The sequence below is a fragment of the Solanum lycopersicum genome, chromosome 7 (genome assembly GCF_036512215.1).
Source record: "Solanum lycopersicum chromosome 7, SLM_r2.1".
Taxonomy (NCBI): Eukaryota; Viridiplantae; Streptophyta; class Magnoliopsida; order Solanales; family Solanaceae; genus Solanum; species Solanum lycopersicum.
In genome coordinates, this window is record NC_090806.1 from 20,668,016 (window position 1) to 20,740,104 (window position 72,089).

The window sequence follows — 72,089 nt, forward strand, 5'->3', positions numbered from 1 at the left end:
TGTCCAAACTGTCAACAAGTAAAGTATGAACACCAGCGGCCCGGAGGAACACTTCAGAGAATGCCCATTCCTGAATGGAAGTGGGAAAGGATTGCAATGGACTTCGTGGTTTGTCTTCCCAAGACAATGGGTAAGTATGACTCTATTTGGGTGATTGTTGATAGGTTAACTAAGTCTGCACATTTCATTCCGGTCAAGGTGACTTACAATGCAGAGAAGTTAGCCAAAATCTATATCTCAGAAATTGTTCGATTGCATGTAGTTCCACTCTCCATCATATCAGATAGAGGTACGCAGTTTATTTCTAAGTTTTGGAAAACATTGCATGCGGAATTGGGTACTAGGTTGGACCTTAGTACTGCATTCCATCCTCAGACCGATGGTCAGTCTGAGCGAACGATTCAAGTGTTGGAGGATATGCTTCGTGCATGTGTGATAGAATTTGGTGGTCATTGGGATAGCTTCTTACCCTTAGCGGAGTTCTCTTACAACAATAGCTATCACTCAAGCATTGATATGGCCCCATTTGAAGCACTATATGGGAGAAGATGTAGGTCTCCCATTGGGTGGTTTGATGCATTTGAGGTTAGACCTTGGGGTACTGACCTTTTGAGAGATTCAGTAGAGAAAGTGAAATCTATTCAAGAAAAGCTGTTAGCGGCGCAAAGTAGGCAAAAGAAATATGCAGATAGAAAAGTTAGAGACTTGGAGTTCATGGAGGGTGAACAAGTCTTGCTGAAGGTTTCGCCCATGAAAGGGGTGATGCGGTTTGGTAAGCGAGATAAACTTAGCCCAAGGTATATTGGTCCATTTGAAGTACTCAAGCGAATAGGGGAGGTGGCTTATGAGTTAGCCTTGCCTCCAGGGCTGTCCGGAGTGCATCCGGTATTTCATGTGTCTATGTTGAAAAGATACCATGGGGATGGAAACTACATTATCCATTGGGATTCAGTTTTGCTTGATGAGAATTTGTCTTATGAGGAGGAGCCTGTTGCTATTTTAGATAGAGAAGTTCGCAAGTTGAGGTCAAAGGAGATTGCATCCATCAAAGTTCACTGGAAGAATCGACTAGTCAAAGAAGCCACTTGGGAGAAAGAGGCTGATATGAAAGAAAGATATCCACACCTGTTTACAGACTCAGGTACTTCTTTTTGCCCTTGTTTTTCTTCTTATGATCGTTCGAGGACGAACGATGGGTAAATTGGTATCTATTGTAACGACCTGTTTAGTCATTTTGAGCAGCAGACTTTGATTTTGGAAAAACTGGCAAAGACAACGGGCCCCACGACGGACCGTCGTAGGCACGACGGACTGTCGAGGGTATCTCGTTCAAAAATACTTAGAATTCTAAAAATTGGGTACTGAAATCAACTCTCTGAACTTCGTAACGGAATGGCAGGACGGACCGTCACAGACTCTTCAGAGAAATTGAGTCTCTGAACTCTGTGATGGAGTAGCAGGACGGACCGTCGCAGGCGCCACGGGCCGTCACAGGCTACGTAATCCCAGGCTGGGTCGGATTTCTATAATTATTTTGAGGGGCGTTTTGGACTATTCCTGCTTTAATTATAAAGTTAGTGGGTTAATTTTAATAAGTCTAATTACTTGGGGGTTAAAAGAGGTAACCTTAAGTTAATTAGTGGGTTATTATTACCATCTTTTGTTCTTAATTATATGCTAATTAGGGTAAAAGAAAGAGGGTTTGAATAAGAAAAGTAGAAAGAACAAAGAGAGAGAGAGGATCGAACGAGGAAGAGAGAAAACAAAGAAAAAAGCTTGGGGAAATTGCTTGCTTGATCACTAATCTTCGGTGGAGGTAGGTTATGGTTTTTATACTATTCTTAGTTAACTCTTAATAGCGAATGATATGTGTTGGGTTGTATTGTAAAGTCTTCTATATGCTAAATTGTATGCTTGCATGAATGTGATTATATAATTGTGATGAAGTAAGCATGATGAAGCTATTGAATCCCAAATCTTGAAAACCCCTTGTTAATGATGATGCCTTGGTATAAAAGAAGGCTTGATGAACTAAAGTATTGGGATTGATGATACCTTGGTATAAAAGAAGGCTTGATGAATTAATAGAATGAGATTAGTGGAGCGGGTGTCACGAACCGACACGTAGAATTAGGGGATCGAGTGTCACGAACCGACACGTAGAATTAGGGGATCGGGTATAACGAACCGACACGTAGAATTAGGGGATCGAGTCTCACGAACCGACACGTAGAATTAGGGAATTAGAGTGTCAGGTTCCGACACATAGTAGTAGGGGATCGGAGTGTCACGTACCGACACAAGACGAATAAAGATAATGAATCTTGAAAGATGTTAATATACTCAATCTAATGAACCTAATTCCCAAATGAGTATGGTATTGAGGTTTGAGTCCTCATGTGTGAACTTGGCGGTACTTGGTAATGATTATAGTGCTTGTTGTTGCTACATGTTGAGTATTGTAGTTGATTTATGATGTCGCTTGATATATATTATTTTCTATTTGGAGTTGGCCGATGATACCTACTCTGTACTTGTGTTTGTACTGACCCCCTACTTTTATGTTTTCTTCTTTGTTATTTGTGGAGTGCAGCAAACGTGCCATCGTCTTCAACTCAACCGCGACTCTAGCCAGTCTTCATTACTCCGGATTTCAGGGTGAGCTAATGCTTCTAGCTTGGACTGGATCTTCCTCTTCATGTCTTGATGCCTTGAAGTTCCGGCATGGACTAGCTTTTTATGTATTTTAGCTTCTAGATACTCTTAGCTTTAGTAATTTGAAGTAGATGTTCTTGTGATGATGACTTCCAGATTTTGGGGATAATAATAGTTGTTGAGTTTTTAGAAGTTATTTAATTGATCTTCATTTATGAGTTTAAGTCTTCCGCATTATTTTCTGTTATTATGTTAAAATATTGGGATTAGATTGGTTGGTTCGCTCACATAAGAGGGTAAGTGTGGGTGCCAGTCGCGGCCCGATTTGGGTCGTGACACAAGTACCCCCTCAATCTATTTCCGAAATCTTAAAGACATATTGATACTATATTAAGAACCTATTACCCCCCGGAAGTTATTTTAGTAATAATTTTATGTCCCTTTTTGACCTACGTGGTACTATCTTGTGGTACCAACGTTGGTTGACTTTTTTTAAGCTAGTGTCACGTAGGCCGAAAAAGGAGTAGAAAATTACTTATAAAATAAGTTCACGGGGGTAATAGGATTTTAGTATAGTATAAGTCTGTCTCTGAGATTTCGGGCATAGGTTGAAACCGGGGGTACTTGTGCATTTTCCCTTTTAAAAAAATATATGTAAGTTTAACTCTATTCAACAATGAATTCTACTTTAAAGTAAAAGATTGAGAATAAGAAAGAAATGAAATATGAATCATAAAAAATTATTTTTTTTAGAAATATTAGAATAATAAAAATAAAAATAATTAAAAATAATAAAATAAAAATACATTAAATAAATAAATAAATGATTTTAAAAAGTAATAAATTTGTAATTACATCATGTAATTACCAAGAATTCACATTCCTCCTATGAATTAGAGAGTGAAATTAGACCCTGCAAATTACACACAATTATTTGATGGCGAGGTAGTTAACTCAATGACATCATATTTAATTATCGGAATAAGATTTAAGTATCTCCCCTAGACTATGACCAAAATCCTAGTGACACACCTAAGCTAATCCCCCCCCCCCCTAAAATAAGGAACTCGTTTTTTTGTACTTTTGTGCATGTTCAACCACTCAAGTTGATTGAGTTTGTACACACTCACTCCCCACACGTGTAAATATTATTATTTATAATTTAAAAAAATTAACAAAAATTTAAAAAAAATATTCTTCTTTTCTTTATCTTGCATTTAATTGAAGTTAATACACATTCTTTTACCCTGTATCGAAAATTTTTCTTGCATACATTCATTATTTTTTTCTCTATTATTTTTCTATTGATTTTATTTTCTTTGTCTTTTGTTTTGATTTGAGTTCAAAAATGATTCCAAATATCTTGTATTCAGAATACGATAATTTGAATGGATATAAAAAAAAGTGGAAAAAATTAAATAACACATAAAAAATTAAAACGTTAAGATTAAATGACATTTTATAATTATTTTTTAAAAAACAAATAACTTTTTTAAAATAATTAAAAGTGAAAAATATATTAAATTAATTTTAAAAAAGTTTAAAAGTGAAAAGAAATTCAAATAAATATTTTTGGAAGAAATAAATAAAAATAAGTAAAAATATATAGAAATTTTAAAATCAATAAATATGTGTAACTAATTACTCCCTCTATTCATTTTTATTTGTTATGTTGCGCTTTTCGAAAGTTAATTTGACTAGTTTTTAAAGTTAAATAAGATTACATTAATTCGATATTTTTTAAAAAAAAAATAGATAGTCAAAAACTATACGAAAAGTACTATAAATAGTTTTTTTTCATATTAATATAATGAAAATATACATCTTAAAATATTGGTCAAAGTTCTTATAGTTTAACTCTAAAAAAAACATGTCAGTTAAATCTGGACGGAGAGAATATAATATTACAAATCAAAAAAAGGGCATGTGTCCAATGTGTGCACCCATCACTTGTCTTTCAAGAGAGTGTGCACACTCTATATCATGTCAACGTTTGTAGTGTATTTACTTCATTTTAAATTAGTTTAGAACTAATAGATTTCACCAAGTTTAGATATATTTGTTAAATTTCGATTATAATCTAAAAATAATTGTAGCTTGTTCCTTAATTATCATGATGACCGTAAAAGACATCTCGTGTGCAATGTTGACCTATTTCTTTCTAATGCGGAAAATCCACACACGAACAATTAATCACATTGCCTTTTTATGATCTTTTTTCTATCTTTAGAATTATTCAACATGGACAAGTCAACTTATCATCAATTCACATTACTCACAAACACATATTATAAGAAAATACACGAATTTCATAAACTTAACGAGGGCTTAGAAATTCACTTGCCTCGAATAGTCAAACAATCACTTCGGTACTTGAGTCTCCCCCTTTTTGTTGGGCTTTTAAATCAATTCAATATGTTCATATACATAATCACAATGCGTCTTCAAAACTAACAACACTATATTACTATAGGTCTAGCTTAAATCCAAAATTCATCCGAATTTGTAATTAAACTCCCAGTTTTGATGCCAATTAATATTTCAATTATCATATTTTTCATGTTTCAAGCCTAGGATTAAGTTATTATTTCTCCAAAAATCTAAAATTCTAATAATTTTCATATAATATAATACACCTTATATTAGTTACTCATTTTTAATATAGCAAAATTGAATCATAATGTGATAAGTATATGAATAAAGAACGAAATATCAAAAACCAATAAAGTTTGTGAATCCTCAATTCATTCTCTGTAAGTTACAACATGAAATTATCATTCATAACCAATATTCCTTCCAATTATTTAGGTAGTCATTAACTAATCATTAGACTAAGTTCTTGTCAATCATTATTAATCAATATTTAACTATTTAAAAAATGAATCCTATCTATCAATAGTGTACACAATTACAATAATTTCCTGCCAACAATCATATTACCTCGTTAATGTCAATGCAACAATAATTGTTAAATCACTAAATTTGGACATCCAATTATCACTTGATAGTTGTTGCTCCAACACGGTGCCGCAGTTGAGTTTTCTCGTCCACTCTTCTTTATGTTCTTTATAGATTAATTATGTACTGAATGTGACAACCTTATTAATTTATAAATATGAATTAAACATTATAGGTATTTAATAAATTATGGCATTGTTCATTAATCACCAACTATATAAATAAAAATTTTAATATATACCCATCAATTAAATAATCGTAGTTATTGAATAGTTTAAAATTCTCAACACAACTTCACCGACGAATCATAAATGACTTAGGACAACTATCGAAAGGGGTGAAATGATTATTTTATAAAATTTCAAAAAAAGAATAATCTGGGTCATTACACAAACTATTTTATATAAGTGTACTTTTGATTTATGCTTGTAGGGACGAAGAAGAGAGTTGAGGAAAGACATACAAGAATACAATATTGTGAGTTGCGGAAAAGATTGAAGAAACCTTATCGAGTATTCAAGAACCAAGTTCTTGAAGAACGTGCAAGTTACTTACGTTAGTAACTAGTAACACCACTATTTTGTGGAAACCTTCCTTACTCAAGGAAGGGAAAAATCACACTGAAATTTTATCTTAATTTAAGATTTACAATAGTAATAATCAATAAATCTAATTCTAAACTTCTACCCTTTTCACTAAATTTTAATCGAATAATCTCCACTCACCAAGAAGTCAAATTCATTTATTGTTTACCCCCATGAAGTCAAACCCACTTCTTGTTACAATTCACTCAAGACTCTACTCCCAAGAAGTCAAACCCACTTCTTGTTATACAATCTAGGAATTATTACAACTCAATGATAAACCTAGAACAAATGAACAAAGACTAATAACCCTAGATTTTAATTAATAACACTTAAACATTCAATAGTTCAGAGTGGAACAGAACTCGTGAACCTGGTCCTTATATAAATCTACGCTTTTTTCTTCAATAATTACTGCTCCCAAGATGATAAATTTTGTGAATATGCAAAAGCTATCATTTTGGCTTTGGTGAAAAGTTCTCGATTTGTGTTTTTGCAAAGACGACTTTTTTTTCTTTCATTTCTTGAACCTTTTATAGAGTTTGATTTTCCTTCATCAACTTCTACAAGGATAGAAATTACAAATCCTTTTCCTTCTTGAACTTGTCTATATATATTTCTTTCCTTATTTGACTTGAATTGCTACTTCTTTATTTCTTTCCTTATTTGACTTGAATAATATTTATTTATTTCCATATTTGCTTGCTTTTTTCCTTCTTTATTTCTGCACGTTTTCTTCTTTTCCGCAATCTCTCGTAATTGTACAGGTCATCTGCAGTCATGAGAACCCGGTTCACCTGATAGAGCACACATAAGACAACAAGTAGTGAACCATCTTCACTTTATTAATAATCAAAACTACTTTATATATTCTACTTCCTAACATTTTCCTCCTTTTTTGATAATGATAAACAATGTTTTTTTCACACATCAAGCTCTTTGTCAATCATCAAAACTACAAACCATCAAGACTTTTTGTTTATCATCAAAACTACTAACTCCATGTTCTCTCATTCCTCAGCAATTCTCCCCTTTTTTATAATGGCAAACTATGCATAATATGTCCCTAACCCACATCATATAACTTCCCCCTTTTGGCATCATTGAAAACCGATAAGCAAAGAACTCAATTAACATTAGATGAATGCAATATTATTTCAACTCATGGCCACTTGGGAAACACTTTCAAGTATACGTCTGCTAACAATAAAGTTAGTTAATTTGAGGATATTAGCCATCTTAAACTCACATTTAACCAAGATCTTCAATGAGAAACAAAATAAACAATATGTACCAATTTAAGACCTTAGATCCCTAAATCAAAAGCATATGACATCATGAGTATGAGACAAACATAAGCACATAAAGAGTCATAAAGTATCAAAAAATTGAGGATAAGGATTGGGTCAAAGATTACTAAAGTTAGGAGGAAACGAATATTTATTGTCATTTAATAATTTTTTCAGTATGTCCATTGTGCTCCAACTCGTTCCTTCTGATCTTAGACTGTGAAATTTCATCAAGATTAACATGAGGTTCATCATTATTATGCATAATCAAATTCAAGAAAACCAGGTGAGTATTGTCAAGCTTTAGGACCAATAACAAATGAGTTACTTTTTTTTTGAATTTTTTTATAATTTTACTCCATTCATTTTCACTCATCCATTGCCTTTTTATAACCTTTTTATTGATAGTATTTCGTAGGAATACCCACTATATGTAAGAGATTCATCACATTTTGATTCAATAGAGATGTGTTTATCAATAATAAAGACAAGCACTGATAATACTTTATTCCTATGAGAATTGTTGCGAGATATAAACTAGTTAACACATGGAATTTGTGAACCTGGTTTAGATGTGAGAGATTAAGCCAGGTTCTCGATGAATTAAAGAACGATTGGCTTCAAGACTAAGGTTTTCATCATTATAGAAGTTTAGGATTGAATGATTCTTATTATAATAGAGATGGTTCTTGGTGATTTCTAAAGGAGTTGGATTTTGATGATTGACCAGGTTCACTAGTGCTTATGTTTCACACAAAATCAAGAAATTCATGCATTGAACAAGGATGGTACTTACCTGAGTATTACAAATAAGTTAAGTTCCCTTTTCGTGTGTTCCTCAATGATTTACTTAATGTTGTTAGCAAAAGAGTAGGGATAATATCCGCAGACCTTCTAAACATTGTTTGAGATGTGGCTGGAGTATATACTTGTAGTACGAGACTGAGTTAGTGTATATTCATTGTATAATCACTCAAGCATAACATTATTGGTATACTAGCTAATAATCAAAGGAAATCATGATAACGAGTCAGCTTGTTTCGACAAGACCAGGCTTTGGAGTTCATGAGTATGTATACATCATCGTATTCTCTTAGATCACAGAAATCTCAACCTCGGTAATAGAGAGTCATGCCCTGTCAAATTTCAATAACTTCTAATGAATAAAAAGGACCTGGTTCACCCAAAGAATTTTTTCTTGAAGATGTGTCATACTCCAAGTGTCTTGATTGCTCTATTATTCCCCTATCTGCAAAATCACAAGTTAGTCTAGTTACTCCTACTGCATGTGAATCAATGATTGTTAGTTGTGAACCAAGTTCATTTTCTATGTTCCTTAACTTTGCATCATCAAAGATGTTTCATATCATGTCACTTTCTTCAACTTTTTCAATCTTTACTTTCACTTTTTTTCCAAGGACTTCACTGACACCTTGAAAATCTAAGAGCGAGCAGAAATTTTCTATCATTTTTGCACATTTTTGGACCATACACTATTCAAGTACAAGATCCACCTTTCCCTCTTAGCTTCACCTGACATACTTAGCCAAAGATTAGTCCTGAAAACTCAGAATTAGCTTGGGATCCCTTTCGTGAGTAAAAGGATGAATAAGATTTCTTCTGGCCCATAAAAACAAATAAGAAAACCTTTTATGTGAAGCATTTTATTTGGAATCAGGTTCTTAATTATTTCACCCTTTTCCTTTTTGGTGAGCTTAACATTTTTCTGAAAGGCCTCGAATAAAGCCTTATGTTGATTATTTAAATAGCCCGAGTTTCCATAATGAGTGCATAAACTTTTGGACACGTGAATAGTGTGTGCTACAAGATTATTCTGTTTTCCATAAACGATTCCACTTCGACTAGTGGTTTGCCTTTCTTGAATCTAAGTTAAAATTTCAAAAGACTTGGTCCATCTAAGATTTCGTTCCAGATGAATTGTGGTATAATCAAGATTTTCTTCTAGAAGCCTATTTCTTTCGGTTAAGTCTTGACAATTTATCATTAACTATTTTATTTTTCTTTCAGAGCTTATTGAATTTTACTAGCGGAGTTTTTGCCCTTGTGATTTAACTTTGAGGTCTGAACCTGCTTTTTAATTTATTTTGAAGACAGTGCTTATGTTTCTCAAAAATGTCATTGTCTTCTCTTAAAGATGCATAGTTTTTCATCAATTTTTCTCTTTCAGAACTGATTCATTGATATGCATCTATAAAATTACTCAATAGGGACTCTAATCTCTTTTAGAATATTAATCAATATTTACTTTAATGTGATGAAAAATTACCTTTTTTGTGTGTCATCATCTTCAGAATCTATTTTAGCAATGAGTGTAAGAAAATCATATTTATCTCTTTGTTCTATTGCAAGTTGTGATTGATTTTCGAATTCTCCATCCTCAGATTCTTCTTTTGATGAGTCACTTATAGCGGTGAAAGCCCTTTGCATTGAGGGATCAACTTCTTGATCGGTCATTCGTCTGTTTGTGGGGATATACTTATCATTCTTGATTTCTTTTACTTTCTTCGAATTGTTCCTCTTTTCTTTAGAGCTTTTAATGGACAAAACTTAATAAAGTGATTCAGACTTCCACACTTGTGACATACTTGATCTATTGGATTTTTTCAGTGGTTTTCTGAGAGTCCTTCTTTGAAACACTCGTCCCTTTTTAACATTCTTGAGAACCTTTTGTTCATTACTACTATGAAATTTTGGAAATACTGGTCCACTAGAACTTCATGACAATTAGTCAATCCTTACCTCTTAGTCTAAATACTGGAATTACCATCACCTTCTACTTCGCAACTTAAGTACTGCTTACTCACTTACTTCGCATTATCTCTCAAATACCTCTATCTTCCTCTAAATACCATTAGGTTCTCTTTTCAAAACTCATAATCCTAGATTGATCTATCACATTCTGATTACTCTGGATCTTCTATAAATATTCACCGCTTACACTCGGTCATTACTAACATAATAATACATCATCATGACCTCCTTTCTAGCTACAACACACTCTCCTCCTATGATGGAAACTTCATAATTCACCACTTCTTAGTCTACTCATAACGGAAACTTTTCATGAATAGTTTATTAGGTGCATGACTATATCAACCTAGTTTTCCAAAACACCATCTCCTTTTCATAGATATCTATACCTCTATACTTTTCTCTAACTATGACTGTTTCACTAATACTGCTCATGATCTATAACTCCTACTACTTTTTCGGGTGAAAATCATACCCAAACTCTAAACATACTCTCTCTCATAAAGATCTCAGCATAAACAAAATTTAGGAAAAAAGAGTACTACTCATTTTTAGCTCAAACGCACGATTCATGTGAATATGGGTGCATTGATCTGAAACTAAATACTTTACTCTTGGGCTTCTCTGAAGCCTCTTAGGTGTCTCATGACTTCCTCTAAACTCTTGCTAAGAACAACTCATTAAAATATAACCGACTCTACTTTTCAACCACCTCTAGTAATGATGGGTAGTCGAATGGTTCTGAGAAATTCACGAGTTAGAATAAATCTCTATGACTTAGATCTTTCGCACAATTAAGAGTATGAAAGAAGGAAAACTTTTCTTAAATGCCTAAAGTATCTCATTCATATAAGTGGGGCCCTCACAACCATAAATAAGATCCTACTGTCACGGCTTCATAGGCACCCTAGGGAACTTAAACATTTGCTCAATACCAAGTTTGTCATGACCCGAGTCTACACCCTGGACGTGGCCGGCACTCAAAGACCATTGTTGGTCCCCAAGCAAACCCTCTTCCTAGCTGACAACAAGCAAAAGACTTACTTAAGCATTCAAAACTCAAAAAATGAAATACAATTTATAAACTCAACTTTCAAAACTTTTAACTCAAAGAAACAACTCTAAATAATATAATATATCAACTAGACATAAAATAGACAACTTTAGTATTTAAAACATTTAATGAAATAAATGATAATACAGACTCCTCAACTATACTGAGTCTCTATGAAGCCTATAAGTGATAGAGATGGAAGTCGGGATAAGACCCATGACCTCCTTACTAAATTGGAAAGTAAATGAAATCCTCCAGAAATAAGGAGGTTAACCATGGCTAACTCGAACTCTTGATGTATCAACGAAGCTCATATTGATGATCCTGAATACTTGTGTTTGCATTATCAAAAGATGCACACTAATTGGCTCAGTATGTGGAATGTGCGAGCATGTAAGAGGAATTCTAAAGTATAACATAAGTTTGATACTTGAATAAATGATGGAACATACTTACCTCTTCTCAAACATAAACCTCAAGGAATACTCAAGAAAAGATACTCAACTCAGAGGTTACATACTGAACCCAAAAATATGATACTCGACTATGGGTACCCAACTCAATATACTTAACTTTTTATACTTAACTGAACTCATTTCGATATAAAGAAATTTAAAACAAGTGCAATATAAAGAAAGCTCTTTAAAAACATGATGTTATCTCAAGATAAAAATATCATAAAAACTTATCATGCTCCCTCTCAAATTCTACTTGTGCATTGCATGAATGAAGTCTCATACCCCCATTCATACTAAGAAGACCCCCTTGAGGAACCATGTAACTAATACTGTAAGAGTTTCTCTAACCGACAACCATCACTTTAGAGCTACAGTGATGATACAATGGTCTATCGCACGCTGCCAGTGCATCTTATATCCGGCCAAAGGTACAAGACCTGAACTGCCTAATGGATCCACTAGTAAACTGTGAAAAGGAATTATCTAAAAGTATGACCTTTTCTACCCATGGTGTCTAACATGATTGATGGGGGTTGTAAGTTATTAGAACTCTCCCACATATCGGTATTCAATACTACTCCCAAAAATATATTGTCTCTTATGTTTATAAATATACTGATTTTGTGGTTTGAGATTAATGATCAAAACTTAGCTTTTAAAAAGCTCTCTTGAAAATAATAAATTTCTCTTCCTTCTATTAAAACTAGTCATAGGCTCTGTGGAAGTCTAGTTTTCCTTCCTTCTCTAAAGTTTGAAAATAATTTTTTATAAACTCTTAAGGACTACATAGCTCCCTTATAACTCTTGAGAAGTAAACTCAACTTGATACTCTTTGCTTACTTCAAACTTAACTCTTAGGGAATACTTAGTTCCCTTATAGCTTCTAAGAAATGAACTCAACTCTTTACTCTTCCTTGACTTGAACTTTAAGTCTTTTAAAACGAAGTGAAAACATTTGTGAAAGACTCTAGAAAACTTTATAACTTTAGTTTGACTTGCTTCCTATCTTCAAGACTTGGCTCTTAGCTTCCTTGACTTTGATCTTAACTTTCCTTGAATTGAAGTATGGATTCAAGGATCATGATCTCATGTTTATGGATGATTTCATGATTTTTAACTTGGAGAGCTCATGCAGAATTATGAGCATGAACTACTCAACTCAAGAATTACATGGTACTTTTTAACTCAATATAGGAATAAGGAACTCAATATTTACGACTTAGAACTTGGAGATACTACTCCTCTCAATGATACTCAATATATGAAATTCATGAGGATGTTATGGGCATGAACAACTTGACTCGAAGTTCTAAGTGACTAGATGGAACTCATGTATACAACTCTTCTCATTCTCTTACTTCCTTCCTCAAATCTTAGCTCAATCTTAATAGTTCATCTCAAAAGATTCACGATTTAACTTAAAGCCTTTCTTGAACTCTACTCTTAACTCTTTCTTGAATTTGAATTATGAATTATGAATTCAAGAGTTATGATTCATTATAATAAGGATCTAGGTGATATTGTAGACTCATGAATACATACTATTCATTCTTGTACTCGCTTGAGTCTTGGAACAAGTTACTAGGAGTTATAGAAAAATCCTCAAAAGGTCTTTCATAGAACGTTTGAAGGAATTCTGAAAACATAACTCTCAACGATACCTTGAATTTGAATTATGAATTCACGGTTATTATCATTTTAGGACTGATATTAGGTGTTTATAAGTAGCTTAGATTAGTTAGAATCGAAAAGGAGTTAAGGTGCACTTTAAACGAACTCAGATGGAGATACCGGAGGCAAACTGGGCAGACAACACAGGGGCTATGGCTGGTATGAAGACCCAACCCTTGATGGACAGAGATGGATTTGGGGCGCATTAACAGGAGTTCCGCGCCAGGACCTAAACCAGAAAATTCTGCCGAGCACTTTTGCTCGTTTTTATCACCCTAAATCGCCTAAATTCGAACGGTTTCTTCCCCAATCACTTGAATTCGATTAATCAAATTAAATACACTCTAATCTATTGGACACAGAACTAAAATTACTCAATTTGATATCAAGAAATCATCAAAGCTCCAACATAACAAGATTATGAATTAACTTCAAGAACACCTTCAAAGAACTCTAATCTTTAAACTTTAAGGATGAAAATTAGTTGAAAAAATACATGATTGTCTTGTGAGTGAACTAACCCAACACTACGGAAGCTTAAATACCTATTAGGGATCAGACCCATGGTGAAAATCTACAACTAGATTCAAGAACGTCGACGAACGCCTTCTTCCTTTCATTTTTTCTCCTCTTTTCTCTTCTTGCCTCTTCCTGAACTCTCAACTAAAATCCTAAGTGTATTTTAGGATTATGAAACTGAAATTAAAAGGATTAGACCCTAAAACATGACTAGAAACGAGTTTAATCTGGTTGGATAAGGAAAGGACTAATATGCCCCTCACTATTTTTGGCTAACTTTCATTAGCTAGACAGTCAAAGTTCAAAAGGTCATATATCACTCATCCAAACATGGAATTTAGCAAAATCGGTGGATTTGGAAAGATAATTCATATATCTTTCCAACGGTATCTTGTATAGAACCTAAATAATCATGTGCTAAGAGTTATGGTCATTTAAAGTTGAAACATAACTCATATTTTGCTTAACTCTCAAATTTTTAGATTTTTGTTATTTCCAATTTAATTCTTTTTGAAACTCTTGGTGCTAAATCTAGACAACTGACCTTAATACTTAAGAAATTTTTAATTCCTTGGTAAAATCTTACTCACTACGATCAATGGTGCGAGTCTTAGTTCAAAAAAGTTGTTGGGGGTGTTACAACCCCCAAGAAGTCAAACCCACTTCTTGTTACAATATTCTCAAGACTCTACCCTCAAGAAGTCAAATCCACTTCTTCTTACACAATCTAGGAATTATTACAACTCAATAATAAACCTAGAACAAATCAACAAAGACTAATAACCCTAGACTTTATTTGATCAGACTTCAACATTCAATAGTTCCGAGTGGAACAAAACTCGTGAAACCGGTCCTTACGTTGCTGTGATGAAACTCTATTTTTTTCTCCAATAACTACTGCTCTGAAGATGATAAATTTCATGAATATTCAATATCTATGATTTTGGATTTGTGTCACGACCTGAGTCTGCACCCTGGATGTGGCCAGCACTCGAAGATCATTGTTGGTTCCCAAACGAACTCTCATCATGATTGACTATAAGCGAAAGACTAACTTAAGCATGCAAAAGTTTAAAATTGAAATAAAATTAAATAAACTAAACTTTACGAAGCTTTTCACTTAAACGAACAATTTTGAATGAAAATAGTATATTCAACTCGCCATAAAATAGACAACTTAAGTCTTTAAAACATTTAAATAAATAAATGAATAATACAGACTTCTCAACTATATTGACTGTCTATAAAGCCTCTAACTGATGAGGATGGAAGTCGAGACAAGACCCACCACCTCCTAACTGAACTAAAAAGTAATTAAAATCCTCTGAAAGCAAGGAGGTTCACCATAGCTAACTCAAACTCTCGGATGTATCAAAGAAGCTCATGTTGATGATATTGAATACCTGTGTCTGCATCATGAGAAGATGCAGGCCAAATGGCTTAGTATGTGGAATGTACAAGCATGTAAGGGAAAATCTAAAGTATAAAACATAAGATTGAACTTGATAAAAAGGAAACATACTTATCTCTTTTCAAACATACTCAACTCAAGGAATACTAAAGGATACTCAAACTTACTCAACTTAGAAGTACTCAATGATAAGATACTCAACTTAGAGATTAGATATTCAACTCAAATATTAGATACTCAACTTCAAAGATATGATACTCGACTCAATGAAGCATAAATCAACTCAAGATACTCAACTTAATGTACTCAACTTGAAATACTTAAATCCTTATACTTAATTATACACATTTCAATATAACGAAGTTAAAAGCAAGTGCTATATAAAGAAAAAAATATTTTAAAACATGATTTCAACTCTGTGTATAATAAGGATACAACATAACTCTGAAATGTATTTCAAAATACAATTAATTTATGTATATAAAAATGCAATAACTTCCATGGGAGTTTCTCTAACCGATAACCATCACATAAGAGTTATAGTGATGATACATCGATCTACCTCACGCTACCAGCGCATCCCATACCCGGCAAAAGGTATAGGACCTGAACTGCCTAATGGATCCACTAGTCTACTGTGAAGAGGGTTCGTCTAAAAAGTATGACCCTCTTTTTCCCATGATGGATATTGGTTTACGAGGGTTGTGAGTTTTCTGAACTCTCCCACATATCGGAGCTTAATAATACTCCCAATAATTGGCTCTTATGTTTTTAAAACATACTGATTTTGTTTTTGAGATTAGTGCTCAAAATACTTAGCTCAAAGGTTATCTTGGTAATCTTAGCTTCCCTGCTTGCTTCTTATTGAAAGATATAGTTCTTTTCTGAAAACTTGTCCTAAGGCTTATTGGAAATTAAAGTTTCCTTACTTATTTAAATGTAAAAACATTTTTAAGTCTCTGTGGGAATACTTGGTCCTCAATATACCTTTGAAGTAAACAACTTAAACTTAACTCTTTGTTTAGCTTGAAACTTGAGTCTTAAAAACAAGATTTGAATGTTAAATAACTCTTGAAAACCTTTAAGAACTTTACCTTGACTTACTTCTTACTTTAGACTTGACTCATAACTCTCCTTGAATTGAAGTATGGATTCAAGGTTCATGATCTTATGTTCATGGATGATTTCATGATTTTCAACTTGGAGGGTTCATGTGAAATTATGAGCATAAACTACTCAACTCGAGAACTCAAAGGTACTTCTCATCTCAAAATTATTCGACTTATAGGATTCATGCGGAATTATGGGAATGAATAATTAAGCTCAACGACTTCATGGGTAACATGTAATAGTCACACGATTAGGAATGAATCTCAAAGGTGGACTAGCAACTCAACACTTAATGGCTTAGAACTTGAAGATGCCACTTCTCAAAAAGAAGCTCAACTTACGAAGTTCGTGCTTAATTACGAGCATGAAACAACTCGACTCAAAGGTATACATAACTACATGGAACTCATTTATATGAATCTTCTCATTCTCTTGCTACTTTCTCAAAACTTAGCTAAATCAATGATGGATCTCAAAGAATTCCCAATTTAACTTAAAGTCTTTCTTAAACTCTACTCTTAACTCTTTCTAGAATGTAACTTATGAATTCAAGAGTTTTGATTCATGACACGGAGGATCTGATGATGACAAGGTATATTCTTGCATAAATTCTCTTCATCCTCATACTAACTTTCTTGAGTCTTGAAACAAGTTATAGAAGTTGTAGAGACTCTTCAAAAGGACTCGAATAGACTCTCTCAAAATGTTCGAAAGAACTCTCAAAACTTAATATTAACTTTACCTTGAACTTGAATTATTAATTAAAGGTTATTATTCATGTTATTTATAATTTATAAGTGTCTAGAAGTATTTTAAAGTGTTAAGAATCAAAAGCGGTGAAGATATACTTTAAATGAGCTCAAACGGGCAATCGACGGAAAAGGAGCGGGGGCAAGTGACCTTGGCGCATTACGGGCGAGGGCGCCAGCCTCTTACATCATAGGCTGATTTTGGTTGCACCGCAGGTGCACCGCCCTAGCCCCCTAGGCGCATCTGGGGCGCGCTGCACCAACATCTCACCAGGCACACTTTCTACGAATTTCGCGTCTCGTTTTCTGACCCTAAATCACTTTTAATCGATGTCTTTTCTCAAGTTTTCCTTAGATTCAATTACACAACCTAAACTAATACAAAAAAAAACACTCTAGACAATCAATTTCATATCAAGAATCCATCAAAATCCTAACAAGACAAAATCAACAATGAACCTCAAGAACGTCTATCAAGAACTTAAATCCTTTGACTTTTTGAGAATGAAATTACGCTAAAAATTACATGGTTGGCATTTGGGAGAACAAACCCAACACTATGGAAGCTTACATACCTCTTAGGAATTAAACTCATGGCGAAAATCTGCTTCTAAACTCAAGAACGTCGACGAATGCCTTCATCTTTGCTCTTTTATCCTCTTTTCTTCTTGTCTCTTCTTGAACTCTCAACTAAAACCATATATCATTCAAAGATATTTCCTATGGTATCTTGTAGCACACTTAAATCATCCTGTTCTAGGAGTTATGATCATTTAAAATTGAACCAAAACTCAAACTTAGTTTTACTTGCAAAAATTTCAGATTTTGTTATTTCCAATTTAATTCTTTTTGGAATTCAAGGTGCTAAATCTATTGAACTTATCTTAATACTTAAGAAATTTTTAATTCCTCAGAAAAATTTACTCACTACGAAGGATGGTTCGAGTCTTAGCTCAAATCTTTTTCAGGGTTTTACATTTTACTGAAAAATTCTCTCGATTTGTGTTTATGCAAAGATTAATTTTACTTCAATTTATTGAACATTTTATAGAGTTGATTTGCCTTCATCAACTTCAACAAAGAAATAAATTACAAATCATTGTCCTTCTTGAACTTTTCTATATTTACTTCTTTCCTTATTTGACTTCAATCATTACTTGTATATTTCTTTTCTTATTTGACTTGAATTGCTTTTTCTTTATTTATTTCCTTGTTTATTTCTTTTCATATTTTTTTTCTTCTTTTCCTTCTTTATTTTTGCATTTTTTCTTCTTTGTCGCAATCTCTCATAATTGTACAGATTGTCTGCAGGTACAAAAACCTGGTTCACCTGATAGAGTACACATAAGACAACAAGTAGTGAACCATGTTCACTTTATCAATTATTAGAACTACTTTATATATTCTCCTACTTCCCAACATTTTGCCCCCTTTTGATGATGATAAACAATGTTTTTTCACACATCAAAACTCTTCGTCAATCATCTAAACTACAAACCATCAAGACTTTTTGTGAATCAACAAAACTACAAACTCCATGTTCTCTCATGCCTCGAAAAAGATGATATAGATTATTACAATCAAATTATTGTGATAGTACTTTGATCTTTTAATTTTTGTTTCTTCTCTATATTTCATTTATATACTTTATTGAAGAACTTAAACATATTTAAAAATTCTATTAATTATAACTTTTTATATTATTTTTTTTCTTAAAGTTATGTTTTTAAAAATTAATGGAATTTTTTTTTCTTTTCTATGAGTATAATTGTACATATATAATTTATTAGGTTAATCTATGGTTAGCTTTTGTGAATTTTATCATGAAATCTTTTTACAACATTTGAAAACAAACATTATGCATTCGATGTTATTGTTTATTTGCATGTTGAAGTGCATTCTAAATACAATACTACGATTAGAACCATTTTTAAAAAATAAAATTTGATAACTTACAAAAAGATAACAAACTTTATTCTAGCAATGAATTCAAAAACTAACAAAATGCTCAAAAGTCCCCCTAATCCAAAGAAGGATTTCCAACAACACACTCATACTTTACGGGGGGAGGGGGCAGGGGGTCCAATTATGTTCTTGAATTTTATAAAACTGAAATTATTACCTCCCTAAATGCTTACTTGGCAAAGTGAGTATATTTCACTCTCTTTAAGAGAGTGAGCAGCCAAAACAACATTAAAAATTTGTTTTAAATATCTCTTTTAATAAATATATTTATTTTAAATCATTTCTTGTTCTTATTTGTTTTATTTCTTCTCCATAGCAATGTAAGTCAGATATCTTCATCTTTCACCATCTCTAAGCCATTGTTGTCACCAACATTTCCACCGAATGTATCATTTGATTTTAAACAAAGTTTCAAACTCATGTAGAACTTTTGCAAAACCAATTAACCAAAATCAATTATAGATAAATTTACATATTCATATCACCTCAAAACTTTTTAGATATGATTTGAGAAAAATCAACATGGGTTTACTTTATATTAATAATAAAATATAAATTAATATAATATATTGATTTACTTTGAATTATTTTGGTACAAAGTTCCCATTTTCTTAGAGATAATTTTCGGTGTATACAAAAGTGCACATTTTACGGATTATCACATTGTGACTCCAACCATTGGAGAACACTATGCTTAATCTTTCCATCGAGTTCAAGGATTGTTGAAACATTCTTCCCAAATTCGTTGACGATTTTTGTTCGTATCTTCACATCATTTTGGAGGCAACACTAGAAAGTGCAGAATGGGGCACCCCATTTTTCTTCTTTCTTGCCTTTTAAGAGCTAGTATCTTGGGATCTGGGTTTACTTCAAATTCAATTTTTTAAATATGTTTTTAGGTTTTCAAAGCAATGTTCAGATATTTTGATATCATAATTTACCTATCTTCCTCAAAGACTCAGTTCATTATTCACTCATCTTATTCATAGATCCAATTTGATGAACTTATGGTGTCCTAGTAATGTTGAAAATGATGAAAGTGTTTTGGTGATGGAAGGAATGGGTGAAAATATAAAAGAAAAGGATAAAGAAATATAAAAATGAAAAAAAAATATATTTAATAACTGTTCCACATGTCAAATGTGTGAAATTCACATACCACCATAATTTGATTTTGGTGTTTTAAAGGTATAATTATTTCATTTTTAAATAGTTCGGGAGGGTGATAGAACTCCTGTAAAGTCTAAGTGTGTAGTTAGAAATCCGAGTATATATTGAGAGGAACTTTAACCATTTTCTCAACAAAAAAAAACATATCAAACTTAAGTATTCATATAATTATTCAAAAAAAAAAACTAGAAAACATTATATGCCAAACTCTCTTTTATAATACAAAGGAAAAAAAAGATAAAGATCCTATTCATTTATTTAATTTCTACGCTATCCATTCATTTCTATCTTTAAAACACTTAAACGTCTCAAAATTTATTATTTTACTTATTCATGTTCTTTATTGTAAATTTATATATCTAAATATTTAACTCCATGAAAAATGAAAATTTAATATCTATCCATATATTATATAAACCTAAATATTTAAAAAATTATCCTACTTATCTTTATTTTTTAATGTTGTAATTTTCTCTATATTTCTATTTATTATTATTATTATTATTAAAAAAGTTGTCAATGATTATTTCCTTAATTAATTTCTATTATTTATTGTAACAATTTAAGTATCTCAAACTTTACTACTCTTCTTATTCCTGTTATTTATTGTAAATTTAAAGGTAATTATTTATCACTAAAATATTTTATTTTCTCCTTAAAGAATGACAATTTATTAATATATTATAATGAAATATCATACAAAAATTGCTTGAAAAAATTATATAAAATCAGCCCTTTCACTCTCCTAATTATGAGATTTCTCTTTTTTATCTAATTTTCAAAAATCTAAAAGTACTTACATATTTAGTCAATTAAAGAATAAGATAATTGTTCCCTAAATTAATTTTAAAATGGAAAGGTCTAACTCTCCAAAAAGTTATATCTCAAAATTCATTTATATTTATTATTACATTTCATGATGAATCCATGATTAAAGTTGACAACGTGAAAAATATTGCACCAGCCAAAGAAATAATTGTTTAATTTCCCCCCTTATTTTCTTATTTATTTTACTAGTTTATAAGAATAAAAGTCACAATATTATCATAATTGACTAATTTTTCATATTATTTATTAAAAATAGAAACTCATTCACACATTAATTTATGAAATTATTGATATTCATTTTTAACTTCTTTTTTTGTATATTTTTGTAGTATTTGAATTATATAATTATTATTCTTCTATACAAATTAAAATTTGTATTTGAGTTTTTTTGTGTAAATATTATTTTAAAGGTCTAATATAATTTTATTTTACGAAATATTAATCAATTAGTAAATGTTTGGATTGAATATAACTTCTATTTTCTTTCTCGAATTTAGAATTATACTTTCTATAGTATTCATAAGAAAGTTCTGTGTGAATATATGAAAAAGTTAAGCTATTAATCTTATCTATTATACTAATTGATGATATGCTCCTATTTTGAAGTAATAATTGCGAAAAAGTTAAGCTAAGCAAATTGTGTCAATATCAATTACTTTCTAGATGATTCTGCAATACGTTTGAAACAAAATCAAAATATCTTCATTTGGAAATTTCATTGAACTCAACTGGCATAATGTAAATAGTATTATATAGAAAAAATTATTGGTAAAATAACATAAATAATTAAAAACACCCAAAAAATGAGATGGTGACATATATAAAATTAGTGCATAAAACGTATGTCTTTGTATTCTTTCAGCGGAAAATTATAATTTTTTTTTCTTTTTTTGGAATCTAGTTTAATTTTATTACTTTTTTTTCTTTTATTATTATTTTCTGTTAGATTTGCAATTTCTTAATTTTTATATAAATTAAATATAGAAAAATAGGATCGCATTTAATTAACAAGTTAAAGAATATTTTCCAAAATTCTATCCTTCAAAATTTCTTACGTTATTTATAATCCGTATCTAACTATCACCATTTAAATATATTTTTATTCTTATTACCAAACAAACCTTCCATAAAAAAAGTTTTAAAAAAAATTGAAAAGCGTTTTAAGTTTTAAGATACCATCTTACTCCCTGTCCTCAAAAGCTTTGTTTTTGGAAAATATTTTAGAGTTTTGTTTTTACTTTTACATCATCCCCAACAAGTTCACCCCCTCCCCTCCACCTTCGTCATTTTGAAAACAAGTTATTTTATGTCATTTGCACCCCACCACCCTACTTAAGCCATCTCCATCAATTTTTATATATATTTTAAGAAAGTTCTTAGAAAATGTTTCAATTTTTTTTTAATTTTTAAGAAAATAGCATGTTTTTGAAAAATATTTCAAATTTAATTAATTTTTTTGCCAACTCGCCTAGTGCCCCCTTCGCGATCCCATCAAACAATTTCAAAAAATTGTTTTTGAAATAAAACATTCCTTGGTCAAGTTAAGGGTCGAAAGTTTGGGTTAGGTTTTGGGTCAAATCTAAGGGTCAGATTTTGAAATGGTTATTGGGATCTTGTCCTAGTTTGAATATTAGATCAATTATAGACGTTGATTTTTTGATCCGAAATAATTTTAAAGAGTATTTTTTTAGTATCAAGTCAAAAATAAGCAATATTTTTTAAAAATATTTTTAAATCATCAAACAAACACGAGAAAATAAGTTAGAAATTCACTTGTTTTTCAAAAAAAAATCCTTCATACCAAAATTGAATCTATCAAAAGGTCTTAATCTATGCCACAAATTTATGTTCCAAAATCGAATATAATCAGATGCCCAAAAAGAGTCACAACATGTAATATTAACAAGAAACCAAAATTAAGGCAGCACTTTTGAGCTCAAATTTACCTCAAACAAATTCAAATCACAAACCCAAGTGGCCACACTCCCAACAATTACACGGGACTTCGAACCACTCAAATTAGAGCTCAGAAAATAGATAAACCGTCATTTGAATGAGGGCCCTTAAACTGAAATTTCTAGGTATAAATATTAAATATTGGTCACTAAAAATAAACTCTAGTTGCTACAATTCTAATATTTGGTCGTTAATAATTTGCACTAGATATCAGCACTCTATCTGGTTTGCTTCAACTCTAAATTCTTCAGCAGGGTGCTTGGTATTCAGTCAAAAACCTGTGTGTGCAAACAAAGTATTGTACCCTATAGAATTCGGGATTCCAAACTCAACAGAACCATCAAAACATCCTTTCGAATTTGTTTCGACAAAAAGTGGGTCCCATACACTAGTATCATTTAAGATAAAAATCAAAAGAAGATTTAAAATGAGACCAAAAGCCTAGGGAACCGCACGAAAAGGTTGTTCTAGATCAAACTCGACAATCCAAAATTACTCGTGCTGACAAAATTCTAAATTTTGACCAAAGTCAACCTTTGACTTAAAATTCAAAGTTAAAATGCCTAACGACACAAACTCATACCAGAAGTCTTGAACCCTAACCAACCATGTCCTAGACAAACATGACCCTTTATGGAGATGATGAAACCGTCATAATTGCATTCATAGGTCATCTTCCTAAACTTTTGACTGAATCAGCCATTCAAGTTTCAACGGCTCTAAAATATGAGAACTTACACAAATCCAAACAAATGACTTGATGACTGAAATCAACCGTTCAAGTTTCAAAGGCTCTAAAATATGAAAACTTATACAAAATTCAAACGGATGACCCACGACCAATCTATCAGTCTCAGCAAGTCGTAAATGACTTGTGATCACTCCATAAAATCTCTAGACGATGAAAAGATTGGAAAACAAAGAAAATGATCCGGATGGTTATTAAAATTACAGGGTTCAAATGAGCATTTTCCCCTTAATTTTTTATGTCTTGCTAAAAATTGTTCAACAAGCATAACCGCAATTACAACCGCAACAATTCTTTGGATCATATATTGATTTTTTTCCCGAATATTATTAAATAAGAAAATGACCTACCTGATTACTAAATTATTGTTGTGTTTTTTAAAATTATTGTGTTATGTAGTGTTTTGTTATCTTGTATTTAAATTATTATGTTATGTATTGTACTTTAAATTAAAATTTTCATCATATCGTTTAAATTATGTGCTTTCTTCATAGTGAAAATTGATAGCCATATCAAATTAAATTACTTAAAGTGCAAAAATTAAAAAATATATATTATTAATTCAGAAAAAATATCAATTAAATAATATATTTTTAAAATGTTATATTACAGGTAATATTAATATTAGAAATTTAATCAATAGTCTTATATAACAAATAATATGTTAATTACACAATAAAATCATAACAATATAATATTTAAAAAGTGAAATGCATTGTATGAATAGTTCTCCAAATTTGGAAAAATTACGATTCAGTACTTTATGATTGGAGAGTAGAAAGTGAATCAGAGAGTGATTGGAGAAAACACTCTCTCTAAATATCGAGAGTATAGAGTAAAATAGAGAGGGGTTTGAGAACTATTATTCATGTTCTCTATATTATTTTTAATAATTTAAATATTGTCTATATTGTATAACCAATATTTATAATTAATATATTTTAAATTATATATACTCAGTAATTCGTTCTTTAGTACTCGTAATAATTTTTCAATACAATATTTTTATATATTATCTTTAAGTTTACATTAATTTATAATTTTTATTAAAAGGTTCTTTAGAAAAATATTTAAGATATAAGCTAGTTTTATTATAATTTATATTTGTATTAAAAAGATAACCATCACAAAATGAAAAGTCCACTGCTAAATGAGTGATTAAATTAAAAATATCTAAAAATATATTATTGATCAGTTCGCTGCTTATATCATGAGTTAATACTTTTTTTAATTTAATTTAATTTGAATAATTATGATTCAAATTTTTAGTAAGTGTAAATAAATATAGTCTAACTTAACCTAAATACATCCCTAAACTTGTTACCATGGATGAAATATACGCTTGAAAGCAAAACTAACAATTACGCCAAATTCAAAAGATATTTTCATTACTTATTTCTATTTTTTCTAATATGTTTTACCAAATAACTCTAACGATTTTAAAAATGCATTTATCGTGGAATCTTGACCTATATACATACCACTTTATTGGAATGATTTTGGACACAAAAAACCTACCCGCACCAAGTGTATACATCAAATTAATGTAATTTCTATTATTATGTAATTAACAAAGTAAAATACTTAATAATTACTTAAAGTTAATATAAATTTAAACAAATGATATATATATATTTAAATTTATATTAACTTTAAGTAATTATCCTTTTGGGCTCACACTCGAAGCCTCAAGCCCACTCAAAATCTATAAGTAAAACATTTACACTGAACAAAGAAAACTTCAAGCCCTAATTTGCTACAGTTATTTAGTCACCACTGTTGTCTCCTTCCCCAATCCAATCCAAATTTTCTTTTGATTTTTGAATCGCATCTTATTTTTTCAATTTGTTATATTTTTGAGACACTATAAATGTTTTTTTTAGCTTTTTGTTTGTTGGTTCTGGATGAATTGTTAGGGGTAAAGATGACGGTGCTTTTTATTTCTGACACCTCTTGTTTGACAAGAGCGTTCAAAACGTTCTTCCATGAGCACATTAAGCAAACCTCTGAGCCCCTCACATATTTTTTTTCCAATTTCAGATCACAAGAACATATAGTTTTCAAACTATATCTGTTTTTTCCTTTGTTGTTTTTCGTTTTGTAAATTTTTGAGTGGAAATTCAGGCAGCCCCGTTTTCTATAATTGATTTGAAGGGAGGTGTTAATCTGCTCGTAAATTGAATTTGTTAATGCTCTTCAGATTTGCTGAGATATATTAATATCTTTGAAGCTGGTCCAGTAAGCTTAAGCACAATTTCCATAATTGATTTTATTATCAGATTAATAATACATGGGTATAATATGATTGATTATGAATAATTTGAATGATTTAGGTTATGGATGTGATGAATATTTCCCCAGATTATCGAAGCTGAAATAACTGAGCGCTTTATAATGTATTTTCTCCTCTTGTGGGAAAATCCAAGCTAGATATTCTGATTTATATACTTTTAATATGATTATTTACGTTTTATGCATGTTTAGTGTTTGTTAAAATGCATCAATGAAGTGCCATCAATGCATATATACAATGATCTGATATGATTTGTATATTCTATTTCTGCTCCGTAATTTAGCTTTGTTTGAATGAGATTTAGGGATATTTCATTGTTTAATTGATAGAAGTATGTATCACTTCTGAATTTATCCTCTTGATGCAAATTATGTCTTGCATGTTGAATACCTTTAATCATTTTGACATGGTTGACTGAAATGTACCACTTGAGTAGACAAAAAAAGTCAAGCAAATTGGTGAATCCCTTAACTAACGGATTTGCTCAAATTCAGTAGGAATACTCAACAAAGCATACTGAGATATATCGTAAAAATGAGCCTTGTACTTGGAATCTCACACGGAGCTATGCTGAAACTCATCCTTGTTGATTACAAAGACTATAAGACATAGATGTCTCCAAAAATATCTAAGTTTTCATGAGCTATCTTCTTATGCTTTTTCCACTATATCTATTGAGTTTGAACTGTGTCGTAAGTTGGTGAAGGAAGCCACAACTTTTCTTGTGTTATTATATTATACACTCTCCCTTTAAAAAAGAAAGACTTAGTTTGACTTGGAACGAAGTTTAAGAAATGAAAGAAGACTTTTGAGTCTTGTGGTTCTAAATTAAAGTTATGTCAAAATTAAAGTGTTTCCAATAAAGAAAAGGGATCATTCTGTTTTAAACAGACTAAAAAGGAAATGCGGACATTATTTTTGAAATGGAGGGAGTACGTTTAGAATATTGTCAATCTTGCTAGTATGATCGAGGGTATTTGACATCCTAGATAGGATAGTGTCATTTTGTCATCAGGTGAGTCCAACATCATACATTTAGGTGTTGAGTTTATTCGGGGTAGGTCATCGGTGTTGACTATTGCATCTAGGAATTCAGGGCAGTGCTAGCGGACATAGGTACAGTCAAACTAGTCATGGAGAACGTACAAACTCTTTTGGTTTTTCAAAGCGAGGTTTAGGTCCTCGAGATTTCTGATTGTGATCGAGTTTGGACACAAGATATGGTATTGCCCTAAACGTGCCTCTTTTAGTATTTAATCGGGGTTAGAGATTTTTTCAGCGCTATGCCATTTCAATAATTCATACAGTGCTAGATGTGGTACAAAGGCTAGCTTAAGGCAGTGCTCATGGTGGTTCTTAGGTTAGTGGTGATAACATAGTATGTCATGTTATACTGGTAGATCCGAGGTAGATGTCTCTGATGCAGTGATCACATGTATAGTCTCAGTTTGCAATCGTGCCACTACAGTGTTATTTTGTTCCGAGTCTACCTACTCATGTGTCTACTTATTTTGCTGTTTTGATTTTGTGTGCGAGACCCTTGTAGTAAATACTACATGTTTGGTACAGAGATTAATGACAAATGGATTAATAATGTAGGCATAAATAATACATGGAATAGTATTATAGTGGCTAGGAATGCAAGGATTAGTTTTTATTAACTGTTTAGTTCATTACATCCAACTTAATCTTGTCTTTGGATTAAAATTTTTCAAAAAGATTCTTTTCATTTATACTCTTGAATCATTATTATTTTATGTAATTGGGCCAATGTAAATATATGTCGGACAATATTAAATTTTTGTGGCCTTCTAATTAGTTAAAAAAGTAATAATTTGTCACCATATTTGTTATTTTTTCACTTGAATAATTTGAGGGTAAATAATTGTTTTCTTCAGATATTGATCGGTCAAAAAACACTAATTATCAATTTTTAAAAGATAGATCGTCTACTTTAAAATTAAAAGAACAGTAACAATAGAAAAACTGAATAAACCATTTATATTTAGAAATAAAAATTGCAAGTTGTAGTTTTTACCTCTATATGATTATATAAATTGTTCAAAATACAAATAATTAAAAACTACATATATATCAACAAATAATACATTCAATTATGATCACAAACGTTAGATCTGTTAATATGGGTCGGGCCCGTTAGGCCTAGCCTAACTCCGATTCGATAGGGCTAAGCTACAATTTTTTGAGCCTATTTAAAGAAAAAAGTTTATTTAACCCGACTTGAATAAGTCTGTCGATTTGTTGGGTTTGAAAAATATGGATAAGGCTGGCCCGTGAGCCAAATAAAAATTAACTAAAATGAATAAAATAGAGTATTAAAATAACAAGATTCTAAAGTTAAAATCAATTTAAAGTTTGAATAATTATTATTTAAGTACAAATTATATTTATAAAATATGTATTACGTGACACAAAAAATTCCTAAAATTTCTAGGAATCACTACATAGGTCGTAAGCCTATGGAATATTTTCATAGTTTTTGTGTTTTATAATGATCATTGGAAAACAATTAGGTTTATATTTTTATTTATTTATTTATGTTTTTACTTGAAATCAAACTTAATAAATATTGTAATGATAACTTTATATGTGGATTTGATCAATAAATAGTAACACTAACACCAAGTAATATTATCTTGTCGATATTTATGATAATATTTTTAAATTATAATTTAATTTTAAAAAATATAAAAATATATTTTTACGAAAAGAGGGTTGACCAAGCAAGCCCGTACTCCACGTATTTGTGGGCTGAGAAGATCATTTTTTGGCCCACAGCAAAAATGGACTAGCCCGGCCTAACCCGTTAAATTTCAAAGCTTGTATGGGTAAACGAAATTGGATGGGTCAGCTCTGTCACGACCCAAAAATCACGAGTCGTGATGGCACATATGTTACCAACCAATAGGTAAGCCAACAAACATATTTAACAAATTTAACTAGCTAATGAGTGAAAATACCACAATTAACCAAATCTCCAACACTGAGTTCCTTATAAGTAAGAATGCGGAAAACTGAAAGAAATACTACCGAAGAGTTGGTGTCATAAGTACAAGAGCTTCTAGAATACAATGCAAGTCTGAAACTAAAATGACAAATCTAACATAAGGGATATCCTTTCTGAATACTGAATAGCAGAATACGTAAAAAATAGAGGGAGATGTGGGCCACGGAACAACCAAGCTGCTCACCACAACTCCAAGACACTCTCAAACTCGGACTCAAACTGCTCCTCGAGATGTGCTCCTAATCGGAATCGAATCTGCATTACAAATAGTGCAACAAGTGTAGTATGAGTACAAAATCACGTGTACCCAGTATGTCTCATTGACCGACAACGAAGAAGTAGTGACGGGAGTTTATATAAGAAAATAAATTCTTAACTTATATAAGTATATATATATATATATAAACCTAATATTTTAGTTTTACCAATAAAGGAAATCAACATAAAGTACTTTTCAAACACCAAATGAAACATATAATCATCAAGAATGAATGATGTGATGAAATGCGATGCAATAAGATACCATGTAATGATATTTCTCAGACTACCCAGTACTCACTCAACCGTATATACATGATACTCCTCAGAAATACATCGAGAGCTCATGACCCATGGGGGACTCGCGAGGTCCATATACCGACACGGACGATCTCCACGTGTCTATGCGAACGATCTCAACGCACCATCATAATATCAAACAATTTCCGCACGGACGGTCTCGACGTGCCCAAATTACAATCTTAACATCTTACCATCCCCAGCACGGACGATCTCCACGTGCCCATTATTATACTCAATCTCATGTCAATGCATGTATACAATATTATTTCAAAATAAGGGGATGCTGATGCATCTCACTCAATAAATATTGACATAATGCACAACCACCTCCATTATCACAACTATACGGGTTTTAAAAAATAATAAAACACAATCACACAAATTCAAGTCAATAATATATCATCCAATGCCCATATGCTTTGGCAAATTCTCAAATTACAATCCACATTCTATAGTAGTAACTTTCTGTTTTATAACACTGGTACTCGTACCAATGCCCGTCACACCATTGATACGAGACCCCCAACTTTTGCCCTTACCCCTTTGTCTATTTTCATTTTTAATCTTTAATTTGGAAAACGTCCATCAACAAGTCTAAAAAGTCTTAACATACCTTAGATGCCGTACTTGTGCCACGAATCTTTTAAGATTTTTCCTTTCCTTTTCGCAAGGTTTCGGAACGTTTCCAATCTATCAATTATGCAATATTCGTAAGTAAGCAATTTTTGTAAACATTTAAATTATTATATGTCTATCATAGACGCTAAAACTCACTCATATTTCCAACCAAACTCCAAATCTTGATATACAGTGGTATGCCAAAATTTTCATACTTGCTAAATTTCAAGCCAAGAACTTAAGTCTAACCTCTTCAAATGGACTAAATTTCAATGTTATATCATATAAAATAACACCTAATAATTAATTACCTATATCAATATATCAAACTTAAATCTTTATTTGATAAATAAAAAAAACATCTTAAAAATTATCAACAGTGAAGTGCACTGTTAACACAACCTTTGTTTCTTTTTCTTTTTTTTTCCAATCTTTTATGTACTATATCTAATTCTAATAGAAAACATACCAAATTCCAATCATTGATATTATTGCCTAATGATTGGCTTATAAGTTTGTCCCCCATTATTGATAAATATTACCTCCATAAGAAATAATTTAAACCCTTGACATATGTACTTGAACCTCACATCAATAATATAATAACGATAACAATTCAATTAACCCTTATTTAAGTTTGCAATTCTATTCGACAGAAAATTGTAAAAAAAATAATATTGATAGAGTTCTTTTTCCTTACCTGAACGACGGTTCTTCTCGGACGCCTAGGTATTGACTATTGAGTGAGCAGTTATCACTATTTCTGCTTCCCTCAAATTATGATATATTAATTTTAACTCTTCTAACTTATTTTAATACATGGGCTAAATATTAAAGGTAGTGCATTAGTTATGGACTTAGCCCACTAACTATTAAATTATTATTTATTTAATAAAAGTTTCATCAATTGGGTATTCATAGTTATTGAATAGTTTAAAAATACCCCTTTAAATTTTCAAAAGGAGTCAAACTAGTCCTAGTTCTTAAAACGACCTAGCGGGTCGTTACATCACCTACCTAACCTGAATGCTCAAAAAGATGAGGATATTTACTCCTCATGTCTGACTTTGTCTCCAATGTAGCTTCCTCCACTGGACGATGCTTCCACTGAACCTTTACTGAAGCAACCTCCTTGTACCTTATCTTCCGAATTTGCCTATCGAAAATGGTGATCGGCTCTTCCTTAAAAGTCATATTCGGATTAAGTAACACTAAATCCTTTTGAATCACATGATCATCACCCTGATGATACTTCTTAAGCATTGAAATATGAAATACAGGATGGACACTTGACAAACCACGTGGCAAAGCCAACTGATACACCACCTCACCAATACGCTCAACAATCTCGAAAGGACCAATATACCTTGGGCTCAACTTGCCCTTCTTTCCAAACCTCATCACACCCTTCATGGGTGAAACCTTCAATAAAACCCTCTCTCCAACCATAAACTCTAAATCACGAATCTTTTGATCTGCATAACTCTTTTACCTACTCTGAGCCATGAGAAGTCTATCTTGGATCAACTGGACCTTCTCCAATGACTCCCTCAACAAATCTGTACCCCATGGTCTAACCTCAAATGCATCAAACCAACCAATTGGAGATCGAAATCTCCTACCATACAGAGCCTCAAATGGTTCCATCTCAATGCTCGAATGATAACTATTATTGTAAGCAAACTCCGCTAAAGGCAAGGACCGATCCCACTGACCACCAAAGTCAATTACACACGCCCGCAACATATCCTCAAGAACCTAAATAGTCTGCTCAGACTGACCATCAGTCTGAGGGTGAAAGGCTGTACTAAGATCCACCCGAGTGCCCAACTCTTTCTGCATAGACCGCCAAAAATGAGATGTAAATTGGGTGCCACGATCTGAAATAATAGATATAGGAACCCCATGCAACCGAACTACCTCCCGAATATAAATCTTGGCTAACCTTTCTGACTTATAGGTAGTCTGAACTGGTACAAAGTGTCCAGACTTAGTCAGTCGATCCACAATGACCCATATAGCATCGAACTTACCCAAGGTACGTGGCAACCCTATCACAAAGTCCATAGCAATGCGCTCCCACTTTCACTCAGGTATGGGCATCCTCTAAGTCATACCTCCAGGCTTTTGGTGTTCATACTTCACTTGTTGACAATTCAAACATCGATATACAAAATCTACTATGTCCCTCTTCATACGACACCACCAATAGTGTTGCTTCAAGTCACGATACATCTTAGTAGCCCCTGGATGAATAGAGTACCTCAAACTATGGGCCTTCTCCATGATCAATCTAGTCAAATCACCTGTTCGAGGAACACAAATACGACCTTTAATCCTCAAAACTCCCTCACTATCCAGAATTGCAGCTTTGGCTTCTCCTTTTAACACCTTCTCTCTAATCTTACATAACTCACCATCATCAAACTGTTGAGCACGAATCTGTTCCAACAAGGATGACCTAGCCTCCATATAAGCCAACACCTTCGAGGTTCTGAAATATCAAGTCTCACAAAGCTATTGGCCAAAGATTGGATATCCCTAGCTAAAGGGCTCTCGTCAACCTGTAACATGGCTAGACTACCCATACTTACCGCCTTTCGACTCAAGGCATTTGCTACAACATTTTCCTTGCCTGGATGATAAAGAATAGTCATGTCGTAGTCCTTAAGCAACTCCAACCATCTCCACTGCCTCAAATTCAGATCCCTCTGATTGAAAATATATTGGAGGCTACGATGACCCGTGATCACCTCACAATGCACACCATAAAGATAATGCCTCCAACTCTTCAATGCAAACACAACAACCGCAAACTCTAAATCATGAATAGGGTAGTTCTTCTCATGAACTTTAAACTGCCTCAAAGCATAAGTTATCACCTTTCCCTTCTGCATCAATACACAACCCAGACCAATTCGAGAAGCATCACAATATACAACAAAACCCTCTCCCTCCACGGTTAGGGTCAAAATCGGAGCAGTAGTCAATAAAGTCTTGAGTTTTTGGAAACTAACCTCACACTTGTCAGACCATTGAAAAGTCACTTCCTTCTGTGTCAATCTAGTTAATTATGATGCAATAGATGAGAAACCCTCTACAAACCATCTATAATAACCAGCAAGGCCTAAGAAACTTTGAATCTCAGTAACTGAAGCAGGTCTGACCCATTCTCTAACTGCCTCAATTTTCTTAGGATCCACCATGATACCCTCCTTGGACACTACATGTCCTAAGAATGTTACCGAACTAAGCCAAAACTCACACTTTGAAAATTTTGCATAAAGCTTTTTCCATTTAGAATCCCAAGCACAATCCTTAAATGATGCTAATGTTCCTCCTTACTGCATGAGTATATCAATATATCACCAATGAATACAATAACAAAGGAATCCAAATACGGTTTGAACACTACATTCATCAAGTCCATAAAAGCTGCAGGGGCATTAGTCAATCCAAAAGACATTACCAAAAACTCGTAATGGCCATAACGTGTTCGAAAAGTTGTCTTAGGTATATCCTCCGCCCTAATCTTCAGCTTATGATATCCAGATCTAAAATCAATCTTGGAGAAAACTAAAGCACCCTGCAACTGATCAAATAAGTCATCAATACGAGGTATCATGTACTTATTTGTGATGGTTACCTTGTTCAACTGTCGATAGCCAATACACATACGCATAGATCCATCTTTCTTCTTCACAAATAACAGTGGAGCACCCCAAGGAGATACACTCGGTCTAATAAAACCTTTGCTCAACAAATCCTGTAACTGCTCCTTAAACTCTTTCAATTTAGTCGGTGCCATACGATAAGGAGGAATGGAAATAGGCTGAGTGCCTGTCTCCACGTCAATACATAAATCAATATCACGATCTGGTGGAAGACCTAGCAAATCGTCGGAAATACTTCTGAAAATTCACTCACTACTGGAATAGACTCAAGCATAGGAGTCTCAATACTAGTGTCTCGAATGTGGGCCAAGTAAGCCAAACATCCTCTCTGTACCAACTGACGAGCCTTAAGGAATGATATCACACCCTTAGAAGGGTGACTAAGAGAACCTCTCCATTCTACTATAGGAATTCCAGGCATAGCTAAAGTGATGGTCTTGGCATGACAGTTTAAATTGCGTGGTAAGAAGATAACCAATCCATACCAAGAATCACATCAAAATCATCTTAACTAGGACCTTTAAATGTGCATGAGTGTCATACCCCATCAAAGTAATAGTACATAGTCAATAAACCCGATCTACAACAACAGAATCCCCGACAGGAGTAGAAACACGTATCGGCAAATCACGAGACTCACACAATATATCTAGACTAGGAGCAAAATATGTGTACACATAAGAATAAGTAGAGCCTTGATCAAATAATACAGTAGCTGGGCGATGACAAATCGGAATAATACCTGTGATAACAGCATCTGAGGCTTTAGCCTCTGACCTACCTGGAAAAGCATAACAGTGAGAACGACCTCCATCAATTTGTGAACCTTCACGACCACCACCTCGACCAGAAGGAGAACCACCTCTACCTGAATGAGAACCACCTCTACCATTCTGTTCACCACCCCTAGCTGGAGGTTGTGCAACCCTAGAAGTCAATGCCTGAGAACCCTGATGTAAGCCACCACGTCTGGTCCTAGGGCAGTCTCTCACAAAGTGTCCCATATCACCACACTCAAAACAACCCCTACGAGACGCAGGCTGATGAGAGAAACCTGAATGACCGAAATGACCTCCACGAACTACAGGTCTAGAATATGAACCCTGCAAAGTATGCACCGAGCTCGAAGAGTTATGCCCAGCGTAACCAGCCTTAGACGCTGGTATAGCAGCATGATTGGGTCTGCCGGACTGAGGGTGATAACCTCTGCCCAAGTAACCCCGACTTCTAGGCGGAGCACCACCATAATCACCTGAATAACGAGTCCTCTTACCGTCTCGCTGCTCAAATCCTCACGCCGAATCATCTCCAACTCCTTAGCAGCATCTACCACATTCTGGAATGGAACACTAGAATCAGCAACCTGAGAAACTCCTAGACGGATCGGAATTATAAGCCCCTTAACAAACCTTCTCACTCTCTCATCCTCTGTGGGAAGTATCATCGAAGCATTCCTAGCCAAGGCATGGAATTTACCCTCATACTCTGCAACTGACATACCATTTTGCTGCAAACCCTCAAACTGGGCCCTTTTGCGCTCCCTCTCACTGCGTGGAAAAAATTTGGATAGAAATACCTGAGTAAACTGAGTCCAGGATAGTGGATGGGATCCAACTGGCCTACTACTAATATAATCCCTCCACCACTGATTAGCAGAGCCAGTCATCTGAAACGTTGTGTAGTCAACTCCATGAGACTCCACTAATCCAAGATTATGCAACCTCTCATGACAACTAACTATAAATTCATATGCATCCCCAGCTAAGTCACCAGTATAAGTAGGAGGATTCATTAGTCTGAACCTCCCAAACATCTTTTGCTCATCAATAGTCATAGAAGGCCTGTTCACCAAATGTGATGTCATATCTGGAAACTCCATACTATCAAAACTAGGAGCAACTATCGGGTCTGGAGTTTGACCTCCAACACGGGTCTGTGAGCCATCAGAACTGACAGGCAAAGCTCCTGCCTGAGCAATCCCCTCTAGGATTCCTAACATACGAGCCAAGGTATTTTGAAGAACTGGGGTGACAATAGTACTGGGTGGAGCCTAAGCTGGCCCATCCCCCTCGACACGATCTTGCGCATCCCCATGAATAACCTCTGCATCAGGAGGTACGTTCTTATCACGACCCTAGGTAGCTATTGGTACTTGAACATCCACAAGTGCTGCAATACGACTCCTACCCCGACCTCGAGCTCGTCCCCTACCTCTACCTCGGATAGTGTTCCTAGTAGCAGGCGTAGGAATAGGATCTGAAAGAATGAGATATTCAAGATTAGAATTTCTACAAGGTCAAGTGTGCATGATAATGAATATAAGAACTAAATATTTCTTAAATGTCCTATAGCCTCTCGAAGATAGGTATGGACGTCTTCATACCGATCCGCAAGACTCTACAAGATATTGCTCTTGTACTCTTGAGACCGATGAACCTAGGGCTCTGATACCAAATTTGTCACGACCCAAAAATCATGAGTCGTGATGGCACCTATGTTCCCAACCAATAGGTAAGCCAACGAACATATTTAACAAACTTAACAAACTGATGAGTGAAAAGACAACAATTAACCAAATCTCCAATGCTGAGTTCCTAATAATTACGAATGCGGAAAACTTAAAGAAATATCACCCAAGAGTTTGTGTCATAAGTACAAGACCTTCTAGAATACGATGCAAATCTGAAACTAAAATGACAAATCTAACATAAGGGATATCTTGTCTGAATACTGAATAGTAGAATAAGTAAAAGATAGAGGGAGATGTGGTCCACGGAACAGCCAACAAGTTCACCACAACTCCAAGACACTCTCAAACTCGGACTCAAACTGCTCCTACTCGGAATCGAATCTACACCACAAATAGTGCAACAAGTGTAGTATGAGTACAAAATCACGTGAACCCAGTATGTCTCATTGACCGACAACGAAGAAGTAGTGACGGGAGATTATATAAGAAAATAAATTCTTAACTTATACAAGTATATATATACACCTACTATTTTAGTTTTACCAATAAAGGAAATCAGCATAAAGTACTTTTCAAACACCAAACGAAACATATAATCATCATGAATGAATGATGTGATGAAATGCGATGCAATAAGATACCATGTAATGATATGTCCCACACTACCCAATACTCACTCAACCGTATATACATGATACTCTTCAGAAATACATCGAGAGATCATGACCCATGGGGGACTCTCAAGGTCCATATACCTACACGGACGATCTCCACATGTCTGTGCGGACGATCTCAATGCACCATCATAATATCAAACAATTTCCGCATGGACGGTCTCCACATGCTCAAATTACAATCTTAACATCTTACCATCCCCAGCATGGACTATCTCCACGTGCTCATCTTATACTCAATCTCATGTCAATGCATGTATAAAATATTATTTCAAAATAAGGGGATGATGATGCATCTCACTCAATCAATATCGATATAATACACAACCACCTCCATTATCACAACTATACGGGTGTAAAAAAATAAGAAAACACAATCACACAAAAATTTCAAGTCAATAATATATCATCTAATGCCCATATGCTTTGGAAAATTATCAAATTACAATCCACATTCTATAGTAGTAACTTTCTGTTTTATAACACCGGTACTCGTACCAATGTCCGTCACACCATTGATACGAGACCCCCAGCTTTTGCCCTTACCCCTTTGTCTATTTTCATTTTTAATCTTTAATTTGGAAAACGTCCATCAACAAGTCTAAAAAGTCTTAACATACCTTAGATGCCGAACTTGTGCCACGAATCTTTTAAGATTTTTCCTTTCCTTTTCGCAAGGTTTCGGAACGTTTCCAATCTACCAATTATGCAATATTCGTAAGAAAGCAATTTTTGTAAACATTCAAATTATTATATGTCTATCATAGACGCTAAAACTCACTCATACTTCTAACCAAACTTCAAATCTTGATATATAGTGGTATGCCAAATTTTTCATACTTGCTAAATTTCAAGCCAAGAACTTAAGTCTAACCTCTTCAAATGGACTAAAATTCAATGTTAGATCATATAAAATAACACCTAATAATTAATTACCTATCTCAATATATCAAACTTAAATCTTTATTTGATAATTAAAAAAAAACATCCTAAAAATATCAACAGTGAAGTGCACTGTTAACACGACCTTTGTTTCTTTTTCTTTTTTTTTCAATCTATTACGTACTGTATCTAATTCTAACAGAAAACATACCAAATGCCAATCATTGGCATTATTGCCTAATGATTGGCTTATAAGTTTGTCCCCCATTATTGATAAATATTACCTCCATAAGAAATAAATTAAACGCTTGACAGATGTACTTGAACCTCTCATCAATAATATATTAACGATAACAATTCAATTTACCCTTATTCAAGTTTGCAATTCTATTCTATAGAAAATTGTAAATAAAATAATCTTGATAGAGTTCTTTTTCCTTACCTGAACGACGGTTCTTCTCGGACGCCAAGGTATTGACTATTGAGTGAGCAGTTATCACTATTTCTGCTTCCCTCAAATTATGATATATTAATTTTAACTCCTCTAACTTGTTTCAATACATGGGCTAAATATTAAAGGTAGTGCATGAGTTATGGACTTAGCCCACTAACTATTAACTTATTATTTATTTAATAAAAGTTTCATCAATTGGGTATTCATAGTTATCGAATAGTTTAAAATTACCCCTTTAAATTTTCAAAAAGAGTCAAACTAGACCTAGTTCTCAAAACGACCTAGCGGGTCGTTACAAGCTCATATTGATAGCTCTATCAAACGTCATGTTGCCATATATTTGCCTTTACTAATTCAAACATTGTATTTATTTGTATTGGATTTATTTAGTAACAAATAACTCTCTAAATCATAAAATTTGTAAGCTAATTTATTTAGATAAATTTACTAGTACAAATATAAAATATATAAATCAAGAAAATAAACAAAATAATTAAATAGATTTCAGGGATATTTTTCTTTTAACAGAGATTAATTTCGTGGTATTAATCCTATGTATGAATAATACCACAAAATGGAAGGTATTGGTTGTCCATCCTATATGTGTCCATGCATTAGTTATATATAGGTTGAACTCTGCTACCAAACATAGTACTCCTTCCGTCTCATTTTATGTGAGGTAGTTTTACTCCCCACAAAGTTTAAGGAAAAAAAAGAAGACTTTTAGAACTTGTGGTACAAAATGAAATGATAAAAATTTGTGTGACTATAAATAAGGGTAAAATAAATATTTTAAAGATAAATTGTTACTTAATATAGAAATGTATCATTGTATTTGAGAATGATTAAAAAGAAAGTAAGTCACATAAATTGGACAAAGAAAGTACTTAATAATATATACATAATTCATGGACTATTTCTCGTAATACTCCCTACAAAACAATCCCTTAGTGTCTCTATCCCTATAGGCGATTCTTTAGTGGTACATCAGGTGTATCGGGGTGTGTATTGACACCATTAGGTTGTGAGACTTGGACGGGTTAGTTCCCTATGAAGTGATTCTAGGTTATTTTGTTTAGGTTGTGCCCTTATCTTATCCCGATTTACCTAGATAAGTGTGGAAGGTAATCTGAGTCCGTGTCTGAAAGGAGTGATATTTGTTCGATGTGTTCATCACATGAAGGAAAACAATTGCTTATCATATTTGATTCATGGTTGTGATCTTATAAAGGGTCCTTCTTTTTTAGAGACCACGAGGTGGTAAGAGATTTGTAGACGTGTTTATTATAGATTTATCGGGTGCAACTTCCTTGTTATCTTCTAACTTGTCTGTCCAAAATAATAATCGGATCTTCTTCATAAGAAAAACTTTCCTTAATACCAAGACTCTCCAATGGTACAATCGATGTCAAATTTTCAACACACTTCTTCAACAAAGAGATATAAAATACCGAATGTACTGATGTTAAATCATTAGGCAACTCAAGTTTGTATCTTTACTGATACACCTCGAAATTTGATATGAGCCCACATACTAAGGAATAAGATTCCCTTTATTTCCAAGCCTCATGACACTCTTCATAGGTGAAATCTTCAAGTAAATCTAATCATTCAACATCAAAGTCAAAATCCTTTCTTCTAACACCGACATAGGACTTTTGTTGACTTTGAGCCATTGTCAACCCTTCTCTAATAAATCAAACTTTCTCAATAGCCTCATGTACCAAACCAGCACCTATTAAAGCAACCTCATCAACTTCAAACCAACATATAGAAGATATACACCTCCCTACCATATTAAAGAGCTTCAAATAAGGTCATATCAATACTTGATTCTTATATGCAAGCTCAAATGAAGAAAAATGATCATTCCAATTACCCCTGTAGTCAAACACAAAAATCTCAATATATATTTCAAAATTTGGATAGTACGCTCCATTTGCCAATCGATATGAGAGTCAAAGGACATACTAAGCTTGACACGAGTATCAAGACACTATAAAAACCTCAATTTATGGGGTCCATTTTGTCAATTTATGACATTTTTTATATTTGTTATTTAATTTATTTCTTATATATAAAATACAATATTTTCCTCATCCATTAAATTGCTTCAACGTGGGTGAATATTAACAATACAAAATATCTTTTATGTAGAAATTTTCATCCAACCTTAAACAACTCTTCATCTTCTCCTCTTCTCAACAGAGATAGTCCAAGTTCAAGTTTGTGTAGTCTCCTGTTGTTTAAATTACAGGTAAGTTGTTCATGATTTTTTTGGTCTTTCTCTTATATATATACAGTGTATATATATAATAAGTAATATATCTTTTGTCCTTTCTGATTCATATAGCTATCTGTTAGGAATTATGATTTCAAGAAACTTGGATTAACATGTTTATTTTTTTAATTTTATTTACATCATTTTAGTTGAGTTTGTCTATATAAATCTGGTGTCCACATTCACATTATTGAGATGGTGTCGATATGATTTATTTAAAATAGACTACTTTAGTGAATCTATCTCAATCTGTGTCTCTTATTATCTTGGGAGTTTATATAGGCAGTAACTGATCACTTAAGCTTAATTTTGTTTGTGTTGGTTTGTAGCACATTTTTTTCTCTGAATTTTATGTTGTAGCCTTAATTTAGATGAATACTTCTTGTTAATTGGTAACAAATATGAAATAGAATAGAGTTATATGTTTGTCCCCAATCTTTAACAATTATTTGTTGTTTGTTTTCTCTCTTTGACTGTTGACTTTAAATAATGTATTAGTACTGATAACAATCTTTTGCTTAGTGTTAACAAAAGCTAACTTTCATCACTTTCTGTTATTCATTCAGTCTATATAAATTATATCTTTACAAAATTAAGCAACACATTTTGAAAGTACAATTTTGTAGAGATCTAAAAGTCAACAATCAACGACCTTGAAATACAGTAATAACAATAATAACAATTATGCCAAAGTCTCAAACATGTAGGGTCATCTATATGAATCCCAACAACATTAAAAAATAACAATATTATGATGTGTTGTTTAAATCAGCCTTTGCATTTGTATCACATTTGATTAATGATTTATACTATTAACCTTATAGAATTTTGACTTTGTTACCATAGTTGCTTGTTTGCTTGTATGTTTCACTTTACTCTCAGTGTGTGGTAAGTATTACTTAACTAATACCTTATTTAACAGACCTTTATTGACTTGAGCCACCAGAACACTTTATGAAGTTTATATAGGCAATGAATTTTAGGGGTGATGCATGATTACTCGTGATTCGTTGCTCTAAGTTATCTTCATTTTTTTTCTGTCTCAGAGAATGATTCAAGATATTGCCTACTTTATTTGTTGTTTGTATTAGAAATGATGATAGCATTCTTTTGGTTGGCATTGACAAAAGCTAACCTCATGGTTGGAGGAGAAAATGGGAACATGCCAAAATAAGAATATTTGTGACTGTCTTTTCCATGTTATTAACAGAAAAAGACGATCGCTTTCGTTATCCATTCAATCTAATGAAATTATACTCTTGACAAAATTAATCAAGATAGTTGCAATTCAACAGGCTGAATGTACAAGAATGTTCTAAAGCTCATAGCTTTATCAAAATCCCAAATCAGTAGTCACCTAAAAGCCAACAATCAACAATATTGAAATACAATTATAATGATAAAAATAATTATGCCCAAGTCTCAAACATATAGGGTTGACTATATGAATCCTCATCGACCACAATAAATTATAATAATACTATTATAGTTTGTTGTTTAAATCAGCCTTACATTTTTGGATGTATTAACTTATTTTTCTTACTAGACATGTATGTTATGTTAGATTTAATATATGGTTCGAACTATTAAATTTACAGAATTTTGACTTCGTTGTGGTGGTTATTTGCTCCGTGTTTCATTTGTCTCTCGGTGTGTGGTAAGTATTACTCAACTAATTTCTTATTTAAAATTATTACTATTATGTAACAGATAATTATTTTGCGTAATTATTTTAATCTCAAAGATGTCAAGTCGTAGATATAATAAAAATGTGCATTCTTTTCAAAAATAAAATGTGGATAGAAATGCTAGGTGACGTGAACTATACAAATTGATGCCACCTGATAAAAAAGAAATTCTTCTGACACGCCGTCGAGCAAAGAGAGTTGAAATGAGAAAATATAACATATCTGAAATTTCAATGAATAATGATTTGGCTACTGCGTCGTCCTCTAATTCCACCATTGCTTTAGTTGTAGAAAGTTCTGATCTTATGAGAGAACCCATTTTCAATATTCAGAAATAGGTAATAAAATACTATGTCATCATAAATTAATTATAAAAAATTAAAAGAGGTATCAAATTGTCAATATTGTAAAGCCATAAAGTTTGAATATAAACCACCTGCGTTTTGTTGTAGCAATGGTTCTGTTCAATTAACTTCACATGATATTTCAATAGAATTAAAAAACCTTTAACGGGAAAATACCGAGCTGTCAAAACATTTTAGAACTTACATTAGAACGTACAATAATATATTTGCTTTCACATCTCTTGGAGTAACTTATAACAAAGAATTAGCAAAAAGAAATAAAGGTATTTATACTTTTCGAGTTCAAGGTCAGATGTATCATTTCATCAATGACTTGATTCCTATTGACAAAAAAGGAAAAAACCTCCAATTGTATTTCTTTGATAGTGAAAATGAATTAAGAAATCGAATGGCATGTTCAAATAAATTAAATGAATTTGTTGTGAGAACTTTGATGAAAATATTAAAAATTAATTCATACTCTATGTTTTTAAAATCTTTAGTAGATGTTCAACAACTATCTGACTTTTATATTGCACTTAAGTGTGATTCTTGCTTAGATCAACGTATATATAACTTACCAACTATATCAGAAGTTGCCGGAATATGGGTAGAACAAGATATTTCTAACTCTATTCCTACACCACATATTCGAATCTATACAAAAAGTGATAAAATTCAATTGATTCATTATTATTACAGTTGTTATGATCCGTTACAATATCCGTTGATATTTCCATATGGTCAAGGTGGATGGCACTGTGGTATTAAGAAAATTAAGTGTTCTTCAAAAACATCAATACAAATCTATTGCGAACAAGAACAACTACCAAGTAAAAAAAATATGTGTTCAATAGACAAACTACTTAACATGGAAGCCGAAGTTATGTTAATAGAAAAGCATAAACGATACAGTATTTCTTGTCGTGAACATTATTGTTACAAACTTCAAATAAGAGATAATGAAAATATTGTCTTACATGCAGGAAGATTATTTCAACAATATGTAGTAGATGAACGGATAAAAATTGAAAGCCAACGATTAGACTTTGCTTCTTTTAATCAAGCTTTATTTAGGATTGATATATCAAACAAAATTTCGGATGTTTTATGTAACGGGGAAAGAGAAGCTTCACATATGGGAAAACAACGTATAATTCCACCTAGCTTTACGGGAGGTCTAAAAGACATGCGTAGATGGTATATGGATGCTATTGCATTAGTGCAATTTTTTGGAAAACCTGATATATTTTTAACTATAACATGTAATCCTTCTTGGCTTGAAATAGCAGAAAAACTTATATCAACCGATGAGGTACAAAATAGGCGAGGTCTGGTTAGTAGAGTGTTTAGAGCAAAAATAGAAGAATTGAAAAATGATATAATTAAAAGGCGTATTTTTGATAAAATTGCAGCATTTATGTATACAATAGAATTTCAGAAACGAGAACTTCCCCATGCTCATTTTCTTATCATACTAAACGAGAATTACAAATTACTAACTCTAGAAGCATATGATCGATTTGTATGTGCTAAAATACCATATGAAAATATATATCCCTATTTATATTCACTTGCTACACAACACATGATGCATGGTCCTTGTGGTAATTTGAACCCAACTAATTCTTGTATGAAAAAAAAAATACTGTAAAAATAAGTATCCTAAAGAGTTTGTAAAACAAACAACCAAAGGAAAGAATTCATACTCAATTTATAGAAGACGAAATACAGGCAAAATTGTGAAAATTATTGGACACTTTCTTGATAACTTGTGGGTTGTTCCTTACAATCCATATTTGCTTTGTAAATTCAATTGTCATATAAATGTAGAGATTTGTTCAGATATAAAAGTTGTTGAGTACATTTATAAACTCATTTGCGAAGGGCATGATAAATAGCGTTTCATATATAGACTAATGATGTAAACGCAGAGATAGATGAAATAAAAGAATATCAATCTGCTAGCTGGGTATCACCACCTGAAGCTGCATGGAGAATATTTGCTTTTCCTATAAGTGAAATGAATCCAACTATATATCACCTACAACTACATCTTGATGGACAACTAGTTTCCTTCAAAAGTATCAATAACATTAGTAATATTGCAAATAATCCCATTATAAGAAAAATAATGTTAACTAAATTTTTTTTAGTGACTAAATCAAACAAACAAGCTATGAACCTAAATTTATTATATAGTGAATTTCCTAAACTTTTGGTATGGTCAACAACAGATAAAATGTGAACACGTCGTAAACGAGGTCACGTTATTGAACGTGTAGTGACATGTCATCAACCGAAGGAGAAAGATACTATCTTAGACAATCGTTAATGAATGTAACGAGGCAAAAATCATATGCGAAGTGTAAATGGAGTAAAATATAGTTCATTTAGAGAAACTGCTGAAAAACAAGAACCATTACTTTGTGATAATAATTTGGTAGAATGTATATATGAAGCTGCAAGTTATCCAATGCCATCCAATTTAAGACAATTATTTGCTAGTTTATTGATTTATTGTAATCCAACAAATCCTAGAGAATCTTGGGAGAGATTGGAAAGCCCTATGTCTGAAGATTTTAATAAAAGTACAAATATAAATGTAAGAGAAATACATTATAAAGTATTAAATTTATATTAATGATATTCTTCATTCAATAGGTCGTGACATTAATGAATTTTAACTAATTTCAGAATATATCAAACCTTCATCAATAGCAAGAGAGGCTAAAGAAGTTCATTATGAAAGAAATATCATCGTTAGTGAGGAAGATTTATTATAAAAAAAATAAATTGAACTCTGACAAAGAAAATCTTACAATATTATTCTTGATAGAGTATTGTCAAATAAATTTGGATCTTTCTTTATTGATGGCCCCAGTGGAACGGGTAAAAGTTTTTTATATCGTGCTTTATTAGCTACAGTAAGACATAAGGGATTGACAACTTTAGCAACTGAAAATTCTGGTGTTGCAGCTTCACTTCTTCCCGGAGGTCGAATTGCTCATTCTTGATTTAAAATTTCTATTGATGTCGATGAAAATTTTACTTGCAATATTAGTAAACAAAGTTCACTGGCATCTTTAATACAAGATGCACGATTAATTATGTGGGGTGAAATTTCAGTAGCAAAAAATAAAATGGTTGAAGCATTTGACTTACTATCAAGTGATATTATAGAAACCAATACGTTATTTGGTTGTAAAATAGTTTTTTTAGCGGTGATTTCCGACAAACACTTTTTGTTTTTCGTAGTGGAAAAAAAGAGGATTTTATTCGTGAATGTTTATTGTGTTCTGAAATATGGAATGAACTTGAAAAACTACAATTATCAAAGAATATGCGTACAACTAAAGATCCTGAGTTTTGTGAATTTTTAATGAGAATTGATAGTGGAAAAGAAAAAACAAATGACCATGGAAAAATTGAAATTCCTCATTTTCTCATTATTCCTTTTACTTCTAAAAAAGAATTTCTAAATCTTCTAATTAAAAATACTTATCCTGATTTATACAAATGTTGTACAAAAACTTCGTTTGTTACTTCTCGTGCTATTCTAACAACTAAAAATGATTTTGTTGATGACATAAATTACATGTTGATCTCTCAATTTCCAAACATTGAAAAAGTATATATTGCTATAGATGAAACTATTGATCCAAAGAATCAAAGTGAATACAAAAATTTCTTACACACTTTAAATCCTACTAGTTTACCTCCATTCAAATTAACTTTAAAGAAGAATTGTCTGATTATGTTACTAAGAAATTTAAATTCATGTGAAGGTTTTATGCAATGGGATACGCTTAATATGTAATGATTTAAACCTCACGTTGTGCAACAATATCCAACAGTGATTTTAAAAATACTCATGTATTTATTAGACGAATACCACTCATGACTTCAGAAGATAAAAACTTGCCACTTCCTTTTAAAAGAATGCAGTTTCCTGTGTGATTATGTTTTGTCATGACTATAAATAAAGCTCAAGGACTAACATTAAATTTTGTTGGTATATATTTACGCGAACCTGTCTTCTCTCATAGACAATTGTATGTTGCTTTATCAAGAGCTACAAGTTTCGACAATGTCAAAGCATTCATAGACCACGTACAATTGAAAAAAATGACGATCATTCAACATATAATGTTGTCTATAATGAAATCATTGAAAAAGCATTTTCTTCATCTATGTGTTATAATTTGAAATGGTAAATCTTATATACAACTTACATACCCTATATGTATATTTTTAATGTATTTATATTATTATTAATATTGCTTTCATTATACATATTTGTCTTTAGTTTATCCTCTTATAATGTATTTTAATTGCAGATATATTGCAACATGACGGAAAGATATACCATCAATATGATCACTCCAGATACTAAAAGTTGAACCTGTAAAGCCCAAGTTGTTGATAAATGTCGACCAAGGGATAACAAACATAAAACCACAAAATATCAAGTCTTAATTCTGCAAGATGAAGAGGTATTTATTTTTAACAAAATATATTATTGATTTTAAAGCTTGACTTTAATTGAGTTAACTAAATAATCCATCATTTCATATTTTTACTTTAATAATATAAAAAAATTAATAAGAGAACTTTAAATTCTACAAAGCTAATCAAACTTTTAACAAATTCTTTTACAGGAGAATCAAGTTCAGGCCACCATTTTCAGTACTGATATAACATATTTTGAAAAAGAATTAGCTCCTTTCAAGACTTACTTGGTATTTGTTGCACATGTGAAAGTCCCGCCTCTTGGACACGAAAATCCACTTAACAAATTCATTTGGACACTCGACAAAAACACCATTGTTGAACCAATTGAAGAGGTCAAACCTTCAGAGGATCCATTACCACACCCAACACGATTGACTCTTGCTAAATTTGACACTTTCGAGTATCAACCCAAAAAATTTGAATTTGGTATTTATAAATTTATTTAATTATTTTTACTATTATTCACATAAAATCTAATTGTTATTATAATAGAATAATTCTCATGATCCAATTATTGTTTTTCTATTTTTGTTCAATGCAAGATGTACTTGCCATCGTCATTAATGACAGAATGACAGTCCTTCAACAAAGACAACAACTGGAAAGCGACTTTAAGAGTTCATTGTCATGGAGGGACTGTAAGTATACATACATATATATATATATATATACATATCACTCTTGTCATTTATCTTTGTATCTTATTACTTGTTTTCAATGAAAGGTTCTTTTTGGTTAATATAGCTCGCTTTTTCCTTTTTGTTTTTCGTAGTTGATATATTTGTATTTAATAAAGTTATTACATTTTTTTCAAATTTCAGCAACTTTGTTTTTGTAATCGTCTTCTCCAAATGGGTAATCCTGATTTTTGAGATTTTACCTATAGTTTTAGCAGTGTTCTTTGTTTATTGCTAAGATTGTTCTTTTTCTTCATTTTAGTTTTTATTTATTATTAATTTGTGCATCTTCCCCTCTCTTTTGTTAATGAAGTAATTTCACTGAATACCTTGTTTCTTTGAGTCATTGAGCATCGATTTTCTTCCTGGTTTATTCCTGCCCTTTTTATTTTAGATAAATCACTCTCTAATATTGTCGATATAGTCTGTTAAAGAGGAATATACTCATTGCCCTGTTTGATTTGTTTCTATTGGTAGTATGATTTTCTCTTATTTCTTGAAGATCAAGATTGAATTTTGATCAACAACTAATGATATTCAAGTTTATTAAGGTTCCTGGTTCATGTTCTCTTTACAAGGCACAATAAGTGAGATTAAGTGTCTGTTAATCTCAATTTTCAATAACTTTAAATTTCTCAGAAGTACACTTATCTTAATTTGGTTAATTTTATCACAAAAAGTTCATATTAGATTACCTATCAGGATATATTGTCCATCACTTTGAATATCTGTAGTACTTTCATGGATTAAAAAGTTCATCAATTTCATTGTTCAACCGGATTGTTTCTTTGTTTGTGCATCTCTATTTTTAACTTTTATATAAAAAAAATGTTGATATTTGTTGATAATAATATAATTTGATTTTTATAATTTTTAATATAATATTGTTTTAACAATATCACACATCTTTTGTAATTTTTACTTATTGTTTAATAACGTCCGGTGAAACATATGCAGGAAAAAACCAACAAAATTGACACTTTGGGAGGATTATGTTGATCATGAGGTAGTTAAAACTTTTTGTCACAACCCAAAATGAGTCGTGAGTGGCACCCACACTTACCCTCCTATGTGAGCGAACCAACCAATCTAAACCCCAACATTTCAACCATAATAAACAGAATATAATGCGGAAGACTTAAAACTCATTAACGAAATTAATTAAATAACTTCTAAAATTTATTAATTACTATCCCCAAAATCTGGAAGTCATCATCACAAGAACATCTATCCTCAAATTACTAAATCTAAGAGTATCTAAGAAGCTAAAATAATTAAAAAGCTAGTTCATGCCGGAGCTTCAAGGTATCAAGACATGAAGAAGAGGATCCAGTCCAAGCTAGAAGCATTAGCTCACCCTGAAACCTGGTATGATGAAGACTGGCTAGAGTTGCGGTTGAGTTGAAGACGACGGTACGTTTGCTGCACTCCACAATTAACAAAAAGAAAACATAAAAGTAGGGGTCAGTACAAACACAAGTACTGAGTAGGTATCATCGGCCAACTCAAAATAGAAAGCAATATATATCAGATAATATCATAAAATCAACTACAATACTCAACAGGTGGCAACAACAATGTGCAAGAATCATTGATAAATAACGTCAAGTACACCCATGAGGACTCAAGCCTCCATACCATACTCACTTGGGAAAATAGGTTCATTACTTTGAGTATATTAACATATTTCAAGATTCATTCTCTTTACTACCCTGGTGTCGGAACGTGACACTCCGATCCTCATCATACTATCCTGGTGTCGGAACGTGACACTTCGATCCTTATCATACTATCCTGGTGTCGGAACGTGACACTCCGATCCTTATCATACTATCCTGGTGTCGGAACGTGACACCCGATCCACTAATACTATCCTGGTGTCGGAACGTGACACCCGATCCTCATCATACTATCCTGGTGTCGGAACGTGACACCCGATCCACTAATACTATCCTGGTGTCGGAACGTGACACCCGATCCACTAATACTATCCTGGTGTCGGAACGTGACACCCGATCCACTAACCTCATTCTTTTAGTTCATCAAGCCTTCCTTTATACCAAGGCATCATGTCACGACCCAAATCGGTCCGCGACTGGCACCCACACTTACCCTCCTATGTGAGCGAACCAACCAATCTAAACCTTAACATTTCAATATAATATCAACAGAAAGTAATGCGGAAGACTTAAACTCATTAATAAAAACTAATTCAATAACTTCTAAAAACTCAACAACTATTATTATCCCCAAAATCTGGAAGTCATCATCACAAGAACATCTACTTCAATTTACTAAAGCTAAGAGTATCTAGAAGCTAAAATAAGTAAAAGCTAGTCCATGCCGGAAGTTCAAGGCATCAAGACATGAAGAGGAAGATCCAGTCCAAGCTAGAAGCATTAGCTCACCCTGATATCCGGAGTAATGAAGACTGGCTAGAGTTGCGGTTGAGTTGAAGACGATGGCACGTTTGCTGCACTCCACAAATAACAAAGAAGAAAACATAAAAGTAGGGGGTCAGTACAAACACAAGTACTGAGTAGGTATCATCGGCCAACTCAAAATAGAAAACAGTATATATCAGATAACATCATAAAATCAACTACAATACTCAACATGCGGCATTTACAATTACCATAACCCTTGGTCATAACACCAAGCACATCAATGAGGACTCACGCCTCCTCATCATACTCATTTGGGAATTAGGTTCATTAGATTGAATATATTAACATCTTTCAAGATTCATTATCTTTATTCCTCTCGTGTCGGTATGTGACACTCCGCTCCTCAATATACTATCCTGGTGTCGGAACGTGACACTCCGATTCTCATTCTATCCTAGTGTCGGAACGTGACACTCCGATTCTCATTCTATCCTGGTGTCGGAACGTGACACTCCGATCCTCATATACTATCCTAGTACCGGAACGTGACACCCGATCGATATACTATCCTGTTGTCGGAACGTGACACTCTGATCCTCATATTATATCCTGGTACCGGAACGTGGCACCTGATCAATATACTATCCTGGTGTCGGAACGTGACACTCCGATCCTCATATACTATCCTGGTACCGGAACGTGGCACCCGATCCATATACTATCCTGGTGTCGGAACGTGACACTCGATCCATATTCTATCCTGGTACCGGAACGTGGCACCCGATCCATATACTATATTGGTGTTGGAACGTGACACTCCGATCCTCATTCTATCTTGGTGTCGGAACGTGACACCCGTTCCATATTCTATCCTGGTACCGGAACGTGGCACCCAATCCATATACTATCCTGGTGTCTGAACGTGATACTCCGATCCTCATTCTATCGTGGTGTAAGAACGTGACACCCGACCCATATTCTATCCTGGTACCGGAACGTGGCACCCGATCCATATACTATCCTGGTGTCGGAACGTGACACTCCGATCCTCATTCTATCCTGGTGTCGGAACGTGACACCCGATCCATATTCTATCCTGGTACCGGAACGTGGCACCCGATCCCCTAATCTCACTACTTTCGTTCATCAAGCCTTCTTTTATACCAAGGCATCATCATTAACAAAGTAGATTAGGGTTTCTTTTTCAAGATTTAGGATTCAATAGTTTCATCATGCTTATTTCATCACAATTATATCATCACAACATGCAAACACATAATTAAGCATATAGAAGGGTTTACAACACTACCCAATACATATCATTCGCTATTAAGAGTTTACTACGAATAGTATAAAAACCATAACCTACCTCCACCGAAGATTAGTGATCAAGCAAGCAATTTCCCCAGGCTTTGTTCTTCGCTTTCTCTCTTCCTCATTCGATCCTCTCTCTCTCTCTTTGTTCTTTCTACTTTTCTTATTCAAACCCTCTTTCTTTTACCCTAATTAGCATATAATTAAGAATAAAAGATGGCAATAATAACCCACTAATTAACTTAAGGTTACCTCTTTTAACCCCCAAGTAATTAGACTTATTAAAATTAACCCACTAACATTATAATTAAAGCAGGAATAGTCCAAAACGCCCCTTAAAATAATTACAGAAATCCGACCCAGTCTGGGATTACGCAGCCTGTGACGGGCCGTCGTGCCTGCGACGGTTCGTCCTGCTGCTCCATCATAGAGTTCAGAGACTCAAATCTCTGAAGAGTCTGTGACGGTCCGTCACACCTGTGACGGTCCGTCCTGCCATTCCGTTACGAAGTTCAGAGAGTCGATTGCAGTACCCAAATTTCAGAATTCTTAGTGTTTTGGAACGAGACCCCTCGACGGTCCTCGTGCCCATGACGGTCCGTCGTGGGTTCCGTCGTCTCAACCAGTTTTTCCAGAAATAAAATATGCTGCTCAAAACGACTAAACAGGTCGTTACACATCATCATTAACAAAGAGGTTTCAAAGTTTAGGATTCAATAGCCTTATCATGCTTATTTTATCACAATTATATAATCAGATCATGCAAGCACACAATTAAGCATATAGAAGGGTTTACAATACTACCCAATACATATCATTCGCTATTAAGAGTTTACTATGAAACAACATAAACCATAACCTACCTCCACCGAAGAATTCGTGATCAAGAAATCTACTTTTCCAAAGCTTTGCTTTCCTCTTCGTTTCTCCTCTCTCTCGTTCGTTCGTTCTCCTTTCTCTCTGTTCTTTCTATTTTTCTTATTAAAACCCTTTTTCGTTTACCCTAATTAGCATATAATTAAGTATAAAGATGGCAAAAGTAACCCACTAATTAATTCAAGGTTATCTCATTTAACCCCCAAGTAATTGAATTATTAACATTAAACCACTAACTTCATAATTATAAGCAGAAATAGTCCAAAATGCCCCTTAAAAATTTAACAGAAATCCGACCTAGGCAGGGTTACGCAGACTATGACGGCCCATCGTGCCTGCGACGGTCCGTCCTGCTGCCTCCGTCACAAAGTTCAAAGACTCAATTCCTGGAAGAGTCTGTGACGGCCCGCCATGCCTGTGACGGTCCGTCCTGCCATTTCGTCGCAAAGTTCAGAGAGTCGATCTCAGTACCCAAATTTCAGAATTCTAAGTGTTTTGGAACGAGACACCCTCGACGGTCCGTCGTGCCCATGACGGTCCGTCGTGGGATCCGTCGACTCAGACAATTATTACCAGAAGTAAACTCTACTGCTCAAAACAACTAAACAGGTCGTTACACTTTTCAACCAACTTGATTACCCGATCAATCTTGCTAGGAGAATTGCATCATCCCCATGTAAAAGTGCAAATAATTTTTTTTCTTTTTTGAAAAATATATGACATGATGAAACTAAAATCACATATTCAAATGCACGTGGGAACATCAAATAGATGCATTGGTTTGACGAGAAAATTCTATGCAACAATTGAAATCAATACTCCATATCTACAGGCTGCTGAGTTAAGGACGTGGTAATATACATTTTTATTTAATGCATCGAACTTCCAGAGTATTTCGACATTTAAAATATATCATTATTCTTACGATAAAAAAGTTTTAAAATACCACTTTTATTTCTTTTCTCTATTATGTTAATTCCATTTGCGAATGAGATTATATCTGTGGCTAACATTCAAGCACAACCTCCGGTAAGAACAACAATTATATTATTTGGAAATATTTTATCTAACAATGAATAATATTTGGTATATTCAATTTGAAGGGACAAATATTTAATGTTGAGAATGAATTGTGTCTTGCAAGTAAGGATCAACTCTTTGATGCGAAGGAAAATCTACTGCACAAGTTCACACCGATCCACACATCTATTCTTAGGTATATTTGCTCTTCTACAAAATTAAAATTATTAATAACTAATTAAGATTATTTATTTTGTTTTTTCAAACAAATAAATGTCTAAACTGACCATTAATTTTAAATTTTTTCATTAATTATCAAAATAGGTATCAATTAGCTCTTAGTAATTATATATCGAGTATAATATTAGGTGGAAACAATAACAATTAAAATTAAAATTAATATATTTATTTAAATTTTGTGTATTAAAATATTTTTAGATTTTGTGATCTTAAATATGCTATATAAAAAAATCAAAATTCAGAAGTTATTTTCTTTTTGAGATGAAGTAAAAAAATAAGTTCATATAAAATGAATAGGAGGAATCATATATTAAAATGAAATATATATGTTTTATTATTAAAATGAGCTTTAATATATTTATTTTTTAAAAATTCTTTCGGTTTACTCCTATTAATTTGTGCATATATATGGAGTTTCAAATTTTTTTGATATTTTAATATAAAAATATAATGATTTGAAAACATTAATTCTTCGTTTTAATGTCTAATTTTTTACATATTTAAAAATTACATAAAAAAGCTTAAAATCTCAATGTAACAATTAAAGATATTTTTTTAAAAACATAATTAAAATCTTAATGGAATTTGGTTGATTCCCTTATTTTTATCGAAACAAAAGAAAATTGCATATATTATTTGAAAATGACGTAAGAACTAAAAAGTAATATGAATCACAGTAAAATGACAATTAAAAATATGTGAGAATCATATAAGAAATTCTGTTGACTTTCCTAAAATCACTTGTATCATATAAAATGAAACAGATGGAGTAACATATATTATTTCAAAATTGACATAAAAGGTACACAAATTACCAATTCAAAATATTTTAAAGAAAAACGCATATAAAAAATTTAGTTTACTTTTTTAAATTTCAGTTGTATCACATAAATTCGAAGAAAAGAACTAACATACGTTGGACCCGCATTGGCGCGACACCTAATATCTAGTATTATATAGAAGAGCCAAGTTGAGGACGACCAAGGGCAAATTTATCATTTCATAAATATTCTAGAATGTTTATTTTTATGTTATGGCATCAAAAAAGTAGTAATGGATTTATAATGATAATACAACCAAATATATTTTCTTAAATGACATATGTATCCTAATGACATGACATTTATATGGACTCACATTTTCAATCACATTTTCTATAGATTTTTTGTTCTTTTTATTTTGTAGTGTGAAACTTTCATCAAACCAAAAATATAGGGATAAATAATAATTGTATAATTAATGACAAAAATGAAAATCTAAAAGAATCCATACATATCTTTACTTTTCAAATTCGCCCATAAAGATAATTTTATAATTGTGTTAAATTAAAGAGTTTCTGTTAATTAACTTTTTACAAACAAGAATAAACGCTAATTAAGCTTGTTTTGTCATGTTTTTGAAAGAAAATTTTGAATTAATTTAAAATAAAATGTGTTTGAATAGTTAATATTTTGTTCCTAAATTTTATTTCTATCATATAGAAGCATGAAGAAAAAAACAACCACAACTTAATGTTATTGTACATTGTGCAGGAAATGTTGTACAAAATTTTAAGTTTAGTTATTTAAAATAAAAGTAAGCGTATATTTGTCTTTTTATTCTGTTCTTTTCTTCTAAAATTTTCTTGATCATTCTTAACTTTTTCAATCTTTTTTAGCATTTCAATAATAATGAATATTACATTTCACTCAAGTTCCAAATGGATCAGACAACTCAAATATGCTTGATTGGCTATTCAATGGATTACTATTATGTATGGTTTTGGCCTATATGCCTTCTTTTCGTTGTAGAGGAAAAAGAGAAACAAGGAGGGACTTAAATTTGGAAAACAATTCAATGGTATTGAAAAAGAGAAGAGCCAGGTTGAGGACGATCAAGGGCAAACTTGTCATATCATAAATATTCTAGAATGTTTAGTTTTATGTTATGGCATCAAAAAAGTGGCAATGGATTTATAATGACAATACAATCAAATATATTTCTTAAATGTCATGTGTATCCTAATGATGTGATTTTATAGGACTCACATTTTCTATCACGTTTTTTTCTTTTTATTTTGTAGTGTGAAACTTTCATTAAATCAAAAATATAGGACGAAATAATAATTGTATAATTAATGACAAACACTAAAATCTAAAAGAATCCATACATATCTTTACTTTTAAAATTCGTCCATAAGGATATTTTTATAATTGTACTAAAATGCTGAGTTTTTGTTAATTAACTTTTTACAAACAATAATAAACGCTAATTAAGCTTGTCTTGACATGTTTTTGAAAGAAAATTTTGAACTAATTTAAAATAAAATGTGTTTGAATGGTTAATATTTTGTTCCTAAATTTTATTTCTATTATATAGAAAAATGAAGAAGAGGACGACCACAACTTAATGTTATTGTACATTGTGCAGGAAATGTTGTACAAAATCTTAGGTTTAGTTATTTAAAATAAAAGTAAGCGTATTTTTGTCTTATTATTATGTTCTTGTCTTCTACCATTTTCTCGATCATTCTTAATTTTTTCAATCTTTTGAAGCATTTCAATAATAATACATATTACATTTCACTCAAGTTCTTAAGGGATCAGACAACTCAAATATGCTTGATTGGCTATTCAATGGATTACTATTATGTATGTTTTTGGCTAATATGCATTCTTTTCATTCTAGAGGTAAAAGAGAAACAAGGAGGGACTTAAATTTGGAAACCAATTCAATGGTATTGAAAAATAGAAGAGCCAAGTTGAGGACGATCAGGGGCAAATTTGTCATTTCATAAATATTCTAGAATGTTTATTTTTATGTTATGACATCAAAAAAGTGATAATGGATTTATAATGACAATACAATCAAATATGTTTTCTTTATGTCATGTATATCCTATTGATGTGACATTTATTGGACTCACATTTTCTATAGATTTTTTTCTTTTTATTTTGCATTGTGAAACTTTCATTAAACCAAAAATATAGGGGGAAATAATAATTGTATAATTACTTACAAAAACAAAATTCTAAAAGAATCCATAAATGTCTTTACTTTTAAAACTCGCCCATAAAGATATTTTTATAATTGTATTAAAATGAAGAGTTTCTGTGAATTAACTTTTTACAAACAATAATAAATGCTAATTAAGCTTGTTTTGACATGTTTTTAAAAGAAAATTTTGAACTAATTTAAAATAAAATGTGTTTGAATAATAAATATTTTGTTCTTAAATTTTGTTTCTATTATATAGAAGAATGAAGAAGAGGATGACCACAACTTAATGTTATTGTACATTGTGCAGGAAATGTTGTAGAAAATTTTAGGTTTAGTTATTTAAAATAAAATTAAGTGTATTTTTGTCTTATTATTATGTTCGTCTTCTATCATTTTCTCAATCATTCTTAATTTATTCAATCTTTTTTAGCATTTCAATAATAATAAATTTTACATTTCATTCAAGTTCCAAAGGGATCAGACAACTCAAATATGCTTGATTGGCTATTCAATGGATTACTATTATGTATGTTTTTGGCTGATATGTCTTCTTTTCGTTGTAGAGGTAAAAGAGAAACAAGGAGGGACTTAACTTTGGAAACCACTTCAATGGTATTGAAAAAGAGATGCTACAAAAATATATGTCTCAGTGGTTTAATTGTACTAGTTAGCATTATCAAAAATCTTTTAAAAAGGTACTTCTTACTGTCAAAAGCTTCATAAGGTGGTATTTCTTCTTGCTCTTGCCTTCTTGAGTAGATCTATTTAGTTTACATAGTTGTATCGTTTGAATTTTGAAGATTCTCATTGTTGTATTTTAATGTTCATGACTTCATCTAGCTTGAGAAGAAGCCTTCAGTGTTCTGTTGGATTTCTCTACATGGTCTGTTGCCATGAATAATCCCACAGAGCGGAAGGTTATAAATATATTTTCTACTCGACCTTTTTCTAAAAATATAATAAAAAATTTTATGTTCATAGGAAACTCAGTAATTAATAATAGTGTCTTAAACATTTTATGATTACGACTCTGTATATTGGATCAAAACATGGAAATCGAAGAGAGGAAGGAACCCTGTTTGAAGTCCTATGTATTGTTCTTCTCCTGGACTGTTGTTTTTTTCGCGGATAAAATTATCTCGGGGTTATACTTCTAGGACTAATTTATCCCTGCTCCCAGATAAGATAAAATAACACGAACTTTGATAAATTTGTCCTGAAACTTTTGATACATTTTAGATACTCCAATCTAGATTTTTCAATTGATATTAGAAAAGATCCATCAAATGAGCAATTGATGCAATAAAGATTTTTGATAATACACCCGAAATAACTGAATAGTTTTTCTTTGATGCTCTACAACTTGAAGCTAATTATTTTACTTCTTTGAATTGGATTTTATTATTTTAATTAGTTTAGTTGATAATGAGGGTTAATGTGTGGATTCATGTGCTCCATACTTAACTATTTGAATTTGATCCACAACCAACACGACATCATCTCAATGATATCATTAGCAAGTATAGCAACTAATTGCATTAAACTTAATAGTGACAAATTATCTCGTAAGGATCATTAGAATAGGATTGAGATATTGCCAGTGTATTTTGTTTTACATGATTTTGAAGTCACCAATAGATATACCGTGCAGGCCACAAGAGATGCCCTTTGATGTAAAGACTCATACTTCCACAAATATGACACAATTTTTTATTTTACGAGTTAGTGGTAAGGTTAGCTTACATTCTAACCTTCTTATACCTCACTGATTGGATTTCACTGAATATGTTGCTAGCCTCTTATCTTCCGAAAAGTTTGGAGGAGCTGAATGAATTTTCATGTGCGTGTTGTAGACAGATTGTTTTTACATTGTGTTATTCAAGAGGTGAAATTGTTGATGTGAGCCCAAATGCATGTGTCCAATCAAATACATGTATTGACACTATATGTGCAAGTGATTTGAGTGTCTATTGCTTATTTTATATTTAACCAATTTAAATATTTTGTTATAAGAATAATGGTGTACATGTTGATTCAATTTTTTTTTATGAAAGTAGTATATTTCTTGGAATTTCATATCTATAAGAAGCACTGTGTTCATAAAAATTTAATTTGATTACTTTAGAAATAATATACAAGTCAAGAAATCAACAAAACTCTACGCTAGAATATGAATATTGCTTCTACAAAATAATAATTCTCTCTGATTACATATTTCATTTGACAGCGTTTCCTCAAGTAGTTCATCGGTAGAAAATTATTCGTCAAGTAGTTCATCGGTAAAAAATTACATTATTTATACATTATAAATTTTTTTTATGTATATATAGTAGACGTTGAACCCCCTTTAATCTATTCATGAGTTTTTACTTGTATTATTTTGAAATTTTGTCTCCACCACTGACATTAAAACTATTATTACTTGGAAGAAAGCACGAGGGTGATGTTTGAGTACGTGTGTATTCAAAACAAGGTCGGCATGATGTTTTCTATTTCTGTTCATTCTTATTACTAATATATGAAATTTATACATGTTATTATGTTCTACAATTGTTAGAATCAGAAGTTCAAAACTAATAAAGACATGTAGGTGATCCTGTACTTAATAGTCAAGTAAGTTTCTGCTTTTTTCTTACTAGGATTCAAATAAGTTAGTGAAATATGCTTCTCCTCTCCTTGTGCAATGGAACGTTTCTCTGCTCCTCTCATCAATGGGACATAAACTATTATTTTTGTTGATATTTGTGCGCTAATGGCTTAGTTAATCAAAATGCTTTATATAATTTTTGTAGTAATAATGCTATAAGCTTACTGATAACACATAATATTATAAAACTCTTTGTATCTTTATCAAATTATTGTTGTTTCATTTCATATCCCAAAATTCTATCAGTTACTTGAAAAAATCCCGGTATTATATAATTAAACTACTTAATTTGCTTTCTACATTTTTTTCACAAGACAAAATCTTCATATCTAATTAGTGAACAAGTAATTTTTTCCCTTGCAAAATAATCATTGAATCTGACTATATGCTAAATTACAAATTTGTCGACAACATAATCATTGTTGAACAAGTTATTTGAGAACTAGGACTATTTTGGCTCTTTCCGAAAAATTCAAAGAGGTATTTTAAACTATTTGATAACTAGGAGTACTTAGTTGATACATATATCTATATTATAATTAATATACTTGAATAGAAATTGGGTAAAATTCATATTTTTTTAATAACCCTTACCATTTGACTATATAATTAAAACAGATTAGTTAGGTTATTTTAGAAGAAGAGAAAAAAAAAGTTAGAAATTTACCTGGAGGCGAGAGGGACCAAACGACCGCGACGAACATTGAATTCCTGGTAAACTTATCCAAATTAATTAATGTTTATATATAATTGTATGGTGCACTTGTAGTAATATAACAAAATAAGATTGTTAGAGATGATTTAATTGTAGGATAGTTACAAATGCATATTTTATTAAATTCAAAGTGACATAGGGTTGATTGGGATAATGATGACCAATGATTACTTAATCATTGGAACATTGAATTTCTCATGCATTTATATGCATAATTCTTAAAAAAAAGATACTTGGCAGTATGCATTTGAAGAAAGGGAAAAAATGTTTTCTCGGCATTACTGTATTTCTTGATTTTCTTAATTAATTCTTAATAGTATTTATTTTATTAAATTATGATACTAGTTTTTGATATATTGAGATAGATAATTAATTATTAAGTGTATATTATATGATTTAACATTGAATTTTAGGGTATTTGGAGAGGTTTAAGATAGGTTCTTGACTTGAAATTTAGCACGTACGATAATTTTGGCATACAAATTATATCAAGATTTGGAGCTTGATTAGAAGTATGAGTGAATTTATTTGGGTCTATGATAGGAACATAATAATATGAATGTCTACAAACTCGCTTACTTGTGAATATTGCATCATTGGTAGATCGTGAACATTACGAAACTTTGCAAAAAGGGAAGGAACTATCTTGAAGATTCTTGACACGAATTCGGCACTTGAGGTATGTTAAGACTTTTTAGACTTGTTGAAGTACGTTTTCCTAATTAAAGAAAAAAAAAAGACAATGGGTAAGGGCGAAAGATGGGGGATCTTGTATCAATGGTGTGATGGCATTGGTACTAGTACCGGTGTTACAAAAGGGAAAGTTACTACTATAGAATGTGTATTGAAAATTGAAAAATACCAAAGCATATGGGCATTAGATGATGTATTACTGACTTGAAATCCTCGTGTGATTCTGTTTTCTTTGTTACACCCGTATAGTTGTGATTATTTAGGTGGTTATGTATTATGTTCATATTGATTGATTGAGATGCATCATCATCCCCTATATTGAGATAATATTGTGCACATGCATAGACATGAGACTTAGTATAAGTTGGGCACGTGGAGATCGTCCGTGCTGGGGATGGTGAGATGTTAAGATTGTAATTTGGGCACGTAGAGACCCTCCATGCGAAAATTGTTTGATATTATGATAGTGCGTTGAGATCATCCGCACAGACATGTGGAGATCGTCCATGTCGGTATATGGACCTCGCGAGTCCCCCATGGGTCATGAGCTCTCGATGTATTTCCGAGGAGTATCATGTATATACGATTGAGTGAGTACTGGGTATTCTGAAAAGATTCATTACATGGTATCATATTGCATTGCATTCCATCACATCATTTATTTTTGATGATTATGTGTTTTGTTTGGTGTTTGCAAAGTACTTGATGTTTGATTACCTTTTTTAATGAACTTAAATAGTGAGTGTAATATATATATATATATATATATATATATATATATATATATATATATATATATATATATATATATATATACTTATATAATTCAAGAATTTATTTTTTATATAAACTCTCGTCACTACTTCTTCGTTGTCGGTCAATGAGACATACTGAGTACACGTGGTTTCGTACTCATACTACACTTGCTGCACTCTTTGTTGTGCAGATTTGATTCCGAGTAGGAGCACATCTCGAGGAGCAGTTTGAGTCTGAGTTTGGAGTGTCTTGGAGTTGTGGTGAGCTGCTTGGCTGTTCCGTGGCCCACACCTCTCTCTATGTTTTACGTATTCAGTTATTCAGTATTCAGACAAGATATCCCTTATGTTAGATTTGTCATTTTAGTTTCGGACTTGCATCGTATTCTAGAAGATCTTGTACATATGACACCAATTCTTGGGTAGTATTTTTTTCAGTTTTCAGCATTCGTACTTATAAGGAACTCAATATTGAAGATTTGGCTTACTGTTTTTTTTCACTCATTAGTTAGTTAAGTTTGTTAAAATATGTTGGTTGGCTTACCTATTGGTTGGGAATATAGGTTCCATCACGACTCGTGATTTTTGGGTCATGAAAATTTTGGTATCAGAGTCCTAGGTTCATCGGTCTCAAGAGTACAAGAGCAATGTCTAGTAGAGTCTTGCGGATCGGTATGAAGACGTCCATACCTATGTTCGAGAGGCTACAGGACATTTTGGAAATATTATGTTCTTTTATTCATTATCATGCACACTTGACCTTGTAGAAATTCTAATCTTGATATCTCATTCTCTCTCAGATGGCGAGGAATCATACATCGGCAAGTGGTGGTCAGGATCCTATTCCTGCGCTTGCTTCTGGGAACACTATCTGAGGTAGAGGTAGGGGAGGAGCTCGAGGCCGGGGTAGGGGCCGTATTGTAGTACCTGTGGATGGTCAAGTACCAATAGCTACCTTGGGTCGTGATAGGATCGTACCTCCTGATGCAGAGGTTATTCATGGGGATGTGCAAGATCGTGTCGAGGGGGATGGGCCAGCTCAGGCTCCACCCAGTACTATTGTCCCCCCAGTGCTTCAAGATACCTTCGCTCGTATGTTAGGAATCTTAGAGGGGATGGCCCAGGCAGGAGCTTTGCCTATCATTTCTGATGGCTTACTGACCCGTGTTGGAGGTCAAACTCCATACCCGATAGTTGCTCCTCGTTTGGATAGTATGGAGTTTCCAGATATGACATCACATTTGGTGAACATGCCTTCTATGACTATTGATGAGCAAAAGATGTTTGGGAGGTTCAAACTAATGAATCCTCTTACTTATACTGGTCACTTAGTTGAGGATGCATATGAATTTATAGTTAGTTGTCACGAGAGGTTGCATAATCTTGGATTAGTGGATTCTTGTGGAGTTGACTACACAACGTTTTAGATGACTGGCTCTGCTAAGCAGTGGTGGAGGGATTATATTAGTAGTAGGCCAGCTGGATCACATCCACTATCCCGGACTCAGTTTACTCAGGTATTTCTATCCAAATTTGTTCCACGTAGTGAAAGGGAGCGTAAGAGGGCCGAGTTAGAGGGTTCGCAGCAAAATGGTATGTCAGTTGCAGAGTATGAGGGTAAATTTCATGCCTTGGCTAGGCATGCTTCGATGATACTTCTCATAGAGGCTGAGAGAGTGAGAAGGTTTGTTAAGGGGCTGATTATTCTGATCGGTCTTGGAGTTTCTCAGGTTGCTGCTTCTAGTGTTCCATTCCAGAAAGTTGTAGATGCTGCTAAGGAGTTGGAGATGATTCAGCGTGAGGAATTTGAGCAGCGAGAGGGAAATAGTACTCGTTATTTCGGTGATTATGGTGGTGCTCCGCCTAGGAGTCGGGGTTACTTGGGCAGAGGTTATTACCCTCAGTCCAGCAGACCCATTCATGCTGCTATACCAGCGTCTGACGCTGGTTATGCTGGTCATAACTCTTCGAGCTCGGTGCATACTTCGCAGGGTTCACCTTCTAGACCTGTAGTTCGTGGAGGGCATTCTTGTCATTAGGTTCCTCTTATCAGCCTGCGTCTGGTAGGGGCTGTTTTGAGTGTGGTGATATGGGACACTTTATTAAAGACTGCCCTAGGACCAGACGTGGTGGCTTATATCAGGGTTCTCAGGCTTCGACTTGCAGGGCTGCACAACCTCCAGCTAGGGGTGGTGCACAGAATGGTAGAGGTGGTTCTCCTTCTGGTCGAGGTGGTGGTAGTGGAGGTTCACAATCTGATGGAGATCGTTCTCACTGTTATGCTTTTCCAGTTAGGCTAGAGGCTGAAGCCTCAGATGCTGTTATCACAGGTATTATTCTGGTTTGTCATCTACAAGCTAATGTATTATTTGATCCAAGCTCTACGTATTCTTATGTGTCCACATATTTTGCTCCTAGTCTAGATATATTGTGTGAGTCTCTTAATTTGCCGATACGTGTTTCTACTCTTGTGGGGGATTTTGTAGTTGTAGATCGGGTGTATCGATTATGTACTGTTACTTTGATGGGGTATGACACTCATGCAGATTTAAAGGTCTTAGATATGATAGATTATGATGTTATTCTTGGTATGAATTGGTTATCGTCTTACCACGCAATTTTAAATTGTCATGTCAAAACGATCACTTTAGCTATGCCTGGAATTCCTATAGTAGAATGGAGAGGTTCTCTTAGTCACCCTTCTAAGGGTGTGATATCATTCCTTAAGGCTCGTCAGTTGGTAAAGAGAGGATGTTTGGCTTACTTGGCCCACATTTGAGATAATAGTATTGAGACTCCTATGCTTGAGTCTGTTCCAGTAGTGAGTGAATTTTCAGAAGTATTTCCGACCGATTTGCCAGGTCTTCCACCAGATCATGATATTGATTTTTGTATTGATGGGGGAGACAGGCACTCGGCCTATTTCCATTCCTCCTTATCGTATGGCATCGGCTGAATTGAAAGAGTTGAAGGAGCAGTTGCAGGATTTGTTGAGCAAAGGTTTTATTAGACCGAGTGTATCTCCTTGGGGTGCTCTACTATTATTTGTGAAGAAGAAAGATTGACCTATGCGTATGTGTATTGACTATCGACAGTTGAACAAGGTGACCACCAGAAATAAGTGCCCGATACCTCGTATTGATGGCTTATTTGATCAGTTACAGGGTGCTTCAGTTTTCTTCAAGATTGATTTGAGATCTGGCTATCATCAGCTGAAGGTTAGGGAGGAGGATATCCCTAAGACAGCTTTTGAACATGTTATGGCCATTACGAGTTTTAGGTGATGTCTTTTGGATTGACTAATGCCCCTGCAGCTTTTATGGACTTGATGTATGGAACTTTCAGACCGTATTTGGATTCCTTTGTTATTGTCTTCATAGATGATATATTGATATACTCACGCACTAAGGAGGAACATGAACATCATTTGAGGATCGTGCTTGGGATTCTAAAGGAGAAGAAGCCATATGCAAAGTTTTCAAAGTGTGAGTTTTGGGTTAGTTCGGTAGCATTCTTCAAACATGTAGTGTCCAAGGAGGGTATCATGGTGGATCCTAAGAAGATTGAGGCGGTTAGAGATTGGGTCAGAGCTGCTTAAGTTACTGAGATTCGGAGTTTCTTGGGTTTTGCAGGCTATTATCGACGGTTTGTTAAGGGTTTCTAATCCATTGCATCTCCATTAACTAGATTGACACAGAAGGAGGTGACTTTTCAGTTGTCTGACGAATGTGAGGTTAATTTCCAAAAGCTCAAGACTTTATTGAATACTGCTCCTATTTTGACCCTACCCGTGGAGGGAGAAGGTTTTGTTGTATATTGTGATGCTTCTCGGATTGATCTTGGTTGTGTATAAATGCAGAAGGGAAAAGTGATAGCTTATGCTTCGAGACAGTTGAAGGTTCATGAGAAGAATTATCCTATTCATGATTTAGAGTTGGCGGCTGTTGTGTTTGCATTGAAAATTTGGAGGCATTTTCTTTATGGTGTGCATTAAGAGGTGTTCACAGATCATTGTAGCCTCCAATATATATTCAATTAGAGAGATCTGAATTTGAGACAGCGGAGATGGTTGAAGTTGCTCAAGGACTACGACATGACTATTCTTTATCATCCAGGCAAGGCAAATGTTGTAGCAGATGCCTTGAGTCGAAAGGCGGTAAGTATGGGTAGTCTAGCCATGTTACAGGTCAACGAGCGTCCTTTAGCTAGGGATGCCCAATCCTTGGCCAATATCTTTGTGAGACTTGATATTTCAGAATCTGGCAAGGTGTTGGCTTATATGGAGGCTAGGTCATCCTTGTTGGAGCAGATTCGGGCTCAACAGTTTGATGATGGTAATTTATGTAAGATTAGGGACAAGGTGTTAAACGGAGAAGCCAAGGCTGCAATTCTCGATAATGAGGGAGTTTTGAGGATTAAGGGTCGTATATGTGTTCCTCGTACAGGTGATTTGACTAGATTGATCATGGAGAAGGCTTATAGTTCGAGATACTCTATTCATCTGAGTGCTACTAAGATGTATCGTGACTTGAAGCAACATTATTGGTGGTGTCATGTGAAGAGGGACATAGTAGATTTTGTATCCCAATGTCTGAATTGTCAGCAAGTGAAGTATGAACACCAAAAGCCTGGATGTGTGACACAGAGGATGCCTATACCTGAGTGGAAGTGGGAGCGTATTGCTATGGACTTTGTGGTAGGATTGTCATGTACTTTGGGTAAGTTTGATGCTATATGGGTCATTGTGGATCGACTGACTAAGTCTGCGCACTTTGTAACTGTTCAGACGCCCTATAATTCAGAGAAGTTAGCCAAAATCTATATTCGAGAGATAGTTTGTTTGCATGGGGTTCCTATTTCTATTATTTCAGATCGTAGCACTCAATTTACATCTCATTTCTGGTGGTCTATGCAGAAGGAGTTGGGCACTCGGGTGGATCTTAGTACAGTCTTTCACCCTCAGATTGATGGTCAGTCTGAGAGGACTATTCAGGTTCTTGAGGACATGTTGGGGGCGTGTGTGATTGACTTTGGGGTCACTGGGATCAGTTCTTTCCATTAGCGGAGTTTGCTTACAATAATACTTATCATTCGAGCATTGAGATGGCACCATTTGAGGCTTTGTATGGTAGGAGATGTCGATCTCCAATTGGTTGGTTTGACACATTTGAGGTTAGACCGTGGGGTACAAATTTGTTGAGGGAGTCCTTGGACAAGGTCAAGTTGATCCAAGATAGACTTCTAATGGCTCAGAGCAGGCACAAGAGTTACGCATATAGGAAGGTTCGTGATTTGGAGTTTATGGTTGGAGAGAGAGTTCTACATAAGGTTTCACCCATGAAGGGTGTGATGAGATTTGGAAAGAAGGGCAAGTTGAGTCCAAGGTACATTGGTCCTTTCGAGGTTGTGGAGCGTATTGGTGAGGTGGCATATCAGTTGGCTTTGCCACCTGGGTTGTAAGGTGTCCATCCAGTATTTCCTATTTCAATGCTTAAGAAGTATCATTAGCGTGGTGATCATGTGATTCAATGGGATTCAGTGTTACTTTATCAGAATATGACTTTTGAGGAAGAGCCGATCACCATTTTGGATAGGAAAATTCGGAAGCTAAGGTCCAAGGAGATTGCTTCAGTAAAGGTTCAGTGGAAGCATCGTCCAGTGGAAGAGGCTACATGGGAGATAGAGTCAGACATGAGGAGTAAATATCCTTATCTTTTTGATAGTTTAGATTAGCTCTTTTCTTTTCCCGTTCGAGGATGAACTTTTGTTTAAGTGGTAGGTTATGTAACGACCCGCTAGGTCGTTTTGAGAACTAGGACTATTTTGGCTCTTTCCAAAAAAATTCAATGAGGTATTTTAAACTATTTGATAACTAGGAGTACTTAGTTGATACATATATCTATATTATAATTAATATGCTTGAATACTAATTGGTTCAAATTCATATTTTTTAAATAACCCTTACATTTGACTATATAATTAAAATAGATTAGTTAGGTTATTTTAGAAGAAGAGAAAGAAAAATAAAATTAAAAAATTTGCCTGGAGGCGAGAGGGACCAAACGGCCACGACGAACATCGAATTCCAGGTAAACTTATCCAAATTAATTAATGTTTATATATAATTGTATGGTGCACTTGTAGTAATATAACAAAATAAGATTGTTAGAGATGATTTAATTGTAGGATAGTAACAAATGCATATTTTATTAAATTCAAAGTGACATAGGGTTGATTGGGATAATGATGACCAATGATTACTTAATCATTGGAACATTGAATTTCTCATGCATTTATATGCATAATTCTTTTAAAAAATAAGATACTTGGCAGTATCCATTTGAAGAAAAGGAAAAAAACGTGTTCTCGGCATTACTATATTTCTTGATTTTCTTAATTAATTCTTAATTGTATTTAATTTATTAAATTATGATACTAGTTTTTGATATATTGAGAAAGATAATTAATTATTAGGTGTATATTATATGATTTAGCATTGAATTTTAGGGTATTTGGAGAGGTTAAAGATAAGTTCTTTGCTTGAAATTTAGCAAGTATGATAATTTTGGCATACAAATTATATCAAGATTTGGAGCTTGATTAGAAGTATGAGTGAATATTTTTGGGTCTATGACAGGAACATAATAATATGAATGTCTACAAACTCGCTGACTTATGAATATTGCATCATTTGTAGATCGTGAACATTACGAAACTTTGCAAAAAGGGAAGGAACTATCTTGAAGATTCGTGACACGAATTCGGCACTTGAGGTATGTTAAGAATTTTTAGACTTGTTGAAGGACGTTTTCCTAATTAAAGAAAAAAAATGAAATAGACAATGGGTAAGGGCGAAAGATGGGGGATCTCGTATCAATGGTGTGACGGGCATTGGTACGATTACCGATGTTATAAAAAGGAAAGTACTACTATAGAATGTGGATTAAAAATTTAAAATGCCAAAGCATATGGGCATTAGCTGATGTATTATTGACTTGAAATCCTTGTGTGATTGTGTTTTCTTTGTTACACCCGTATAGTTGTGATTATTGAGGTGGTTATGTATTATGTTCATATTGATTGATTGAGATGCATCATCATCCCCTATATTGAGATAATATTGTGCACATGGATAGACATGAGACTGAGTATAAGTTGGGCACGTGGAGATCGTCCGTGCTGGGGATGGTGAGATGTTAAGATTGTAATTTGGGCACGTGGAGACTGTCCGTGCGAAAATTGTTTGATATTATGATAGTGCATTGAGATCGTCCGCGCAGACACGTGGAGATCGTCCGTGTCGGTATATGGACCTCGCGAGTCCCCCATGGGTCATGATCTCTCGATGTATTTCCGAGAAGTATCATGTATATACGGTTGAGTGAGTACTGGGTATTTTGAAACGATTCATTACATGGTATCATATTGCATTGCATTTCATCACATCATTTATTTTTGATGATTATGTATTTTGTTTGGTGTTTGGAAAGTACTTGATGTTTGATTACCTTTATTGATGAACTTAAATAGTGAGTGTAATATATATATACTTATATAATTTAAGAATTTATTTTTTTATATATAAACTCCCGTCACTACTTCTTCGTTGTTGGTCAATGAGACATACTGAGTACACGTCGTTTCGTACTCATACTAAATTTGTTGCACTTTGTGGTGCGGATTCGATTCCGAGTAGGAGCACATCTCGAGGAGCAGTTTGAGTCTGAGTTTGGAGTGTCTTGGAGTTGTGGTGAGCTGCTTGGCTATTCTGTGGCCCACACCTCCCTCTATCTTTTATGTATTCTTTTATTCGGTATTCAGACAGGATATCCCTTATGTTAGATTTGTCATTTTAGTTTCATACTTACATCGAATTCTAGGAGCTCTTGTACTTATGACACCAATTTTTGGGTAGTATTTTTTTTTCAGTTTCCCGCATTCGTACTTATAAGGAACTCAATATTGAAGATTTGGCTTATTGTTTTTTTCACTCATTAGTTAGTTAAGTTTGTTAAAATATGTTGGTTGGCTTACCTATTGGTTGGGAATATAGGTGCAATTAAGACTCGTGATTTTTGGGTCGTGACAGAGACATAGGCAAAATCACTTGTTCAACAATGCTTCTGTTGTATCCGCTGAAGCGAACATCATTATAGGCATATTGAGAACTTAATATTGGGGCTCCAATGTTTGATTATCTGTTTAGATTTTTTCGAGTATGTGAACACTGCATTGACCGTAAGAAACAATAAATTTTGTTAGTGGCCCTGGGCCTGAACACATGCGAATTATCCTAGATATTGTTTGATGCTATAATCATAACAATTATATTCATTTGTTATTTCTCGCAGCGGGGACAATGATGTGTGTACCATTCGCTGGTTCTAAAAAGTAGGCAACATCAATTGGATATACAAGATAGATTTTTCATTTTCTTGTGACAAACAAGAGACTTTATTAAAGAAAATAATAAGACAAGGGAATAAGATTTAATTAATTTTTAACCATGTACATCTCTTGTTCAACATGTCTTTTGATATGAGGAACAACTATTGGCATCCCTCCCTACCTAGGAGGCAATTTTGTAGTATATTTGTAAATATAACTTTGCATTCTTTGTAATTTGGTAGAAAAATAATTTATTTCAACTATCTCATAATAATAAAAATTTTCTCAAGTAAAATGTATTAAAAGAATTGCTTAATCAATTTGTTGGGCACGGACTGCACTAATCTAGTATATATAGAAGAGTGAAGTCTAGGACTACTAAGGGCACTTTTGTCATTTTAGTAAAACTATCAGGTTAAAATAGTTGTACTTTCTGCTTCTAAAAGACTGAATATTCTAAATACACAACTAAATGATAGCTACATGTACTTCTTGTCATAAAAAGCACGATAAATATCATATGTAATCATATTATCTAAAAATGGTGGAACCCATTTTTTATATCAATTTATATTACCGTAACAGTTTAACACCTTTACTTTTTGCACGAAAATAAATATTAAAAAGAAACAAAAATGATTTTAAAATGTATTAAATATTTAAATAAAAAAATGATTTAATGAGGTAGAATGAAAACAAAAATTAATAAATAAAATGCATAGATAAATTAAATGAAACTAAAGTAAATTGAGAGAGTCACAAATAATTTTAAATTTTCGAATCAAATATTAAATATTTCCGTACACTAATAATTGGAACATTTTTTTTTATAATAGATTATTTTAAGGTTTAAAATTATGCATATTAATATTTAATTAATTATAGTAGATTGTTTATTTTATTTACTTAATATTAGCATTCTTTTGTCTGAAATAAGAAGTTAAGAATCAAAACATATGAAAATCAATACAACAATTATAAAAGTTAAAAGAGATTATATTTAGAAAGCAATGAAAAAAATAGCAAATGTGTAATAGTAATTTTAAAAATTATAAATAAACTTTGGAATAAGATAAACATATATGGGTAAAGGAATCAATATGAAATGTAATGACCAATGTATGAAAATATCATGTTAATTTAACGTTTAATTCTAAATACATTTTTTTTATAAGTTATTGTACATGACAAAAGAGAACGAAAAACACATTGTAAGATAAATTATATATACATACATAGAACTTCATGTGATAATGAACATGCATGTTAGTTCTAATTTTTATTTGTTTGTTTTATTTTGATTTGACATAAAGTTAGAGAAATTAAAAAAGACTTTTTAATTTTGTAGTTTTAAATTAAAAATAGGGATAATGCACAAGTACCTCCTCAACCTATGCCCGAAATCTAAGAGACACACTTATATTATATTAAGGTCCTATTACCCCTAAACTTATTTTATAAATAATTTTCTACCCCTTTTCGGTCTACGTGACACTATCTTCTGGACCCAACACTGGTTTACTTTTTTTTTCAAGCTAGTGCCACGTCGTCCGAAAAGGGATAGAAAATTACTTATAAAATAAGTTCATGGGGGTAATAGAACCTTAGTATAGTATTGTCACGACCCAAAACGGGTCGTGAGTGGCACCCACATTTATCCTCCTATGTGAGCGAACCAACCAATCTAAACCCCAACATTTTAACCATAATAAACAGAATACAATGCGGAAGACTTAAAACTCATTAATAAAAATCGATTAATAACTTCTAAAACTCAAACACTTATTATTATCCCCAAAATCTGAAAGTCATCATCACAAGAACATCTATCCTCAAATTACTAAAGCTAAGAGTATCTAAGAAACTAAACATAAATAATAGCTAGTCTATGCCAGAACTTCAAGGCATCAAGACATGAAGAAGAAGATCCAGTCCAAGCTAGAAGCTTTAGCTCACCCTGAAATCTGGTGTGATGAAGATTGGCTAGAGTTGCGGTTGGGTTGAAGACGACGGTACATT

At 32.9% G+C, this 72,089-nt stretch overlaps 3 protein-coding genes, 3 long non-coding RNA genes and 3 other non-coding genes across 9 annotated transcripts; 7 read left to right on the top strand and 2 right to left on the bottom strand.

Annotated features, from left to right (window-relative positions):
• The first annotated feature begins 25,690 nt into the window (after positions 1 to 25,690).
• Positions 25,691 to 26,536, top strand: LOC104648219 (uncharacterized). The gene is made up of 2 exons (XR_742302.3): positions 25,691 to 26,135; positions 26,231 to 26,536. It is a non-coding gene; the product is annotated as an uncharacterized lncRNA (long non-coding RNA).
• Positions 25,815 to 25,910, top strand: LOC112941957 (small nucleolar RNA snoR1). Its single transcript, XR_003247616.1, has one exon. It is a non-coding gene; the product is annotated as a small nucleolar RNA snoR1 (small nucleolar RNA).
• On the top strand, positions 26,020 to 26,152 carry LOC112941918 (small nucleolar RNA snoR77). Its single transcript, XR_003247567.1, has one exon. It is a non-coding gene; the product is annotated as a small nucleolar RNA snoR77 (small nucleolar RNA).
• On the top strand, positions 26,234 to 26,341 carry LOC112941949 (small nucleolar RNA Z103). The gene has a single exon (XR_003247608.1). It is a non-coding gene; the product is annotated as a small nucleolar RNA Z103 (small nucleolar RNA).
• Positions 26,537 to 31,414: 4,878 nt separating the features above from the next.
• LOC138337354 (uncharacterized) lies at positions 31,415 to 32,044 on the bottom strand. The gene is made up of 2 exons (XM_069287264.1): positions 31,931 to 32,044; positions 31,415 to 31,711 (listed from the first exon to the last, which is right to left on the bottom strand). Exons 1-2 carry the CDS (start codon positions 32,042 to 32,044, stop codon positions 31,415 to 31,417), a joined length of 411 nt encoding a protein of 136 aa, XP_069143365.1.
• A 2,593-nt stretch (positions 32,045 to 34,637) lies between these two features.
• LOC138337355 (uncharacterized) lies at positions 34,638 to 36,070 on the bottom strand. The gene is made up of 3 exons (XM_069287265.1): positions 35,921 to 36,070; positions 35,276 to 35,737; positions 34,638 to 35,174 (listed from the first exon to the last, which is right to left on the bottom strand). Exons 1-3 carry the CDS (start codon positions 36,068 to 36,070, stop codon positions 34,638 to 34,640), a joined length of 1,149 nt encoding a protein of 382 aa, XP_069143366.1.
• Positions 36,071 to 40,685: 4,615 nt separating this feature from the next.
• LOC104648220 (uncharacterized) lies at positions 40,686 to 50,558 on the top strand. Its single transcript, XR_002028119.3, has 6 exons — positions 40,686 to 40,808; positions 42,431 to 42,489; positions 47,205 to 47,360; positions 47,526 to 47,805; positions 47,922 to 48,017; positions 49,014 to 50,558. It is a non-coding gene; the product is annotated as an uncharacterized lncRNA (long non-coding RNA).
• Positions 50,559 to 53,719: 3,161 nt separating this feature from the next.
• LOC138337158 (uncharacterized) lies at positions 53,720 to 55,928 on the top strand. Its single transcript, XR_011210642.1, has 2 exons — positions 53,720 to 53,849; positions 55,684 to 55,928. It is a non-coding gene; the product is annotated as an uncharacterized lncRNA (long non-coding RNA).
• Positions 55,929 to 62,489: 6,561 nt separating this feature from the next.
• LOC138337583 (uncharacterized) lies at positions 62,490 to 69,223 on the top strand. Its single transcript, XM_069287501.1, has 2 exons — positions 62,490 to 64,012; positions 68,380 to 69,223. The coding sequence occupies exon 1, from the start codon at positions 63,110 to 63,112 to the stop codon at positions 63,719 to 63,721; it is 612 nt and encodes a 203-aa protein (XP_069143602.1). The 5' UTR covers positions 62,490 to 63,109; the 3' UTR covers positions 63,722 to 64,012; positions 68,380 to 69,223.
• Positions 69,224 to 72,089: the final 2,866 nt, after the last annotated feature.

Coding starts and splice junctions, on each gene's coding strand:
- LOC138337583 (XM_069287501.1), top strand. CDS start 63,110: ATGACTGGCTCTGCTAAGCAGTGGTGGAGGGATTATATTAGTAGTAGG.
- LOC138337355 (XM_069287265.1), bottom strand. CDS start 36,070: ATGTTAGGAATCCTAGAGGGGATTGCTCAGGCAGGAGCTTTGCCTGTC. Junction 35,738..35,920: donor CAGATATGACATCACATTTG/GTGAACAGGCCT, acceptor ACAACGTTTCAG/ATGACTGGCTCTGCTAATCA. Junction 35,175..35,275: donor TCGGGGTTACTTGGGCAGAG/GTTATCACCCTC, acceptor CATACTTTGCAG/GGTTCATATTCTAGACCTGT.
- LOC138337354 (XM_069287264.1), bottom strand. CDS start 32,044: ATGGAACCATTTGAGGCTCTGTATGGTAGGAGATTTCGATCTCCAATT. Junction 31,712..31,930: donor TGAGGGAGTCATTGGAGAAG/GTCCAGTTGATC, acceptor GTGGTGTATCAG/TTGGCTTTGCCACGTGGTTT.